The 72,089-nt window shown below is 46.6% G+C and overlaps 4 protein-coding genes; all 4 read left to right on the forward strand.

Annotated features, from left to right (window-relative positions):
- Positions 1-16,341: 16,341 nt before the first annotated feature.
- Positions 16,342-19,014, forward strand: GSTUM_00003418001 (uncharacterized protein). XM_002837080.2 has 2 exons: positions 16,342-16,871; positions 16,930-19,014. Exons 1-2 carry the CDS (start codon positions 16,494-16,496, stop codon positions 18,697-18,699), a joined length of 2,148 nt encoding a protein of 715 aa, XP_002837126.1. The 5' UTR covers positions 16,342-16,493; the 3' UTR covers positions 18,700-19,014.
- Positions 19,015-21,163: 2,149 nt separating this feature from the next.
- On the forward strand, positions 21,164-22,068 carry GSTUM_00003419001 (uncharacterized protein; the record flags this gene model as incomplete). XM_002837081.2 has 6 exons in its annotated part: positions 21,164-21,277; positions 21,315-21,473; positions 21,526-21,563; positions 21,616-21,661; positions 21,717-21,888; positions 21,973-22,068. The coding sequence occupies 5 exons, from the start codon at positions 21,164-21,166 to the stop codon at positions 21,723-21,725; spliced, it is 366 nt and encodes a 121-aa protein (XP_002837127.1). The 3' UTR covers positions 21,726-21,888; positions 21,973-22,068.
- A 1,777-nt stretch (positions 22,069-23,845) lies between these two features.
- On the forward strand, positions 23,846-24,905 carry GSTUM_00003421001 (uncharacterized protein; the record flags this gene model as incomplete). XM_002837082.2 has 1 exon in its annotated part: positions 23,846-24,905. The coding sequence occupies one exon, from the start codon at positions 23,846-23,848 to the stop codon at positions 24,290-24,292; it is 447 nt and encodes a 148-aa protein (XP_002837128.1). The 3' UTR covers positions 24,293-24,905.
- Positions 24,906-31,646: 6,741 nt separating this feature from the next.
- Positions 31,647-35,095, forward strand: GSTUM_00003422001 (uncharacterized protein). XM_002837083.2 has 9 exons: positions 31,647-32,133; positions 32,254-32,316; positions 32,384-32,823; positions 32,969-33,333; positions 33,399-33,525; positions 33,579-33,907; positions 33,970-34,026; positions 34,113-34,317; positions 34,445-35,095. The coding sequence occupies exons 3-9, from the start codon at positions 32,687-32,689 to the stop codon at positions 34,782-34,784; spliced, it is 1,560 nt and encodes a 519-aa protein (XP_002837129.1). The 5' UTR covers positions 31,647-32,133; positions 32,254-32,316; positions 32,384-32,686; the 3' UTR covers positions 34,785-35,095.
- The last annotated feature ends 36,994 nt before the right edge of the window (positions 35,096-72,089 follow it).

Raw genomic sequence — 72,089 nt, forward strand, 5'->3', positions numbered from 1 at the left:
TAGTCTAGTAGTTAAAGGACTGGTCAAACAGGAAGGTTGGGAGCTCAACATCCATGATCGTGGATGTACGATAGCAGTTAGCAAATGAACCAAACCCCCCCCAAAAAAAAAAAATTTAAGCCCTCGCCAACCACTTTTTTCCCATTTACCCTATAAGCCCCAAACGCTCCCCGGCTGCAGGAGGTTTTATTCCCTCCGGAAAATAAATCACACGTGCAACTTATCATACTTAGGATCAGGTTCAGGAAGGGGCATTTGGGGGTCTTGAGGATCAAGATGTATACCTATCAGACATCCAGAATGAGGGGTCTGTATGCTCATAGGATGTATAGGCAGAGTTATTAATGTCAGGAGTTAGTACGGATGATGGTATGTTTGCGGAGGAGGGATATGTGGCATATTAGTGTAGAAGAAAGTGAAAATTTATAACTACGGAATCGTACTATGTGGAATATACGATATGTGGGGTAAGTATAGGGAGTAATTGGGCCTAATTGCTATGTAAAGAGAAAGGTATCTTTGAAGGGTTTTTCTATCTTTCTTCGACCCTGAAAAGTACCAATGTCACAGATAGCGAAGTTACATCAGTGGGTTAAGATTAGGTTGAGAGCTTACACGACCGTCCTTTTTCCTGTGTATTGGAATCTGATGTGGTTTTACGGAGGAGGAGAACGAGGAAGTCTCGACACCCGCCCCTCACTACTCTCAGATTCTTGATCATCAACTAGATCAGTGGTGAGTAGTCAACGGATCAATCTCAAAGGACATTTGGAGGGGGGGACATTTCGGATATTATGCTGGGTGCGCACAAAATAACATACTTAGCATAGTGACCGCCAGTCTGATAATATTATCTACCCCCACAACAGCACTTCCTGGTGAGTTGGACGGACCAACCGTCACTCAAAGTTTCTAGCTCATCTCATACTACTTACCGAAGTTTCAGATTACAGGCTCCTACGAGGCAGACTCTAATAATTACGTCATCTGGAGTAGAGGTGTTCCAAAAAGCACTTCAGACCATGCTCAAACTATTCAATGTGAAGTCCGCCTTCTCTGCAACCCCTTTAAGTGCCTGGTACAGACATATACAGGCGTGTTCGGCCATAGAACGATGAAAATTTCGCATCCCGTCCGCTCTGCGGTAAACAAGCATCGTATCGACCGGTTAGTACTACAGTGGGTGACCATGTGGGAATCCCGGTTGCTGAACTCTTTTTTGCCCCCCTGTACTATTATTTTTTACTAGATGAATGTCGGAAGTGAGAGGTAAATCCGAATTTAATTTTTTGTCATCGCTGGAGGGGTGAATTGGGCTCTTCAGCGCGTTGCGATCCAATCTTGGAGCGGTCGAGGGCTTATCTTGCTATTGCTATTATCAGGACGACTTAGGCTTAATTTATCACACCCCCGGACCCAAATCATCCATCACTACCATACGATGAAGGATAACCGTTAATCCCACCATTCCTCACGATTCACTCAGATCCATGTAACACAGTACATAGAACCAGATATAACAACACGAGTAGAATTTTCGGCACTCACGCGTCGTATATTCCCCCTAATTTTCCAAACCCTAGCACCCTTTTGATACCAAACTACGCTTTTTGGCATCCGGGAGCGGTAACAGCTGAAAGACACCCACAACTACTACGAGCAAAATCGATATCATAATATCATACGAATTTCAATATTCCAACTACCGGTATGATAAATCAATACAGGGAACCCCTTTCCAAAACCCTAACTCTTAGATAACACTGAAGCGAAAAATCTTTCTTGGCGTTCCCTCTTGTTCCCTGAAAATATTGCCACTTCCCTACCCAACCCCCTTCCTTCCCCTCTATGAAATTTGCATCACTATTGCGAAGCAGCTCTGTGACTGTGACGACAGCCAGAGCGCCTGCCCGCCGGGAGCGTCCCGGCTCCCACGAGAAGTATTTACTATTGTTCAAGAAGACGGTAACACGCGCCAAAATGGGGGTGTCCGACAGGAAGGATACTTCAGACCATGGTTGTGATATAGGTTCGGCTATCGTCCTCCAACATCAGTTAGAGGACGGCTCGTGAGACCCCAAGTCTAGGGGACAGTTTTGTGAGAAGCAGAGATTGGCGAGTGAGATTTCCTCTAATATGAGCGCAGTAAGTTATGCTTGGCAATAGGGCAGGATAGTGTGCCAATCAGATGAACGGAACCAATTCCCCCGTCCGCAATGACTTGATTCACGAGTGCGAATTAGACTTTTATACATTACCCCCCTAGTCCGTGATTCTGCTCCTCTACGCCCGCTCTCTACTCAAGTGGTAACCTGTTGGAAGCATATCTCTCCCGTTAATGTGAAGCCCCACTCGCCATCGAATATCGAAAAATATCGAAAACGCTATGGCACCATAACTACTAAGGCCCTTGTCGGGGGTTCCTATGTTCTTGATAACTAGGTATATCTCTTAATTTCTAGCAAATTTTGCGCTAGCCTAGACATCTTGGACTGTTTTCCTCTTGATGGCGTAGGTCAGGTGCGTCCTATAGGTGCATTTACCATCTATAGAATTCGTTATCGGGAGACAAGACGTGCTGGTGGATAGTGGGGTGAAATATATGACGGCTGCTCGTCACTATTGCTTCCCCAAATCAGCACGACTCACCTAGAACGATAGTAAGAATATCCCAGTGAAGAACAAAGTTCACTAGAAACAAGAATTTTACCCCCCCCCCTAACAACCCTCGCAATTCAGCCTCATGATATAATTCACCAGCGTAGCAAACAGCTATTTCCGACGCCAGTTTCGAAAACGAGCCTGGAGAAATCATGTTCTCTAGCACTTGCCGCCTTCCCACCCCTGGTTAGTCGTTGTATTGGCTCGTCCCCGCACCCACCCTAGTCCTCCTACAGTTTTTAATCTTGGCGTCGGGGAGTTCACTGCCGAAGCCAATCCCGGGGTGTCCAAAGGTGCTAGATACCTATTAGAGAGAATATCACGTGGGAGTAGGGAGTGTGTTCGCAGGGGAAGACTAGGACGTAGATTTATTATCGTCATGCTTGGGAGTGTTGGCAGGAGTCAAGAATAGCTGAGTAGGATACTGTCGGCCGGTATATCGCAATCATGAACAGTCACTCATTGTCTTGGCTTAGCGAGGGTGTGTTGGCCTTGCATTATCTTTAACGCCAAGAACCCACCCCTCCTTTTTTTCAGCTCGCCTGGTGCAAACTCCCTAAATCCCACCAACTCGCTGCCATACCTCAGTTACTGCCTCGGCATATCTACGTTCGATCAACACCATGGAAAGACCACCATGGACAACATAACATAAGTCCTCCATTGGCAGCGGTAACGTCGACTCCGGCAACGTAATGGATAGTCATAACATCCACAATATCAAGAATATCGGCGGTGTCGTCAATGTGGGCAGGGCCATAGCCGATGAGAATCCAGAAACGGCGCAGCGGCTCTCGCCACTGGACGCCAGAGGAAGACATCAGGATGTACGCACCAACAGACTGGGTGGTATGGGGAGTTGGCTTTTGGAGACAAGCAAGTTTTGGAAGTGGAGGAGTAGGGAAGGTAGAGCAGATGAGGCTGTCTTATTTTGCTACGGGAATCCGGGAGTGGGGAAGACATATCTAAGGTGAGTGACCGGTCCCTCCGGGATAAGCAGGAGTTATCGCTGACGGCCAGCTATATTAGTTCATTGGTGATCGATAATCTCTGTCATGAAACCAAGGAGGAAGATATCGCGACCGCGATGCTCTACTGTGACTTCCGTGATCAGCAGCAGCAGACAACTACCAACACCACGGGAACCGTTTTAAAGCAGCTAGCGGTGGGAGGGGAAGTGCGGACGGCGTTTCAAAAGGCGAAAATGGAGGTTGGCGGTCGGGGTCTGTTGCTCCCGGATATAGCGCAGTTGCCAAAGCAGGTTATTGCCAAACTGCACCGGGTTTTCATTTGTATCGATGCTTTGGATGAATGCCCGCCTAAACATCTATTGGGGGCTTCTTGAGCCACTGAAGGGTATCCTTCTGGTGTCACAGGGGACGCGAATATTTGCCGCCGGGAGGCCCCAGGCTGAAGCCGAAATTACAAGATTTTTCCACCGGAGTTATAGTACCCATCACTCCTAAGCGGCATGGCATAGAAGGATATTTGGAGAGGAGGTTGGAGATGGACACCAACCCCGGCGCGATGTCCGATGGTTCACGGGCGGATATCCTCAGAATTATTCCAGAAAGAATCTCCGAAATGTTGGTAGGAAGGTCTACAATCCCCGTCCCATGTGCATCCTTAAATCGACTAACAGTGGTCCGTAGATTCCTCCTAGTCTCTCTGAACATCGATGCTATCCTGGAAGCAGCTACCATCTCCGAGAGAAGACAAAAGTTGATGGAGATGATCAAGGGTAATCATCTAGCGGATGCGTACGCGGCAACTCTAGCACGCGTGAGAGCACAGAAGGGTAGCAAACCCAGACTCGGAATGGAAGTCCTGATGTGGGTATCGAATTCGAAGCGACCGTTGCACACTAGCGAGTCATGCCATGCCTTATGAGTGAAGATAGGATCCGCAGATCTGGATGTTGAAAACACTCCCACAATTCGAACACTCCTAACGTGTACTTTGGGACTTGTCACGGTTGAAGCATCCTCCGACACGCTACGTCCCGTCCATTTAACGCTGCAAGAGTATTTATCCAATAATCCGAGCCCATTCCAAAGTCCACACTTGATGACAACGGAGGAGTGTTCGGGAACTTTCGCCAACTCTTAGTTGGGTCCCGTCAACTTTCACCCTTGCCGAATATATTTCTTGTTGCTGTGGAAAACGCATAAAACGGAAGAAGACGGGGGGTGTGAACCCGCTTGCGCTGCGGCTTCTGATTGGGCTCCAACAGCATATATCCCCTCAACTGCTCTCGCTGCGTTACAATACGGAAATGCACTGGTGGGAGCAGGGATTTTATACGGGGGGCGGCCCTAAGGGCTTCACGGGTCTCCATGGAGCGGCATTTCTTGTGATCGGGGAGACACTTACTAGTTTATTGGTGGTGAAAGGATGGGATATTAAGGCAACTGATGGTCTGGGTAGAACGGCGCTCGCATGGGCAGCTCTGGGGGGTCATGAGGACATTGTTAAGATGCTATTGCAACGTAAGGATGTCAATCCTGATGCCACAAACACCATATGCGGTCGAATACCACTCCGGTTAGCTGTGGATGGCGGGCATGAGGGAGTAGTAAAGTTACTATTAGAACGAGACGATATCAATCCCATCACTGAAGTCACCGGATATGATCAAACACCATTCTAGTATACCACAGCGTGCGTGCATGAAGGGTAGTAAAGTTGCTATTGGAACAAGACGATATCAACCCAACCCTGCAAACACCAAATATGTTCGAATGCCGCTCTCGTGTGCCGTAGAGGAAGGGCATGAGCGAGCAATGGAGTTGCCACTAGAACGAGACGGTGTCAATCCCGACACCCCAGACCATAGCTGTAAAACACCCTTGAATTAGCTGTGTCCCATCGACATGCAAGAGTTGTGGAGTTACTCTCCAAATTTAAGCTCTCCCTTCCTCTGTCCATAGATACCCATGAAGTCCCAGAGCACTCCTCACCTAAACCAACTAACCTTCCTCAAAGCCCTTCTCACCCATCCCATCCACCTGCCTTTCAGTGTCAGGCCCCTTCCTTCAGGCGCCGACTCCTCCCCGGAATACCGATTCGTCCCCCCATGATTATTTCCTCTTTCATTTTTCTTTCTGTCTTCTCGTTGTCATTAGCGGTTTTCTACCAACGAGCTCACCACCGCCCTTTCACAGATGATTGCTATATTATACCTCCGGAGTCGGTATGGAAGGTGCTTTCATGGACTAGCGTTAGATGCGTAAACTCGAGCTCATCCGCGAGCTTGAATCGAACTCAACGCTGGGAGCGCTAGGGTAGTCCATAGCGCATATCTATGCTCCCCGCCGGTGGTCTTTGCCCTGACTTTCTTCCGCTCTCATGTGTATAACGCCATTGATCCCTTGTATTCGACAACACATATTCTCTATATTCCTTTCTAGGTTATCTTTTAGAATCCTACATCATAGGAATGGATCCTATCAGAGATGGCGGCTTTTGATAATATGACTTATGGAACGCCTTGATAGAAATTCACCCATCTCATCCGCCTACCCCTCGTAACTTTCATAAACAACGTAACGATGCCGGTACCAATTCAGATTTGCCTATACCCGCGTTCTGCGGTGGGATAGCTGTTCTGATAGAGTACTTGTACATACGCTCCAGCTTTTCTCTATCACCCCCCACTTAACTCAAGCATGTGTCTTTGAAATGACCACCTTTACTCGAATCGGTTTCAAACAGCTTCCCTAGACCCCTACGCCCAATTAAACCTCCCGAGCGAATACACGCGTGCTATCCGCGATTAGCTAAAAATCGTATTGTCGTGTTAACTTAGCTAATAGCGGGGAATGTTCAAGAGTTTGAGTACCGTGGCTCATCGAATGTATAGATTGGATGAATCCCGATGAATACAAACCACGATTCCATAAAATATATAGCCCTACCCAGAAATGCTGATGGAAACCTATCTTAGTAGGCGCATTTAGTTGAAAAGACAAAGTCGTAAAGTGTATACTTTCCCGTTCCTTCCGCCAATACCATGCCAAAACAACCAAAAATTGCTCGAATGGAGCTTCCCGTCAACGATAAATAACTAATTCCCCTAGACCCTCTCTTTTTATTTTCACCCTATGTATCCCCCATCGTCGCTTTTTTACTCTTCGCTACTACATCTACGAAAGGCATGATTGTAATTATTTGAGGTGCTGACCTGGTAACCACACGAACGCTTATAAGGAAGGACCGTAGGTACAGTACGGTAAAGTCTGCGAAGGTGGGATCAGCTCTTGTGTCTGGGCTTTTTCGTGCTCTGGATTTCCCTGGGGGCTTCCTCTTTCTTTCCTAACTAAGGTGAAAAAAATAACTGCGATATGGTGACATAATTCCCGTAGACCTTCACCTCTCCAAGGCTGTGAAGGTAAGCACGACTGTGACAGAATAGAACTATGATCTCTTGTCTCTCTCGACACTAGCGCTTGGTGCTGAGTCGGGCTGGGTAACCATCATTCATGATTTACGGCTCAGATCATAATACTAACCAAAATCTCAAATTACAGGCTCCTTTGAGGCAGACTCTGACAGCTAAATTTACGCCATCTAGATCCCGAGAGGTCTTCCAAAAAGAACCCCAGACCATGCTCAAGCTGCTACCAACTCTACTTCGAAGCGAAGTGGGTTTCTTCTTCGCAACCCCTTTAAGTACCTGGCACAGACATATAAAAGTGTGTTCGGCCATAGAACGATGAAAATTTCGCATCCCGTCCGCTCTGCGGTAAACAAGCATCGTATCGACCAGTTAGTACTACAGTGGGTGACCATGTGGGAATCCCGGTTGCTGAACTCTTTTGCCCCCCTCTAATAGTTTTTTTTATTTTACTGGATGAATTTTGGGAATGAGAGGTAAATCCGAATTCTGTTGTTTTGTTATTGCTGGGGGGTGGGGGCTCAAGGTGCAGTGAATCCAATCTTGGGAATGCCAGTGCTCGAGGGGTTCATCTCCCCATCAGGATGACTCAGGCAAATGATACCACACTCCCGTACCCAAATCGCTCCCACCACTACCATACGATAAAGATAAATAATGACCACTATACTACACCGACCTGCTTGTATGAGGTGTTTCTTTTTTGCAATTTTAAAAAACCTTTTGAATTGGGGCGGCTTGACAAGCGAACCAACTGTTGGGCTTTCAAACCATAGTCTGGGATTCTTATGTAATATATTTAGGAACTCTGATTGGTCAGGATGCCTTACATAAGCGTATAGCGCAATCAAGCGCATAAAAAGCTGTAGTGTAAGTTATGCGAAATCGGGAGCCCTTGTGGCCACTCGGCCAAGATTCGCAATGCCGGTTAAAATTAACACTTCGTGATAAAACTTCAACCTTCATCGCTATCTTAGGGTTTTTTCTATAATGGTGTATTCCACGCCTTACCGAGCGTCAGGCATAGAGAGCTATATGCAGGTTTGAGTGAGGCGATAGGTTGAGCTCCGCAAAACTTTACCTCACCCACCACGCCTATTCCAAGAGGTATTCTAAGAAGTAATTAGCAACATACGCCGCGGAAATTTCACCACCTTTTTCCTACGCCAGTTTCAAGTCACTCCAACGATTCCATTTGCAACAATTACCAATACCAACAATGTCTCTAAATCGCTCTCTCCCACGCAATGTCAAATTTTATGACGCTACCAATCCTGATGAGGTTCTTGGAGGGCTTGTCCAGAATTGGTCTATAACCGAGACAAACTTTCTTGACATGCTCGAAATCTTACTTGTCGTTGGGGTGAGTCCGAAATGTGTTCAAGAGAGGTAGTCAAGCCACATCGTATCCAGGATAGAAGTGCCCCTCCAAGTGGGAGTATACGATATTTATTGTGAAGGTATGTGCTACATTCCCCCCATTTACACGGTGGCATAATTGCTAATTTTGCCAGCCTCTATCAAAGTCAGTGATGAGCCTTGGGTACACCGGTTGATTTCGCATAAAATCGCTAGCGGAGAGGATAGTTTCCGTAATGACATCCGTAATCGCGACTGGAAATGTGTTATTTCAGGAATTTCGATTCCTGAAATCCATATCCAGTCCAATAACTGGACCACTTTCGAGGCTGCCCATATCTTCCCTCCCGAGCACTCAAGTCTTTGGATTCAGTATGACTATGGACGATGGATCGCAGGCAAGGACGATGCTACCGAATCCTCAAAGATCAACTCACCTCGAAACGGGTTTCTTCTCCAGTTAGGGGTCTGGCAAATGTTCGATCAGTACCTCATCTCCGTTAACCCTGACGATGGTTACAAGGTAGTTGTGTTTGACTTCGATCTTTATGGCTATGATGGTAAAATCCTTGATCCTGTGTGCCGAAACCCGGCCGATCCCCACTCTGTGTCTGATGAACTTCTAAGATGGCATTTCCGCCAATCAGTCCTCGCGAATGCTAGAGGAGCAGGGGAACCGATATTCGAGCCGACTTCCCACCAGGGACCGATATGATGGGTGAGATCCTAGCTGGTGTTGGACGGAAGTATTTCTTGGCTGCTCACCGCACATTTCCCCTATGGCAACGACTTCACAACCCTAACCCTCTTGGCATATCAACTACTCCGACGCCTCTATGTTTGACTACTGGTTAGTCCTACACATCAAACACCATATGCGACAACATCTGCGACGATATTTGCGACGACTCCATGTTAGGGCGTTACCCCTGTCATATGGAAATACCGAAAATCCTCGGTCAGAACATACCCTCGGTCGAATTCACTTATCCTCGGCCGAAGTACAAGTAGCACAATGGGCAATAGTGAAATTGAATGTGATGGAGAACACAACATACGCTGGAAGTATGTGGAAGTAGATCGGCATGATCTAGGGAAGGATAAAAGGCAGCTTGTTTTCCCTTTGTTAGTTGTTTTCGTTCATCCATCCAATCTGTCTCTCTTTCCTCCGTTACCTGTATTTGGGTCATATCAGTCTTTCCCGTTTTTTATTCCCTATCGTTTTCTTCGTGAGAATATTTCTCCGGTTAGGATATTGAAATCCATCTTTACATCTTTGCCCTGCCATTCAAGTTAAGTCAACATTGTCCAAATCGCTGCCGTAAACCTTGTTGTTGAAAAGCTGGTCCCTATGCACGAGAGAGAATTGAGTTAGAGATAGCCGCTAGGTTGGAGGGGGTTTCATAAGGGCAGCTCTCTTGGCCCCGGGGGGATTCTGCGGCTGACGATTCAATGATACTGGTAGCGTCATCGTTACATTTTCCACAGGCTGGGCAGTATCGCAACAGAGATTTTGCAAGTGAAAAATTGTCATGAACGGGAATATCAACTAGACGTGCTAATAAAAAATGTCATTCAATGGGGGGTTTTCTGGCTATATTTTCTGTCTTCGCACTTATCATTAGGCTAGCTATTGTCCTGTGGTTGGGGTTGTTGCTTTTGGGCGGGTAAGGGAAGGGTTTCTACAAAGTGCTAGGGTTATCAAACCTTTCGCTTGTGTAAAAATGTGTGGCAAGCATTATAGCTAGAGGTTGCTTACCTGGGGTTGTTTTGTGACCCTTTTCATGTGTTTTTTTTTTTTCTCCCTTCTCATTTTAATGTAGATATTCTGTGTGATTTATGATACTGATTCTACCGTCACCCAGCTACCAAGCTACCTACACCTGTTACGCAAACTTATTCTTGTATCTACCGTAGGTCTATAACCATGCCAAGGTTACTATGTCAACTTCTACCTAGGCCCTCATACGCAAGCCCTCTAATATGTAAAGATACCTTGACTGAAGTTCAACCTATCGCCTCACTCAAGCCTGCATGCAGCTCTCTAGTAATGCCGAGGGTTATTGGTAATATGTGTTGAGGTCGAGGAATATCCGAAAGCCTACCTGACCTTCTCGAGGCTTTGTGTTTAGGGATATACAACTCTACCGCTTTGTATTCCAATCGTGATCCTGCCCATCACTGTGTCCATCTCTAGATATATCGGGCTATGCTATCTAAGCACACCTGAGTGGAGTCTGAATATATGCGTGTGCATGTATTGTCTACCCTAAGCCTTGCGGAAAGTACAGGCATTGGTCCAGACGGCGGAGGACTCCCGCTAATGCGGAAATTGAAAACAAATGGGATACTTTATAATGCAACTGGTAGATATTCCCGCACAATGATTATTTGTTTAGGTACGACAACTATCCATCAATCCATAGCACTGTAGGTCTCGTGAAATCAACTACATCAGTCAATCCTGCAAGCTCCGGATTCGGAGGGCCATGGCATTCCTTATGTTAGGCTTCGCCATGTGTTGTGGATTTGGCGATTGAGCCGTGCAAATCATCTCCCTTGGCACATGTACCAGTACCAGATTATTAGCGGCAACCAGCTTTTCAGGCCAGGATAGGATTATTGCATGTTAAGGAATGCGAGCCAGAATCCTTTTTTTTTTTCGCGCTACTTCTGCCTTCACCGTGTTGGACGGGAATCATTTTGGCTGCTCACCATGTATTCACCACCTGGCTGGAATCATAGCAACCCTAGCCCTCATGCATACACATATGGCTGCTCAACATGACTGGGTAAACCTTTATATATGACTGCTTACCACTGTCTGTTGCCTTGTCTGTTGTCTTTGGTTTTGGATTAATACTGACTATCAACAGGATGCCGACCGGATACCAAGACAGAACATTGCTACAACGCCATAGTGAACCATGGTTAAGACTAGAAAGCTGTTTTGGTACTGAGCTGACACAGGGAACCAGATGGCCAACCGCAAGCATTACCCGGCCAGTGCTGTATCCTAGTTATCCCGCGAGTGCCCAGGATGAGCTCAGGAACGTTATAGCTCGGTGCCGGCGGCCAGGAAGCCCAACCCTCCTAGGGACCCCGACACCGCTAGAGACACTGGCAGCAGGTGGAGACTCTGTAATGGAGACCTGGAGCGGAGGTTATGGGGTGGGGGATATAGGGTGGATATCGTTATGGACATATATCTATGGGGCTAACCCTGTGGCATGAGATGGCGGTTGTGTTGGGACTTGGGGGATTATGGGGTTGTTTATGAGGCGGAGTCAGCGGCGAGGATTGGGTGACGTTGGAGACGGGACATTGGAATTGGGTGGAGGATCCCGTAGCGATGGGTACAATGGATCTGGAGTATTCTCTGCAATAGGCTGGCATGCATAGGCCACTCGTATATACCAAATATTATATGACCACTCTTATATTAATATCGGACCTGGATCCCCAATACCCCGCGTCCCATTAAAGTACAGGAATGAAATTCCATCGCTCGCCCTCATCCAATATCACTCGCTCCGTTCATCAATCCTACCACAAATACCCCTGTCCGCTTAGGACATTCCACAGGACGGCCATCAATATATACCGCCCGTAGTGGCTATGGGTCTGCTATCCCACCGCACGTACCACTGGGTGCATATAGGCGGTTCCTATGTTTATTAACGACTCTTGTTCCACATAAAGGTGTCCGATTAGCCCTAATAGGTCTCCAGCCCTCAATCTTGCTAGACAGGTATTAGTACATCGTCACCGAAGGGGGCTAGGTGAGGACGTGCCTGGATAGGGCGCAGGGGATGGGGGAGGGTCTGGTAATCTAGCCCTTAAAGCCTGGTTTCCCCGATAAAGGCGCCAGTCACTTGCCCGGAGGGTTTCTTCGAATGTAGGGCCTCATGTACATACTGCCATTGTGAGTGGGGAGAGGATATAGGATGGAGGTCTGGTGGGATAGGGGATGGTGCGTTCGTTCGCTGAACAATATACTCGGGTACATGGTGTAAGGTTCGTGTGTAGGTTGTTGGTGTTTCCTCCTGAGTAAGCTCTGTAGATCCATTATTATGATATCTCAGAAGGGGGAAAGGGGCTGCTCCCCTTTTAGACGTCTCGTAGCACACGGCCCAATTATTCGAATAATAGGTGTCTCCTGAATTACCTTGCCCCAGGAGCCAAGGGCTGTAGGACGTTGGACAGATGCAACCTATAGGTGATGCGGCCCAGCCAGATCCCTGCGTGTGTTGCACCGGGGATTGGCACCTGAGGTAATAGGGAGTCCGCGACAGAACCTCAAGCGAAAATACGACCACACCGCCTAGATGCATTTCAATCAAGTAGGAACACTTGAGCATAGCACGGAGCCTGGCACCCCTGCTAGTGAGGGGATGTGCTTTCCGCTAAAGACGCTTACCGATGTGCGTATTTAAAAATACCTGTTGCACCTCCTGCTGCGATGGCACGGCAGAGCATGTTTCCATCGACCAGGCCCACCTGATCCACATTTTATAATTTATCCAGATGCTCTTCTGCATTTGCAAAACGAAACCTATAGCCCATGTGTGGAATACCAGATGCCGTTGTTGAGAGGGTGCTCGCAGAGCATTCGGAACAGCCTCGGGATGTTGATGATGCCATGAGGATTGGTGAGAGAACCGGGGATGAGATAAATGTAAGACAAGTGGATCTGTGGAGAGTGAAGGGAAGGGGGCTGTGGGATTGGAAAGAGGGGAAAGCTATTGAGAAAAGTTTCCATTGAATAGTTATATATGGCTAACTATCCCCTTCACGGGGGGGGCTGGATATAGGCAGAGGCGAGGAACCTCTACGAAAGATATAATCTGGGAGGACAGGATCGCACATACAATCGGATCCCAGAGGAAATCAAGCGGCCTGCAGAAGGCGCACTCTACACTTGGATTGAAACGAGGTATCCGGAGTTCGCATCCCGAAGGTATGCGATCTGGAGAATGGCGAGAACCTGGAAATCATCAGCACGAAGAAAGGTTCGCAGGAGAAACAAAGGTTTGCCCCTTTCGTGAATGGGTCCATTCTCTACCCATACTAAATGCGGCTCCCTCAGGACAGGACAATGGCGATCGACCACGTGGGGAGCCGTGCGCGACTAGTCGCCAAAGTGATACCCCTTCAAGCAACCAGGTTTCCACTACTCCCGAAGCACCACGGGGATCTTCGGCAAAGTCTAAGGTATGTTTTCGTCCGCGGGAGCCCTTCCACCTGGTAAAGGCTAATATGGCGTAGGGCATTTCAGACCATGGGAGTAGGGATAATGCGGGAGCTATCGCAGGTATCGGTGGTTGTGTTTAGGAAATAGCGAAGGGGTTTGAACAGAGGTGGGAGGGTCAGCTACAGCGGGGGGTCGAACTTTCTACCTTTTATGTCGTCCACAAGGTTCAGCTTACTCATAATCGGTTATCCCGGAGGTTCCGATTTCGACCCGGGTTGCGTCCGCATTGTATACGACGCAGTGAGACATGGAAGTACTATCCTCATCCGGTGAGATTATTGCGCATCGTGTAGTAGCTTTCTTTGACGCCGAGTGATACCCCGTGATCGCTCACAATTCCCGCCCGACCGACTGACTTATACGAATCCACCTCCGGAGCCCGCAATACATCAGCCCTCATCCAATATGCCAATAGAGCCCATTTATGTACCATAATCCCGAGGGTACAGCTCTCCACACCGCTTACCCTAGGTCTCAACGCACATTGAAACCTAGATGAAGATTCCAGCAGAACGGAGGACCAGGTCTCCATTCAATGACCCAAAGCCTGAACCACTGCACAGCGTGATCCCGGAATCACTCCAAACCGATGTTGGCCCTTTGGTATTCCCCCTTTATCATACTCTATCAATGAATCCTTCAGGCCACGTTGACCTTGAAGTAATCCGGAGCAGAGGGTAGGCTACTAACCGCCGTGGCACTTACCTAATCTAAGCACTAACCGAGAGTGAGTGACAGACCGCTAAGTGAGTACTGTACCGGTATTACAAGAAATAGTGACGGCGCTTACCTAATCTGGGCGCTAACCCAGATTGGCCGAAAAACTGGTGGGTGAGTATATTGACCATTATCTCCTAAACCGCTGAGACATTCAGGCTCATTTAAAATGTTGAACACTAGCCTATTAGAGTAGTCGGGAGCAAATCTGCGCGGCATATCTCTTTTCCATCACCGCCATGCTGAGGAGTCCTGATTTTGTGCAATTCTGAGAACTACGCCACTTGACCAGGACGAAGTTTTTCATATCACGGTTGCTCAAATAGGCTAGTGTTCAACACTTTAAATGGGCCTGAATGTCTCAGCGGTTTAGGGGATAATACATTGATCTTAAGTTATCTCAACTGCACGAGCTGGCAGGCATCCTTGAAATAGCCAAAACAGTACTGTAGGGAAATAGGAAAATTCCAGACACCCTTGACGGTGTGCAAATCGTGATCCAACGGAACCCGGTCGGTGATTCCCCGCAGTCTCCTCTCATCCTTGCTTCTAATTCGTCAAATTCATAGGCCCCACAGACCCCCATAGTACTCCCCAGATCCCCATACTACACGTAAGTACCGGAGTCCACTTCGGTCTGCTACTACAAGTCTGTATCACCTACGGCCCTGATACTGGGACTGCAGAATAATGTCTCACCGTGTCGGACCAAATACGAGGCCGCCCGGCAGAAAAAGATATTATACAGAGTCCTTTCTCCGGCGTCTGGCACAAGCACCGGCGGCGGAAAACCAACTCTGCGCCGTGTGGTATCTCTTGAGAAGCTCATCTAGTGAATCCGTACAGAGGAATTTTTACTAGAAGCATGTCAAAATTTCTCAGAGCGGTTCGATCAGGTTCGAAATTTGAGCCGATCGTCCTCCATTATCCCATCGCATCTAGGAGGGAGGCTTTGGTCATCGCTTCGATAACTTCCGCTACGATAGTCCTACTGGCGCTTGCTCTCTCCATCCGCGGTAAACCATTGTGGCCGTGCAACTTTAAAATTCAGCCCAGTTACTGTTACTGGTATCTCATAGAGGGTATCGACAACTCAAGAACTGGAGTAAGGTAGGTTGGGTACTGGTTCTGGTACTCGGCGTTTAGGACAATGGATCTTGCCAAGGAGGGCCTGTAATCCCCTGGAGCTCCATGATAAATCTTAATTGTGTGTTCTATGGGTCCATGGAGGTGACTGTTCTGTTCTGCGGAGTGTTTGTGGGGACGACTATCCTATGATAGAAAGGTGTAGAAGGGACCTCCCATCCCCCCTCCTTTCCTGCAATGGGAGTGCGGACATCGAAGTGGACAGTAACTTAGCCAAAGGATCGAGCTGCTTTTAGTCGAGGGTGATGGACGCCCCCGAGAACACAACCACAACCTCAACCGAGCCCTCCTCCCCCTTTCCTTCCTTCCTTCTTTCTTACGCCCGCGCGAACCCACTCAACTGAGGACGTGCGATCTCGAATCCTGCGACCCCCTATTCTTGTTCTTGTTCACTTGCCCCCTTTTCCTGCGAGCGAAAGCTTGCCTATTGTTTTCTTCCCTTTCCCGGCCGGGTTTCGTGATTTCGGTACCTATAGCGGGTATAGTCCAGTGCTGCCCGACCGTGGATTGGATAGATTTCATTAGCACGACATTTACAGCGTGCATTTAAGGAGAGCTGGCCGATGAGGAATTATTCTTCAAGAGGTCTGGTGTCTTACTGTATCCACCATGGAGGGTTGTCCTGGTCGACTGACAATCATCATCAGGCTATCATTTGGAGCATGACTTGGTAGACTAGGGTGAGCGCTACGCGACACATTCATCAGATCCCTTGGAAACGCCAAGCTCAGCCAGAAAGTGTTACCCGACCTTCAACTCCCGCAATCCACGGAGACTGTCGACATCCTAACGACCAGCCCCGTTATCAGCACCCCCAGTTTGCCTACAGACACCAACTAATTTCAAGAGGACTCTACTACCAAAGCCCGGCACAAAGTACCTGGATATTCCCGTTATTTCTTGTTTCTCCCTCAAGCCCCACCGCGTACCATAGCTTCCTTTCCTAGCGGACATCCGGCGATGACTACTGCGCAATACGCCGCTGTTCCGGCGAATGCTGCGCATGACATCCTCTCAGGATCCTCGGACGACGAAGGTAGTTGTGCCGACCACGAAGTTCTCAGAGAAGAGGAAGAGCGGGAGAAATTACTGGCGGGGAGAAATGGCCTGTTTGGATCCATCGGCGGCAAGCCCGGTGTAAAGATCGGGAGGAAAGTACGCGGTGTGCGGGGAAAGAAGAAGGGTGTTCGCGACGTTGTTCAGATGATGGGTGGAAAGAGGTTGGGTATGGAAGAGGGAGGAGAGTTTGGGCTTGGAGCGGATAGTGATGATGGGGCCAACAGTGAAGAAGGGGGGGAGGTTGATTTGTTGAGGGAGAAGGAAGTTTTTGACAGGAAGGTTTGTTTCAGCTGGGCGATTTGGTTGAGCACAAGGGCGCTAACCGATTGAGGGATAGCCAAGGAAACCCTCCGTTAGTAGAGTTCTACTTTATACGGTTTCGCTACTGACGCTCTTGCTGCTACTAATTTCGGCATCGCTATCGCTTTCACACGGCCATCGCCCCCGGACAGCCCCGCTTGGTATTACGAAGGACACTCGCTTTTCTAATGGGACGCATGACTATATGCCTACTACGCTACTGATTTCGCTGGATGGATTCCGTGCGGATTTTCTTGACAGAGCTATGAGCCCTGAACTTACGGCGATGGCGAGCTCCGGGTTGTCGCCGCGATGGCTCACGCCTGCTTTCCCTTCAGTTACCTTCCCAAATCACTGGACCATTGTGACGGGATTATACCCTGAGTCACATGGTATTGTAGGGAACAGCTTCTGGGACCCGGCCCTCGAGAAAGAGTTCTTTTATACTGACCCTGCCCGTTCCCTGCAAGGCGAGTGGTGGGGCGGCGAGCCCCTCTGGGCCACTGCTGAGCGCCAGGGCGTTAAATCGGCAGTGCACATGTGGCCCGGGTCTGAGGCTAACGATGGCTGGGGCATAAGCTATCTAGACCATTTCAACAGCACCGAGTCCCTCAAAAGAAAGACCGCAAGGATACTAGAATGGTTGGACCTCCCCCTCCAAGACCGACCACAATTCATCGCGGCGTACGTTCCAAATGTAGACGTGACCGGTCACAAATTCGGCCCAAACACAACCGCTCTCAATCTCGTCATCCGAGAAGTAGACGCCATGCTCACAGATCTCCTCGACGGTCTAAACGCCCGCAACCTCACCGACCTCATAAACATCATCGTAGTCTCAGACCATGGCATGGCCAGCACCTCCCACGAAAGACTAATTTACATCGATGAGATAATCGACATGTCACTCATCGAGCACACAGATGGCTGGCCACTCTATGGCCTCCGCCCGCATGCAAACGTAAACATAACAGCCCTTTATGAAACTCTCCTCTCGGAGACCCTCATGAATCAGGCAAAGGGCAAGAAACATTGGGACGTGTACCTACGTGATGAGAATATGCCCCCCCGCTGGCACTTTTCTAATAACAATAGGATAGCTCCGCTGTGGGTTGTTCCCGAGACAGGATATGCTATCGTTACTAGAGAAGAATACGACGTGGATGCACCTTCCAAAGGAAGGTATGAGCCTGCCGGGTTGCACGGGTATGACAATTTGCATCCATTGATGAGGGCAATCTTCGTTGCGAAGGGTCCCGCGTTTAGACACATATATGGGAAGGGTATAGAGGGGGCGGTTGACGTGGGTGTTGTTGTGGAGGAATTCGGCAACTGGGAGGTGCACAGAATCGTCTGCGAAAGTCTAGGCATTGGCGAAGCCCTCGGCGGTACAAATGCGACCATCAAAGATCTTGCGGCATTCAAAGCCGTTAACGGTTGGCCAGTCGCAGAAGGGGAAGAAGAGGGAGAGGTTGGCACATCTACCATTGCACAAGTAGGGGAAACCATTGCTCCCACTCTCACCGCTACTGTTCCAACGGGTGCAGGTGAAGGTGTAGTCTCCATTCAAACCATCCCCGCAGACCCCAACCCGCAACCAAATCCCAACACCACACAACTACCAGAGCCAAATCAAAACGAACCCCAAAACCACCCCGTAGAGAGCCCCGAGGAGGGAGAAGAAAAGAAATCGGATGAAAAAAATCCTGAAGACATGAACCCCTGGGAATACGCAAAGTGGAAAGCCGAGAAATTGAGGATTGCCCTGGAGAAGTGGTGGGAAGGTGTTTGGGTCGGCGATGATTGAGATTTGTAAGGGCTTTTGTTTTTCGCCCGATCGCTGTGCTGGGTTTTGTCAGGTTAGATGGGTTAATAGGCGTTTTCTTTTTTCTTTTCTTCTACCTGTATTTACATTTGCTTTTCACACGATATTCAGGTGGGGGGTGGATAAGCCCGAACGGGTTCTTGAAGGCGAGAGGGGAATTAGGGTGATTAGGGGAATGGGGGGATACCTTTTTGTTGCTTTGCATTTTTTAAAGGTTACTGCCGAAGGAGTCTATAGAGTGGATAGTCTAATGCGATTAGGTTGGGAATAGGTACTTATACGTGTTTACAGCAAAAAGACCTTTGATATAACGCTGGCAGAAAAGTGGTACGCCCGACAGGTAGGCTGTCCGGGCATGATTTAACCCCGACCCCATGGGACTCTCCGCAGTGACATCTGATAAATTTACTATGATAATATCATAAATCGGGCCGTTCAGAGATGAGCGGTCACGGGGTTAACATGAGAACTCACCCACACTACCACACTCCTATATAGATCGTTACTGCATGAACCGCTGATATCTCTACTGATGACATGCCTCTATCTACCATTCTGTTAAGAAGTGTACCGCATAATGCTACCTCGGCCCCCTCACGTCCATCTATGAGACAACCAGGTCCTCAAGCCGTTGTGCGGTATACCCGCTGGGACAGATTCCGAATCACACACTGGCCAGTGCAGTGATTAAGGTGTTTGGGAGCGATTACCCGTCACGACTAGTGGGGGCTCAGATATTTAATTCACCTCATCGTCAGTACGAAATACCTGGTATTCTTGAAATTTCAATCACATGGGATAGGGGAATTGGTTTTCTATTAAATTTTCATCGAATGAAATAAAAAGTGATTGTACAAATACCATCCGAGGCACTAAATTCCGTAGCCTTACTATCATACTGCAATTGCATATTTGGGAAGGCCAACCGGAGGGTTACCCCATTTAGCGGTCCGGATGCAGAATGCCCCTAAGCACGAAAAAATCCGGATCAGTTGTATTAATGCAGAACCGATACTTGAAGAGCTTTGTCATGTTATTCGTTGTGGGGACAGCGGGATCTCAAAAACGCCGAGGGCTTGGAAATAATCTATAAGAATCTGGTTGGTTTTCCCTTACACACCGAGTCCGTCAGATCGGATAACTTCACAGCAAGAGCGTGAGCATTTCTATGTCACGTGGCCCGTATGAAACCGTACTCTCCGGATATCCAGTCGTGGTAGAAGAGTTTCACTAGCTACGGCGACTAGGAATAGTAGCTAAAGAAAAGCTACTGTATCATAGGGCCTATTAACGGATGGATATCACCGCGTATACAAGTAGCATAACCCACAAGCCGAGTAATCACATAATCTCACACGCAAATCCTGCTGGTTGCGGCAGGCAAGCGGCTTGTTGAGCATTAGAAGCTAACTTAGTGTTTCTAGTAAGATAGTCAGGCGGTACTAAGGCCACCGATTCCAACTTTTATACTGTTTCTAGAACTTTATTAACCAGAATCTTGTCATCAGATAGCAGATTAAATCGGATCTCTTTCTTCCAACCGCCGTATCGCTTCCCCGCTTGGGAATAACAATGCAAGTCTGGCATGTCAGGCGTAGCGGTGCCAAGCCCAGGAGGGCGCGCGGGGGGGGGGGAGAAAAGGGAAATCCATGGATACGGTATCTTTGACTTGGTTGAGAATGCGAAGACAAGTTTCGGACAGTTTTCCCGATGGTCTGGGGGTTTTTGTGGAGGACCCTGAATATGGACTGTCAAGAGCCAATGATCTGGCTGGACGGCCTCTAGTACGATATCATATCCTGCTCACGGGAGTAATACCTCAGCACGGTGGCCTTTGGGCGGGGAAGCTCGCCAACCGGTCATGGCAAGGGAAGGAGGGGGAAGATGAAGGACAGCAGGGGAGGGAGGAAATGAGTGATATTTCGTGATTACTCCCTAACAGCTATCTATTCCGAAAACTAGGTGAGCGAGTGGAATGAATGAGCAGGATAGTAATCTCAAGGTTTAAACTTGTCGATGTACCTTCAGCCCAAGAAAGAACAAACCTCCCCGTCCATCTATTGCCCCGAACAACAGCGGGTCTGGGAGCACTGCTCGACTCATAGAAGCACTACCGGGTTTGCAGCGGTATCCCAAATTCTATAGGATTGTGAAGTATTTATCGAGAGCAGGAATATGTGGCGAGCTCAAGTTAAGTCGGCCTATAATCGGAATGCGTAATCCAAGTGATGGGTAAATAAAGTGGTGTATTATAATACTGTGAGAGATGTTGAAGTTGATGAAGATACTGAATTGTGCTAGGTCGTGGGGTTCCAGGAATGTCGCAGAGGGTTCTTTCGTTTCCGAGTTATGGTGATTTACGGAGGTTTCTTAGACATGATTGGCTATCACGCGAGCACTAGGGGGGAATGGTGATATGCATGTGATTACGAGACTAATACGACCTATGTCTTGGCATAGCTCATTCTCATTCTCTTTGTTTGCCACTCACACCCCCCTCGACCCCCTCGACCCTCTCCCTCATTCTTCCTCTTCTTTCTATCCTTCTCTTCTCTGTTCAGTGCACGGTGTTGAACTACGTCTTTATCCATCTACAGCCTCATCTCTCCTCCCCGCCCCTACAACGCCCCTATCCATCGTCATCACTGTGTTTGTCAGCTTTTTCTCTGTCTTTTCCCTCTCGTCAATCTTTTCACTCCTGCCACGGTGCAAAAATTCTTGAAATCTGCTTTCAGATTATCAGCGGATTTCAGCTGGTCTGCTCACGATAAGGTCTCGTTCGACAGTCAACAGAACTGAAAACACCAGCCAACGAGGCTCAACCTAGTTGGCCTGCCCTATACCGCGTCGTGAAAACGGCAATTCTTCTCAGGAGCGCTACAGGGGTGCCGGAGATAGTGGATCTCGAGGGCTCTCACGGTGCGCTAGATTACCATTATTGACGGTATGATTAAGTGGCTCGCTTACTTTATTGCCGTGCTAATGCTTTCGATAACTAGTCCGAGTAATCACCCACCACATCCCGCCCGCCCCTTGGCTGGTGGATTCGGAGCCATGGCCAACCAACCCGACCCGCACCACCTGGTGGCTCTGATGTGCTACGAATTCAGGAGTGGGCAAGATGGTTCTACTCGCCGCTTGGACCCTCCCTCTGGCCTCACATCCGGCATCGTCGATCACTATGGAACAAACGTTCGCACCCGCCCTGTCATGGATGCCCTTGCCCACATATCTGTTTCTCAGCCAAATTTTCAGGTCGTCGCAATAGCTCTACAATTTAAACACCGTACCAAAGAAATTCGCTTGACGATCGCTGAGAACAAAGACGTTGGGGATAGCCTTGTTAACCATCTCTACAATATATGGGGAAAGTTGCAGGCTTTATCAGACGAGTACGCGAGGCAGAGAGCGGAGGCACGGCATGGGAACCAGGGGACCGAGGAATTGGATGGGGACCCGATCCCGTCGCCACCGATCCCCTCGGAGGTGGGACAGCCTTTGAGGATAGAGATATTTCGCGAGGTATACCAGTACTGCCTGGAAAAGTATATGAAGCGGGTGAATAAGTGGTTGGGAGGTGTTTCTAATTTCATGGAAGAGTTGTACGAACGCCGTACGGGCGTCGGCCTAGGAAGGTTTGAGCAGGACCTGTCCAGAGCTGTGATTACGTTGGTGTCGGCACTAAAGCTAGTTTTCAAGCTCTCTGAAAGGAAACTCACAAATGATGAATGGGAAAACGTATATTGGAAGAACATGAGCGCTAATAAGAAGGCAAAACTTGTGCTTGCAGATAGCCGTGGGCTCGGCTGTGAGAGGTTGGCCCGGGAGTTAAAAGGTATGCTTCTTCTCTTTCCGATTTCATTCACTGTTCTAGCCTTTAACCTAACTTCCCTTCTGTACCAGGCGACGATCCCGGAGACCCCTTCCCGCTTCAACGCGCTCTTGAGAAACTGATTTCGTTACCTCGCCACATTCAATCTCTCTTTGGATTTGCCCATTCTCCCCGCCTCCGGCCCGCCTTGCAATACCATATGACGATTTGTGCTCTCCTGGGCCAGGCTCAAAACGTAAAATTACCTGCATCGCAGAATGAGTGGAAGTCCTTTTTGAAGGTTGCAAGTGGTGAGGAATACCTATGGCAGGAGGATGATGCAAGGAATCTATTTAAAAAGTTTGGGTCGCGAGAACGGGAATGCCCAGTCCACTGCGAATGTGGGCTTATTCAGTACCTCCAAACTAAACATTATGATTCATGGGACAATGTCCCTGCGTTTAGCTACATTGGAGTCTCCAAGTTAAGCTGCAGTGCCTGCCACGTCTGGATAGAAGCCTTCAACGAGCTGGGGGGACCAAAGTTTTATACCCGAGGCTCGCATGGAAAATGGTATTTTCCTTGGGGGATGCCCATGGCGGAGGGGCCCTTGAAGGAGAAGATGAGAGAAAAGGTTTTGAATGAATACATCACGCAGCTAGAGGATGAGGAGAAGATTAAGAAGAGAGCAGGCTCGGATAGCAGTGGCGCGATCTCATCTGGGGCAGAGGACAATATGGGCGATGATCGCTCACAAAGCACTGATGCTATGGTTGACGCAGATGTGCAAGAGTCCGGGGGAGACCCGCGGGGGTTTCTTAAGGTCAATGTCCCTGGTTTGGAATGGAAACCCTATTGAGGGGGGAGACCGGCAACATGAGCCGGGGCCGAGTGATATTTGGGAAATTCTGGGATAGAATACATAAATAACATAGGAGGGGGGGTGTTTGGTCTGTTTGCTGTGCTTCCCTGCTCGTTGATTCCCCTCCTATATTTCAGTGGTTTGGCGACAAGCTGACCCTTTTTTCTTTTTCTTTTTTACTTTCTCCCGTGGGTGGAATTTGAAGACAACAACATCTAGAAACTGGCTACCGTATGCACTTGTCTGCGCATTCTACGAGTATCACCTGCTTTATTATTGGGCGGTCTGATGGTGGGTTTGAGCCGGCATTCCTTGGTAGTTGGCGTCTATTATGCTGGAGATGGGACTCTTTCGTTTCTGTTGCTTCATAGTAGTTTCGTTTTCTCTCGTTTCATCCCTGTTGCCGTCACACAAATGGGATGGTGTATTAAAAATATGCCCCTGTGATCGACAGGATGTGTGTATGTGGCCACGCCACCATTTGGGAGGTTTTGCACTTGAACTGTCCCTACTACAATAGCAACGGCACCAACCCTTCCATCTGGGATAGCCCCCAGTGGCTCAAACCAGCACTGCCTAAAAATACAAGACTGCAACCATATTCAAACATTTTAGTACAAGCTACACCCAAAGGGAGGGTCGACTGCCTGCGCCTCACACGGGTCTTTCTTTACTCCCATAGGCCAAACCGCACGACCCTCTTGGCGCTTCTCAACGTCCTGGTCCCACCGTTCGTGGATCCACTCCTCCGTCTGACTGTCACCGACCAGTCTGGCACCTTCGATTGCACTGGACAGCTCTGGTACTATTACTACATCATTCACTGTGTTGCGCTGGCATTACGCAATTGCGCTGCGATGCCTCCGAACCGAGCAATGATAGTGATGCCTCCGGTGATATAAACCTGCGGACAGACTAGTAGGAGTCCTAGCGTTTCTATGGAACCCACCTGAATCATTAGCAGCAATGGCATTTCACCTACCCGATTCCGACAGCCAATATGACTAGGACCATTCAGTAGAACGGTTGGGAACACTGAAATTTCCTGGGTTGGCTCTTGGTACGAGACATTCCCGTTTGCTCCGCAGGTGGGACTTAAATCAATATCCGCTTTCTATGCGGACAGGTGGTAGGTGTTGTACCAGCATTTGAGTGCTCTCTTGGCCCAGGAAATAGGTGATCAAGTTAACCCTGGGAAAAACTAGAAGCGTCACAGGCGCTCACTTGGAGCCAACGGCCAGTGGGCTCAGCAACCCACACCAGTGTACCCTCCCCGAGCTTTATAAGGTTCGTCCCGACTCCGCACACCCACAGAGTCCCATTACACCGTTCCGCATTCAGTCACCTGTTCGCACAAAACATATCTTGCGGCGAGAAAGGGAGATGAAAGGAAGACGAAAGAATTTCATTCATGGCACAGATGTTCCCTTCACCCCACACTTTACTTAGGCAACCATCCTCACGATAGCGCACGTCAGTCGGGCGGGCAGGTGGACGGGTGGGAAAGGCCGCGATCATGACGTATCACTCGGTATCACAACTATCACCTACCCATTGTCGAAGACGTGTTGCGACATGAATACATCGGGTAGACATAGTACTTCCGTGTTGCTCGGATGGTGGGCCAGAATGCACAGTATATAGCCTGCTATGAAAGATGTAAATTCCTGTGAAAGAACAGAGTAAACAAGAAATACAATACAATGAGATATAGTGCCGGACAATCGAAACCAGCCCACCATCCAATTTTCCTAGATATTCTACCCAAACTGACTTATCAACAATCAAGAAGACCTTTAAAAAACAATTCATCTGGCGATTTGGTAAGTAACCCCATTTCATTATTTTACTTTACTGGTGTACTTGAAAGAGGTATTTGTAATGAACTTAGATGAAAGCAAAAAACCGTAGACTGGTTCTGGTTTGCGATTATTTAAATATCTCTACTAGAGGAAGCCCTGCCATACCTTCTCAGGAGGATCTTAGAACTTTAGATCCACCTGGCCACGAGGGCTGGCTTTGATTGACCGGCACCATACAACAACCTCCCTGATTAGCCCTCCCCCTCTCAAGCCCTTTCTCCACTCCTTCAATGTGTCCTTCCATTTGCAGTTACTCCCACGGTCTAAATGGTCCTATATCCTATTAGCCTTTGCAGTGTGGAAGGGTTCCCGCTGGGTGGAAACACACCTTTGGGCTTTGCCGGCGCTCCTTGTAGTGTTTCGGGAACGCTAGAGGCTTGAACGGATTTAGTGGAAGCAGGCATGAGCGTTCACATTTATGGGGAGGTCACCTTTGCTATCTACCGCTGACGATCCCCCTCCTTCAGGCGGTGGGTTACCACTCTTTAGTCTTGCGGGAGCTGTGCCTTTCGTAGGGGTAGCAGGTGGATCGGAACACGGGATTTGAGTCCTTGACCGGGTCCTTGCCCCCCGGGCCCTTGTCCCCCGAATTTTTGTCCCCAGAGCCTTTCTTCGTACTAATGACTTCCAGGTTCGCGCCATTCTCCAACTCGCATATTGTTTGAACGCAAACCCTGGGTATTCCTTTAAAATCCATAGATAGAGTTCGTTCGCTGCTGGTCCCTTGATTCCATCTGGGATTTGATTGTATGTCTGATCCTGCGCACCCAAATCATGGCTTTGGTAGAGGGACCTCGCTTGGGCCTGTATTCGATCGCCTCATGAAGGAATTGATTAGCCATCTATAAGTGACATATCGATGGAAAGGTTGTTTCTAATGGTGTTGTTTCCCTTTTTACCTCACCCCCCTTTCTCTCCAGGGCTTTGCCCCCCTTACCTTTATAGAATCTCCGGTTTCTTTGCCAATTCCCATGGCCTCGTCGACATCCCGGGGCCGTTCCGCATGTTGCGCGAGTATGTTCTTAACATCCTGTTCCGTTATTCCTTTCATGGAGATTGGCCCCTTTTTGGGTGGCTTTAGGCGAATTATGAGTATGGACCAAGTGGGCCAGGCTGAGGGAGCAAGGTCCCTTGTGCAATAGGCAGAGTGCGGCGCGATTGGTATTTATAATACAACCCTTAATAGGCCCTTTCATCAGCAGGCAAGCACACACTCTCGGTAACTGGGGATGGCCCTCTGCTGTGGTCAAGCGTGATTTCATGATTGAAACATGTCTCATCTAGCTCATCGTACTTCCACTAAAGGTTCGCTCACTAGTACCTTTACCGTACTGCCAACCAAACCAGGGATCCGGTTGCAGATGGAATGGGCAGAGCTTACTCAGGGGGAAGTGCCCCAACAAGATACATGCGGGCCAGATCTAGTCCATCTAGAAGCGTAGCGTCCTCACTCGTCCCCTAGACACCCTCGCCATGCTGCCTTGCATATCCGGCGTCATTCGATTCAAGGTACCCCCTGCTGTCCTCAAGGCCAGGGTGACAGGGTAGCGGCTCTATGGCGCCCGCGAGGGGCACACATCAGGAGACACCTCGTGGAACCCTCCACGAGGACGGCTATTTATTCTAGTATGTTGTGAGAATAATGTGTGGAACGATAGGACGATTGAGTGATTGACTGACTGGAAAACTTGAACGCTTGATCATCTCAAAAGGAAGGGCAAAAGACCCTGACTATCTACTGTTGAGAGAGAGACAAATAGGTGGAGCGAACAATAACAATAACAAACAAAAGAAGGGTGAATGTAATGCAAGGGGATATCTTCAGAAGCGCAAGGGGTCTAGATTTTCAACAGGATTTGATGTAAGGAGGAAAATAATAGTATAAGTAATATGATACCACAGAATGGGTAGTGCCAGAAGTATGTTTCAACATTGTATTCTCCGGTTCGAGCGAGTGATATGAGATGATGGTGACCAGATGAAATCCAGTCATGTATTTGACCCATCGAATCATATTCATTATACTAGGGGGTGGCCGAACGATGATGGTGGTGCATGGCGATGAGCAACTGTCGGTGACGCCCTTCCCTAATCAAAACTACCCTAAACGCTCAACTGTACCCTCCCCCGAGCACCGCTTACATTACGCCAGTACCCCGCGCACTGTTAGCGATATCCGGAAGCAACCACCAGTCGGATGGCATGGCAAGGAGTATGTATATGAAAGGAGAAGGCTGGTCTGAGAAGGGTCGGAAAGCATATTGGATCTGTGGGGGGGATGGTCCCTATATATACAGAGAGACCAACAGGCCAAGGGGTGGTGGACAGAGAAAGCACTGTGGGCAATGCCTTCTTGTGGACTTCTGAAACGGGGGGGCATATACATTGCGTCCTACTGGCTAGTTCTGGGAATATATTCATCACCACCCTCACTAGCCTGAGTGCCCAGTGTCCGGGCACATGTAGCATCACAGGTATAACGTTGGTGCCACTGGTCTTTACCCCCCCCCCCTCAATTGGGGAAAGGCGCGTATGTCATCCCCATTAAAGCTGGAGGAAGCGCTGTTATACCAAAACCTACAAGGCTCTTTATTAGCACTCCCCACACCCCTCTTGACTTTCGCCCCGCCCCACCTGTCACATCTCAGCCACAGCTACTGTACTACGGTAGCTCAAGGAATTCGTCCGACGCTCGGCTTACGCCAAAGTTGGCGCTTTCAAAGAGACAATCCCAACACTTAAACCTCTATAAGACGAAGCCCAAGGGATCACAACTGTGTTCATCATACGGAGCTACTATCCTCGAGGCAACGAGGGAGTTGGAGGTGATTTTCTCTTTTTGAAGCTAGACCGGAATCTTTAGTCCAGTAACACACACATGCCGTGATGTGGGGATCTAGTAGGAAGCTCTCATTTGTATTTTAGGTGAGGGAGGAGATATCCGCTGGTTTTGTTTCCATTTCTTACCTCCCTTCTTTCTCTCTATCTCCCTCTATCTCCCTCCCGGGCCTCTGGACACGACTCGCCGTTGCCGGCAGGTACGGGCTTAAGTGAGGACAGAACCACAATCTGACAAGCTACCGGGCTATCGGGTCAAACCCCCTAGATAAGTTGTAGAATACATAAATATAAAATTTAATGATGAATGATTCTCCCAAAGTATTTAGTCGAGCTTAGGATGAGTTCATAATTTATCACTCGAGAAACTAGTTGGATATGGCGTTTATCCGCCCTGCAGACTAGTCTTGTTTCACCGCTGGTTTCCCTACTAGAGTACTAGTAGTCTCGTTTCATAGCTTTCTTCTCTACTGCTCGAGTGCTCAATACCACTAGTAGTCTGCTGTTCACTACTCCTTTGTCGTTAGACTACACTTGACTCTTCCCGTCCATGTTATAGCTTTACAGCCATCACATATTCAATTATGGTACCCCCCTTTTTCTCATCACTTGTGATTCTTCGCCTTTCTCTTGTCTTTGTTCTTCATGAGTTTTTTTACATGATGTCAACCTTGGCTTTCTTCAGCCTCTTTCTTCATGTGTTTCTACGATACCTTTTCCCGGCTCCAGGATATATAAACCCACTCCTGTGCCCCGGTAGACGATTAGGTTTCGCTCTCCCTTTCTCCGGTAACCTCCAATAACAAAACCACATCAACCCCAGCAAGTTAGGATTCCCACCTTCAAAATTCTTCCTCGGAGTTCAGATGAGCCACCCCATATTGCGCCTGATGAAATTTCGGTCTCTATTACTACAGCTCCTACCTGGATCTCTCCACCCTCGAGTGTTCCCTCCCCACGATCGGGGAAAGCGCCGTGGCGAACTATATTGCATTGTGAAAGGAATCGAGGGATGAGCCATTTCTAGTCCTGCTTGTGTTCATCAAAATCGCCGGGACCGGAAGTGATGGGCGGTGAGCAAATGTCGGCAAAGGGAATAATTGAAGAAGTACAGTACCTTTTCCTTGTACAACCAACCGGTGCCGTGTTTACCGGCCGTGGAATTTCGCGTTTGAAACGTTAGGCACAGAACATGGCCTGGAGGGTATAATATCATGGTGTTGATATTACCTCCCGGTTAGATTCAACTATGGTCGAGGAAGCGCTGGGGGTGGGGGGATGGCCGAGCTGTTTCTCGAAAGGTTATCGCCGAAGAAAGCTAAAGAGAGCAGTAATAGATGGAGTGGTAAGAGCGAATTACTGTGGGCCGGCGCAACTGGACGCAGGAGAGGATGATGCACCAGACAATCAGCAGAGATGCTAACTAAGGACAGAACAGGAGGTACACATGGATCCCTGAACTCTGAACCCCGAAAGAAACTTTATGGGCTAAAACGAATAAACGGAAAACTCCCGGAAATGACAAGGGCTCAAGTGGGGGGGGGCGAGAAAGCAATCGAAACATCAATCGTCACCCAAGGGACTCGGGGGTCATCCCGAACAGGCCAGAGCTCTATGCCGAATGGCGTATGATAGAATGGCACAACAAGCCAAACCAAAGACCCAACACTTGATGCTCAATGGCGGCAGATATCAAGGAAACGGAACGAACACCCGTACCGTTTCCCTCCAGCATAGAGTGTGAAGGCAACTACGATATCCACCACGCTGTGCCTAATCACCGCACACCTCATACTCCCATGCCTTATAACCGCATGTCCCCTGACCGCATGCCCCATAGAAAATCCAACAAATTGCACCTTAAAAACACCCGACGGTCTGAGGGAAGTTGAGGAAATATCCCTTTGTGTCTTAGAGAAATTCAGTCATTGACTGACCAGGCAAAAACAAAAAACGTAAAGCTGGTTCTGAAGGAGGATCGACCGCCTACAAGTATCAAGAAAACAAACAAAAAACCAATATATATTCACTAAATCGGGTTGAAACATGGCTTGATGCATGTCCAAGACAGGAATAATCCTTTTTTCAACTTCGGGCAGAGTGTCAAGAGTGTCTAAAGATGCGGTGATCCCTGTCATGCACGAAGACATCTCCACCAGCTCTTTGACCAGTAACGCCTCACATTTATGTAAAGTGTATGATGTAATATACATCACCGGTACTCGATGAGGGGAAAGCCGCCGGTATAAATGTAGAGAAAGCGGCGCTAGGCCATTAGGGATCAGGTGGGGCGGGGAAGGGAGTAGGAGTCACATAGCATAGGTAACCCTATCGGATTATCAGTAGAAATTATCGCAGTAGACCACCATAGTTTGGCTTGACAAATTAACAGAATTGAAGATGCCTGTTAATGAGATCCGACATGTCCAAAGGGCTCATGAAAATATTAATCCTTCTCGGGAGCTTTTGTGACTGAATCCGGGGATTAAAGTCCTGTCAGAGATGGTGAATTTCAAGTGTTCTTACGGTGTGCGGGAAGGATACTTGACCGGTTGTAAAGTCCCTGTTTACAGGAGCAATCTCTGGAATAGTTGCCCACGGCAGAGGCCTCCGAGCCCCAAAAACCGAATTTACAGAGGATCATACACCAGGTCGTAAACATTACCGTACAGGTACCAGGGGAGATGTTTTCGTAAAAGAGAGGGGATTATTACCCCGCAAAATGATCCTCATCTTGTACGAAAACATCACCCGGGTACTCGTACTATATACCATTCACTTTAAAAGAGGGGCGCCTCAGTCAATCAAAGAAGAAGAAGAGCGCTTGTAACCTCTGAGATAAGTTGGCGATTAGCACGGCAAGAGCACCGTAAAATCTCGCACTTAGCGCACGACTACCGGTAGACTGATTAATATTGCCTATTGGCTCGCGAGAGCTCTTTGAGACAATTTTTTGTCACTGCCGTTGCAAGGGTGTGAAGCCGATTACTTCACCACTGAGTACCGGTAGGTGCTCTAGGCGTGGCTAAGCCCGAAGACTATCGCTACCCGTAACTGTAGAGTTATGATGAGAGACTTCTGTACAGTACAGTAGCCAGAACGGGCGGATATTCATAATTGCTTGGTAATAGTTTGTGAATTTACCAAGCATGGCCTCATTCCACGTTAACACCTTGGCAAATATCTACTAATAGCTATCGCCAAGGAGATAAATAGTAATTAACATGTCCGGGACAACCCCTGCTTCTACCAAGATTTTGATCCCCTCAAAACCCCCAATATCTCCATGAAGGCTCGAGATATTCCTATTTCCCCTCTATCAATGTTTAGAGGACCACCCAGTTTATCGTTTAATAGAGCTGTAATTCTCATTGAAGTGGCGGTAGAAGTTGGACAATATTTTCTTGGCAAAGCACTCTGGGTGCAGACGTTCCTCACCATCGGGATTGCGGGGTGTTTGGTGCTCGGGTCGGTTACCAGCAACCAGCTGTGCTCGAACCCTTGGAATAACGGGCCCTCCATTCTACCATGCCGGTACTCGGTACCGCATCGCGCAAGTTGCTTTCATACCTGTGAACCACAACATCATGTGTATTATCATAACAGAAGCCTCATCCAATCAGTCCATCACAGAGTCGCCACCTTCGTCAGAATGGCCTATTTTTCCTTCCTTTCTGTTGTGCTTCTCCCCCCGAGGGGACCGTAGCCCTGCCGGTGGCCCTGACGGCGGTGAGGTTCCACCGTCATGTGAACATAACATTAACCAACAGTTGCTGAACGAGCCCCCTTCCTTCCTGGCCATCCGCCCACATCAGGTGCGAATGAGCGGCAGAAGTGGAAAGAGAATCACCGTGCATCTTTTCCTCCTACCGCTTCGTCGACTCTGAGTCCGGACGCGCGGTTCGACCCCTCGAGGAGAGAGATGTTCATGATAAGCCCAATGCTACTAGGTGTCTCGGCAGCCGGAAAATCGCAGCGGGTCCGAAGCAGCTGGCAGCAAGGTGGTGTCTCAACTACCTGGATCTCATCCACCTAATTTACCGGTACGGTAACCAGACTGTCCAACACGAATAACAAACAGGACGGGAAAAAAAGCTCAACCGTCCTTCCTGTTGCATCAATAGGGAAGAAATCCTTTCACTAATATCGCGAGAATACCGTAGATGCGGCTTTCGTACCGTGGGTTATGCAGACTCCGCCGGTTGAGGATGGAGGAAGAAATTGAGGTATCTTGGACACCCTCCAACAGCTCTTTGAAGATACTTTGTTGGCCTTATCAGCGAATGGGTCCAGGGCTTTCTTGATCATCATTGATATGCCCAAGCCTCTGGGGCAAGATAATTTTTTCTTCAACTCGAATAGTTTCAAACAATCTACTCGTATGGGGGTCGCAATAATCCGGGGTCAATAATGGAATTTCTAGGACCCTACATTAGAACGGAAATTTAAGCATCCAAAAGAACACAGCCCTTTCTACCTGAGGGAGTACCATCACATGGTGCATTGTAGGCACAAGCACTGACTGCACTGGTAGATTTAGCGCAACTACTCGGATCCGAATGATCGTCAGGGTCCTAGCCATTGGGCCATTCCCAAATGTGTTCCATGTCCGGAGAAGAACCGGAAAGAACAACCAAAACACACGATGTCGGTGTAATAACGTGCTCGACAAGCGGGGTGGTTGTGAGGCGCCTAATACAAGGGAAAGCTAGCAGGTTGGAAGCTTTACTTAAGTAGCCCCCCCCCCACCGCAACATTCGACAATTCACACTTCTATTCCCTTGCTAACCATCCATTCATCTTGTTCCTGTTCCCCTTCCATTCCCCACGATAAATAGCTACTACAGCTACTAACAGAATGACCACTGCCGCCCCAAGATCCGTCGTCGATGCAGAGCAGCTCCTCGCTCTCTCCGAGATAATTTCGAAGAACGCGAGAATTGTGATTAGCGAGTGGTCCAAGAACCCCATTGACATTCCCGATACCAAGGACGGTGTCTCCCTCCCCTCGCATGAGCTCTACCAGGCCCGTCGTGAAATTTTGGCCGCAGCAGGTATGTTGACGGAAGTCGTCGACGAACCGCAACACCGACTGCTCGAGGTTTCGTCCCAGTACTTTGAATCCCGTGCCCTTCATATCGCTGCCGAGCACCGCATTCCCGATATTTTGAAGGGGCATGACAAAGAGGGCGTTTCCGTTCAGGACATTAGTGCTAAGATCGGGATTGAGTCCAAGAAGCTTTGTTAGTGTTTCCCGTGTATCTATTAAATTCGGTGAAAGCTGGAGACTAATTTAATTGAACAATAGCCCGTGTTATGCGCTGCCTCTGTTCTAACCACCTCTTCCGTGAAGTCAGTGAAGACCGCTTCGCAAACAACAGGATCACTGGTGCTCTCGTCGGAAATGAGCCATTGCGGGCATACCTCATGCTCTTGTAAGCCCTCGCTATGCCCACGATTAGATACCAATATTAATAATTCCTTTTAGTGCTCTCGACTTGTACAGTGCCGCCGACTACTTCCCTAAGTACCTCACCGACCCCGTCAAGGGCCACTCATACGATGTTCACCTCACTGCCTGGCAAGATGCCGTCGGTACCAAGAAGTCCCGATGGGAGTGGCTTGAGGAGAAGATCCCCGTTGATGCCCCTGACTTTGGCCGTCAAGGTTACCCACGCAATGTTGTCGGTGTCGGTGAGACCAAGGTCGAGCCTCCTGCACCAACTTCCACTGAGACTAAGCCCCGCCCTGAAATTGAGATCTTCGGTTTGGCCATGTTGGGTGGTGGTAAAGTCACTGGGACTGCGCACATTTACGGTAATCACATCAAGGGGTACTTCCTTTCCCGCTATGGAATATTGTGTACTGATAGTTCATAGATTACCCTTGGGGATCTCTAGGTAATGGAACTATTGTAGATGTCGGCGGTGGTGTTGGTAAGTCTGCCCTGCCTCCCCCCACCTGTTCTCCGGGGACATATGAGGGGATATAACACAGCGAACTAACGAAAGATTCCCCGCAGGTGGCTTCTCCCTCCAACTCTCCAAGCGCTTCCCCAACCTCAAGTTTGTTGTTCAGGACCGCCCGGCAGTCATCGAACAGACCAAGCAAATCTGGGCCAAGGAGAACCCAGAAGCACTCGAGTCCCGTGTCACCCTACAAGCCCACGACTTCTTCCAAGTTAATCCCGTGAAGGGCGCCGACATATACTGGTTCCGTTACATCATGTACGCCCCCACTACCCCTCCTCTTTTAGCTTCCCAACACCCCCCTCTTTTTTGCAAGAAATAAGGGAGAGGGGAAAAAGAAATTGACCCCCCATTCACTAACCATCACTCGTGCGACCCACCACAGCCACGACTGGTCTGACGAGTACTGCGTGAAAATATTCTCCTGTATCCGTGCCAGCATGTCCCCCAAGTCCCGCATCCTCATCTGCGACCAGGTTATGAACACCACCCTCGGGTGTTCGGAACTTGAACCCGCTCCTTACCCGCTTCCTGCAAACTACGGGTACCACACCCGCTATAGCCACCAGCGCGATCTCTGCATGGCTGCTATTATCAACGGTATCGAGCGCACGCCCGCCCAATTTAAGGATATCATTGAGAAGGCCGGCCTTGTTGTCACCAGGATTGTCGAGTGCAGGAGTGCTATCGGATTGGTTGAGGCGGGGTTGCCCAATCATGAATAAAGTGAAGATATCCCAAGTACGGAAATAGGTATATAGTCAGCTAAAAGAAAGAATCTGAGTGTGGGGGCGAAGGTAGAACAGGAGAAAAAGGGATCTGTTATTCAACATATTTATTTCTGATGCCTTTTTGTTCTGTTGAGGGTATTTTTCTTCCTTTTCTTTTTTTGTTTTTGCATATCATTGTTTATCTTCTACACATTCGGTCATCGTGGTGCGGCGTGATTTTCATCTTTACTTCTATTTGGCCTTTGGGGGTGGGGGTTTTTTTTTTTGGTACAAAATGAAATGGGGGTTAGAGATTCAAATTCGAATAGTTGGTGTTTTGGAAATTTGCCTTTTTTTCGCAATGGGGGTCTACCTATGATACCTTTTTGAAAACCTAATAGCGACTCTAAGCTTAAGTATTCCCTACCCTACGGTGGACTAAAAAGGATAGACCTGAGAAGTACTAAGTCAGCACAAGAGTACCAACATTCCACTCGACCATCCCGACAGATACTTGTACCTATATCGTTACTCATAAACACTACCGATAGATCAAGTGTGGCGAATATTAGGGGTCTTTGTTGGACCTCAGCCTATTTGATTTTCCCACTTTTTCGGCGCCGTGCAGATCGGCGTTTCGATCATTTCTCCCTCCCAATGTCCAATGACCCCCCACCAAAATCCCCCGCAAAACACGGGCTATATGATCGATATGGCCCCGGCCTACAGTACATGGCGAACGAGCCCAAATTGTTCCTAGACTTGTATAATCTTCTACAGACCATGTTCCAGGGATGTGTGCTGCAGTGGTGCTCGGCGGGGTGATTGAAGGTGACTTGCAGTCTTTCATGAAGGTGTTCCGCCGGAGGGATTATCTTGGTTTTAGGTTCATATATTTAACGGTGGTATCCTAGCCAAGAGTTGGATAAAGAAAGTATCATAGCTGTCTTTGTGGGATTATCTTCTCGTGGGGCTTGATGCCTGGGGCTTGGTGAGCTAGCGTGATGCAAAGCGCATTCCTTAACTCCAAGCTACCCAGCTAGATCTGCCCCTCTTATACGAGTACAGGCACCATAGCAATCTTGGGACGGTAATCATAAGTTGACATACTCATTCAGTTACCAGGCCATAATGTTATAATATGTCTGATAAAGCTCCTTCTCGGTGCCCGGTGAAAGACCCTTCGTTCCATAATACACGGCACGGGAAGGTAATAGCGGGCGTTTTGTAAAGCCCACTACCTACTTCCCCACACTCTCCTGCGAGTCATACGCCTAGATTATATATCTGCACATATCCCCACCCTCGTCATCAGCAATCAAGAACCGCTGCCTTTCCCCTCTATCCCAACGGCCGGCCCCAAGCCTGCGGTGGGCGTATGATACAGATAACTCTGATCCCAATGCAACGAGAACAGTCTCCTCTCTTCTATATTCTAACTCTCTAGGCGCTGGCCTCTTCCGTCAACTATTGAGTAGTACGAGTACTAACCACATCCCGTGCCGCCTCTTGAGCCGATGATAGCCATCTATCAAAACCAAACCCCGGAAGGAAGCTTGTTGGCCAACCTCACCCTTCAAATATTGGACTTGCCTATTTCGAGCGGGTAGCATCAAATTCTCTGCCGCCGCAAGATCTAGCTCGCCAACCCCCACCGTTACGGATTGTTACTGTTTGGGCTTGGGTCCGGTTGCCGAGTGTGTGAGTTAGGCCTGGCATGGCTTGGCTATCTACGATAGTGGTAATGGAATGTGATGTGGTTGACCTACAGATGATGGTTTGGGTTTAGAGCCTGGATACAGAGGGGAGGGGAGATGTGATATCTACGCCTTCCTTCCTTCTCTCACTTTGTAGGGGTAGCTTGAGGATGGATGGCCATTTGTACTTATAGGTGTATAAGACTTATAATAAGAGTAGAAAAGAGGAAGGGCGAGGCATAAAAAAAGAAAGGCGGTGGAATGTAACTTGCTTGATTAGAGTACAGTACCCGCAGCGTGATTAATTATGGTATTGGTTGGTAGACCGAAAAGAGGGCTGGTCGAATGGTGCTTATCGCCAAGTGCTTGTATAAACTTAGTTACAAGTAGTCTACTCGCACTCGTTCAATATCCCCTGACCAAGGCTGCAGGAGATACAATTGTTTTCAACCGCAGCAGCCAGATCCCCTCTCTTGGGGGTGTGCATTCGGAAATAAGAGATAGAGCCGAAGTGTATCAACCGGGAACTACCTAATTCTAAATAATGAGGGTTTGGGTGGAAAACTCACTCACCAAATAGTTCACGGGCTTTAGGGTTCCATGGTCCACCGTCACACATCCCACCCACAGATCGTACTTTCCATCAAACTTCACTACGGCTATTTACTCTTCATCCATATATAGCGCATTCTGTAGGAAGCCCCCGTCATCGTACAAATACCTGATTCGCCGGAAGCCGAAATTTTCGCTTCCTCTCTGCCCACCAATAAGTCCTCCTTCGCTCTGTCACCGCGTCCCCAGGGATAAGAGGGCATAAAGAGTATTGGTGAAGAAAAAGCCACTTGTGAGACCGCTCAAACCTTTGGGAGTTAGTAGATGAGGCTATGAAATGTAGCAACCGCTGTTGTCGCAAAACAAGGGTCGGTCCCTGGGGCCAAGTACATGCTAAGATCCAATTAGCTATGGCCTGAGATGTTCTATTACCATATCGTTTGCGAGGTATTATAGCTCAAGTATATTTAGGACTAAAGCTAAGTAGTATGCCCGAGCTGTTCGCGGTGCAGTCTCGTAGAGTGTCATGTATGGCGCGGTATGTTGAGAGCGAATCCTGACAGATGGACCCGACCCGATTCGAATTGAGGAGATCAAGAGCGATGTACAGTACTCGAGCACAAGTACCAATTCAGTATCCCTTATCTGTGTGCAGATTTCGCATCTTTTTAGCGCGGTTAATGACCGCGGGCCAATCCAAGTTCCCCACTAAAGGTGGAATGGCCCGGGAACCCCTGCTCTGAAGCGACTACTAGTAGTAGAAAAGTCCTGCGCGTTTGCCACACTTGAATTATTCTGAACTAGAAATTGACAAATACTCGAGTACGAGTACAGACGATGGGACCGCATCGCATACTTGCCCGACAAGTTGCCAAGCCGGTACAGGAATGCACGAGAGTATTTCCAAGCAGTGGTCCTCGGTATATTATCGGTATCATATGCAAACTCGGAGAGCTAGACACAGAATGCACACAATTCCCTTCCCGCGTGAGATTATTCAAACGCTTGTCCCCTCCCTCGTCACCTCCCCTGCTCCTAATGGCGAGTGAGGGTATGATAGGGGCGAACAGTTGCCTGCTCCTCCCTCCCTCTCCCTCTTTCTTTTTCGTTTTTTCAGCATTGGTTACTGAATGGGTTGTCTGGGAAATGACGGTGAGTAGGTATAAGAAGATCGTTTGGGTCGCTTTTCAATTTTTTTACTCTGGGTCCTCGGTCGGGTCTGTTGTGTTAGGGCTGCTGTTGTGCCCTGGGGAGACGAGATGCCTGAAGCGTGCGCGTACGTTCTCGAGTGTGGTCATCTTATTGGGTTGGTGATATTTTTATCCTTTCGGAATTGAATGGAAGGGTGCACTGATAAAGCGCTTTTTGGTAGAGCGAAAGAATTGCTTTTGGTTTCCACTTTCCTCTCGCGAAGTACGATGAAGAAGAAGAATCGAGGGAGTGAGGCATACAAGTAAACGTGAAAGGGCAACTTGCTTACGGCTGATCTCCCTCCTTCCCTAGGCTAGGAATGGTGATATGTTTATCAACCTCGCTTCTTGCACATGGCCTAGCCACTCGATGGGTCGCTCGGCCAGCTAGAAGCCTAGAACGGACAAAGACTTACATTTTTCACGGATTCCTACCCCAGCAACCTATACGTCCGCCATTTCTCCCTCCCTGCCGTAACGGTAGGAACAAGAGGTCCGGTACACAAGGGGCGACACAAGCTCCCTTGCCGTGAAGGATAATATATTCCTCGTTCTTAAAATTGGAAATAATCCTTAACTCCGAATCGCTCTGGAATAGGCAAATGACGGCTTCTTCCCCAGCCCGACTTGTTTGTTAGGGTCTTGGGAAGTGGAGAAACGAATGGAGAAGAACTTGAAATAGCAGGGGAAGAAGATCACACTTGCCGTCCTTGCGAGTCTTCACGCTTCTGGAAATCTATCTGCTGGACTTGTCGTTACATCGAGGATGGAAGAGCACTGTCCGCTGTCCAGCGCCAGTGCGGTGAAGAGCACGCGGTTTCATCACCTGCGATTTCACAGTATTGTGCTTCCTCAGTGCAGTAGGGAGAGGGTGAAAAAATGTGAAGCGTTATAGAGAGTGGCAATTGTTTTTCCCCATCCTACTGCCTATCCATCTATATCTATCGACCGACCACCCTCCATCTCCCCGCTATAATAATTTCCGGGGTATTCTACTGCATGCAAACCAAGCACCCCCTCGGTCTACTATGTGCCCGCAAGGGTAGATTCTCAGTGAAAGGCACTGTAAGGCAACCTGACCATCACATGTCCTTCACCAATTGCCCTACATGAACGGACATATCGACGGTACCTACGATCAATCTTGCATGCCCGTTGTGCTCTTGTTCGCTCTCGTTTGGCGATAATCCCTCGTTTTCCCCCAAATAGTCGCGGAGCAAAAAATGACTATTCCCTTTGGGGAGGGAATACACTGATAGAGTATGCGGCTCTGTGAAGTACCTCGATTTACTTACTACATTCATGAGTGTCACTCTCCCTCTCCCTCCTCACCGCTTCACCGCATTTTTTGCTTTGTTGCTTGGTTAGTTGGCGGTCAAAATGTCACCGCGCATGATTGGCTCGAGCTTGCTTTCTTGCTTGGTGCCCGAAAAACCTCCGTTGCCCCCCGGGTAGATTCTTAGCAGGGGTTTTCCTTTTCAGCCGCATGGCCTTCTGACATGTGGTTACACAGTAACGTTTTTCGGCCCTTTGTTCCACTTCCCCTGGTAGAGGCTACAGGACATGACAGGATGTCTTATGGTCCTTGCCTGATTCCTCCTTGGCTCTATTACTTTCCTTTTTTCTTTCTTTTTCTGCTTCCTCGATATAGTAGTATCGGCGATAACAGGCGCTTTGGATGAGATCTCCGAATCGCAAGCACTTTGAGGCGGAAAGGAGGTAAGGTAAGAGGGAGGAGGGGTGATGGAGGGCTTCGAAGCGGGATACGCAACGCCTGCTAGCGGACGTTCTAAATCGTGGGGTATCGTACAACGCTAGCGCTTGCTCTGTGGACGAGTGATCAAGCGGGTTTGGGGAGAGGGTTACATTTTTTAAGGAGGGGTCTTTTGCTTGAATATTGCGGGGGGAGAGAAGATGGGTGAGGCCTGGGTGTTGTCATAGCTATCGCCAGGGTTTATCAAGGAAGATTTTCTCGCAAGGGGAGCAGCCCTCGCCGTCGGTGAGTTATTATGGACATGATAGGGAGCTCACCAGGAAAAAGGAAGGAGAACAAGAAAATTGATTCCCAGCGGTTAATCCCAACAGAAACGGGGAAGAAAACACCTGCCGTCCATAGTCCCACGTTATACCCAGCCCGATACATTTTCTACCTAGAGTCCCTATTTCCGGCGGTCTCAGGACGGAGCGGAGCCCTGGGTGCCTTGGGAGAAAAAATGCGGGATTGAATTACAAATCATTTCCACGGTGGTAATCATCGGTGAGAAATGCGAGAGGGAAAGTGCCATCAAATGGGTCGAGGGATACGGTACCTAGGGCTGGTTGGCTGGCCCATGTCAGGACAAATGGATAGAAAAATTCCATGTCATTCGATCGGTGTGGATGTCCACAATTGCTTTAGCGGTACAAGTAAACTTGGCTACAAGGACCCTTATCGGTCTGCAGGACATGCCTTGCCGCTTAGTGCAATATTGTCTTAGTGTGCGGGAAGGGAGGGAGGGGGGGCGAGAGAAAGGGAAGGGAACAGTAAGAGGGGGCAGGGCTGGCGAGCTGTCGTTGAGGATCGGCAGGCTATGGCTGCACTTTTGCTGCGTTCTGGCGGTCGGGCGTTGGGTTTGAGGGGTTGCACCTACAAGACGTTACACCACCGGTGAGGGATAAGGTGGGGGAATAGCTATGTTAGTGTAGCTCTTTGGGTTCTATGCGTTCGAGGCAGTACTTAAAAGGCCCATTCTGAGCCCTTTCTTCTGTCTCTGTTGGACTTGGAGGACATTATCGACCACGGGAACCTTTGGAAAGAGAGAAGCGCAATCGGGGGTTTCAAAGGGCTGAAAAGAGGACATTGGAGTTGGACCTGGGTGGCTGTCTGCTTGAGGATTGTTGGGTTGATGGATTGATGGATCGGTGAACTGTTGGATTTTCACATGGTTGGATTGTTGGATTAGTGGATTGTTACATTGTTGGATTGGTGGATTGACGGATTGACGGATTGATGGATTGATGGGTTGACGGATTGACGGATTGACGGATTGACGGATTGACGGATTGATGGATTGATGGGTTGGCGGATTAGCGGATTAACGGATTGGTGGATTGATGGATTGATGGATTGATGGGTCGGCGGATTGGTAGATTGGTGGATTGGTGGGTTGAGGATTTGTGAATGTCGATGAGGGAAGGGTTCGTTGTCGATGGGTGGATATGGATGGATGCATTAATGGTTATAGTTGAAGGGTGATGGAAAACTCGGTGACTTTCGGGCTACGAGAATAAGGACGAGGGAACCGGAAGGACAACGGCTTACCAATGGAAAATCGGAATGTATGGAAGTTCAATATTCATTAAGAGGAGTTCAATTCTGCAATCTGCGGGGCTTATGGGGGGAGGGGTCATGGCGGACCACCTTGATGGGAGAAAGGCTGGCGGAAGAGTTGACGGAGGTGCAGTGGTAACGTTTGTTCCGGATTTTGGGCTTGAGGCATAACGAGACGTTGTATGAGGCCTGTCAAAAGGACAACTATCACACCTTGATAAGCTATCGTCCTTGTTGTCTACCGTGCAGGGATTTGACCTTGACCTTCCAGATTGCTCACGTTTAGTCCCATCGGGGTCACCTCGATCGACCTCCAACCCTGGACCCACAAGCACTGGGTTCCAGCGCAAGCCCCGGTACCTTGGTTACTATGATACTTCCACACAATGGAGGGAATTCAATTGAATTACCGCACTTTGGTGGAAACACTTTCCACTCGTTCAGCTCGTTCTGCCCACTCTCTGGGCAACATACAAGGGCGTCCTGAGCCGGAAGTGTGTGGGTGGGCCCTATCATGTATGTTTGGAGAGGGGGGGGGGTAGGGATATTGTTCGGGTCGCCTACAACACCGGGGATGCAATGGGGATGCCTTGGCATAGAATTTCGTTGCAAAAAGATTCAAAGGAACCAGGTCTATGACATTATTCAAATCAGGATAAGGGTTTTATTTTAATTTCAATTTTTTTATCCGGTTAGGGCCAAAAGTTGCATGAGAGGAGGAATTTAAATAAAAGGCCGGGTAAGAGAAGGTAGCGGTATGCAATATTCTCTGTTTATAAAAAAAAATTGACATAAATGGGAATTGAGCTCGGACGCAGCTTTTTAGCACTGAATTTTATGCCAAGGGGTCCCCGTTGCACCCGCCGAGGTGTTGTGTGTATCATAGACGATCGGAGCCATACCGCTTATTTTTGCGGGGGGACGGTATGAACAGCCTTTCGGTTTCTGGTGACGATATAGGGCCATGGTGCAATCCAGCTACAGGTACATCTACACCATACCGGTAGACCGGAAAACAAAACTCCAGTAGTGTGCTTTACCGCCATACTGTATACACCTGCAATCTGAGGATAAAGCAGGGTGATGCGATAAATTGGCTCATGTTGGCTCGTCTGAGCCCGGCTGTCGAGACCAAGGATAAAATTTAAAAAGATAATGAAAGACATTGTTTCCAAGTCCTCAGTATAGTGCCACTCAATCACAACCCCCTATTAATTTTTAATACCATCAACCCTCCCCCAAATATTTCGTTTTGATGAATATCATAACTCTTTCCATCTCGGCGATACAAGGATAAATAAAATTATTGAAATCTCTGACCGGAAAAGAACGCAGAAGGCAGGGTTAGGTTTCCGTTGCCGAGCACGTGAAGGGGGCTCCAAGTCATGCTCGCTTAGATCGGCCTCGAGTAACTAGAGCCTCCTCGTCTCCGTCAAAGTGGTTCCTGGGGAAAAACAGAATCGCCCGGGGGAAGCGGATAGCAAGGATCGTTGCTTGAAGCTTGGTCCAGGGGGGGAAGATTTACGAAAAGAGGAGATGTCCGCGCCATGCCAATCTATGATACGGGTACTGAAATGACATTGTGATATGTTGTATCATAGGGTAGGAGGTGGGTGGGGGCCGAGGTGGGGGTAGTGTTGGATGTGTGGGGCAGGATTCAGGGTAACGTAGGGTTTTCCGGAAAATGGCTGGGGATGAAGCGGTCGTGAGGTAATAATAATAGGTAAGGGTGGTAAGTATGGAAGGAACGCGAGACTTGGAGGGTGGGACATTTTACTCGTCCCAGGCAAGAAGTACCCAAACACAATGGAGAGCTGGAAAAGGTGTGCCATAATAGAATCACGATATGTTAAGTACTATATTAGAAAATAAAAATAAAAATAAAAACAAAAAGAGAAGAAAAGGCTACCAGTGCACATGTCCACCATTAGCTGCGATAACAGCTTCAATTCTTTTGCACATTGAGTAAACCAATGTCAATAGTTCAACACCCATAATCCTATTCCATTCCTCCCGGATAGCTGTAGCTATCTGTTCTCGAGTTAATGCATGGGAACATTGTTTACAGAGCATATCCTTTAGGATGCCATACATTCCCAATTAGATTGAGATCGGGAGAGCGTGGTGGCCAGTCCAACTTTGGTATATGGTAGAACTTGTGAACAGCAGTACCGGTACTCCGTTATTCGTTAAATAGAAGAGCAAAAATACTACTACAGAAATGCCACTAGAACCACTAGCAGTTAATGTAATTGCTCCATGCCCAGGCCCTAAGCCAAAGCCACTGGCTGTGCGTAAGTACTAATACCGAGGCAGATCCGTCGACCATGCCAAACCTATTCCTGGGCAAAAAAGCTTGAAGTCCTCTAGTTCCTTCAGCAGCCTGAAGTACTTCCAGGAATCCAATCCAGTTCTGAGAGTTTCAGTATCCAATCATCAAAAGCTCCCTCTCAGGATGATGATACTGCTGCTCTATTTCAAAGCCCACAAACTACCATTAGTGGGAGTAAAATAATTTACACTCTACAAAGGAAAAAAGATGTGTGAAAAATACAGTTTCCTGGTAATAGCTGGAGATAGAGGCAGAATTGCATAAAAGGTTTTTGAAAGAGCAAGAGGCAGGATGGCCTGCCAATGTATGCTATAGCTGGTTTAGGGGGATATTATTACAATTGTTCGACTTACTCTTTTGGGTAGAATTTGTAACGTGTTTACAAGGTGCTAATCATGGTATTGATATTAGGTACAATAGTTGGCAGGTGGCCTGCTCTTCCAGAGAGGAGGTGAGAGCTGAGAACTAAAGGAGGCTTCGAGAGTGTACTGAGGAACAAAGAAGTAACCGTTCAACCAAGTATATTGAAATACTGTGTGTCGAAGTGTGCCTTTTCTATCGTAGAAACAGGCGGTCTTTAAATACAAAATCTGTTCATGCCTAGCATGAACGAAACTAATCAAAGGTATCAATTGATACACTCTGGTAAAACTAATTAAGTATCAAAGCGATACTTAAAACAAAAGATAAAAAAAAACCGAGTATCAAACGATACTTAAAACAAACCAAGTATCAAAACGATACTTAAAACAAAACAAAAAACAAAACTAATAACTGAGTACCCATACAGGTTACATTCCTCAAAACAAAACAACTGTTTTAAACAAACAAAACCTAATAATCATCAAAAGCGGAGTTTGAGAAACTAAAGGCTTCAATCTCCGCCATTTCTTCTTCATCCCAAGTGTTACACCAAGGACAAGAAGAAATCCTAAGAAAACATTAAGACTCAAAGAAATGTAAATCACAGTAGTCATGAATACCAGATTCATGGTATACATCAACCCAAGCGTAGTCGCAATCAGGATAGTAGTCTATCCAGAGGATTTCAAAGTAGTCTTCAAGTTGGATAACATCGCGGTTCAACAACAGTCCAACTGTAACGATCCCTCTCTGGATAGTTAGTTCTTGGCGATGGGGAACGACACTTCCCTCTCTGTCTTCTTTCTTTGTCTTACGATAGCTCTAGGCCTCTGCCTATGTTACCGATAGTACAAGACCTTTGTCTTCTATTGGGAACGCCTATCGTAAGCTTTCTCTAACTCGTCTTCATGAAGGACTTTTCTTGGCGTAGCAATAATGGTGCAATAAAGATAAAGATCGTAAAGATGTTTTATATTCGTTAAAGTAATAAGTAGGAAAAGTACTTAGAACAAAGCGTGAAGAACCTATCTTCCTCGGCCGCCTCGACCTCCTTATATAGTGTTCTTCCTGCCTGTAGTCATGTGACCTAAAGTGGTCACATGTGCGAAACCAAATCATAACAAACTAGTCATGTGACCAAAGTGATTACATGCTCAAAACCCATAACCTCGTAACGAGGTTATGTGCAAAAACTCATAAACCAATCATAACGCAATAAACAAGTCATATGACTCAACTGAGTCATATGCGCGAAACCCATGACCTCATAACGAGGTCCTTTGTAAAACATAAATCATATGCGCAAGGCTTACCCGCAAGGCACACTTGCAAGGCATATTCGCTAGGCACAGGTCCCATGACTCATATTTAAGCCATGTGCGAAAGCATCACAAATCCCACACATAACAAATCATATAACCCGAATGGGTCATATGCGTAAAACAATAACATGCCTGTGACTCATAACCATGTGTCACATGAAAACCTTTTCCATGCCAAGCCACGTTCATGACATTAGCTCCCCTCCTCCTAAGCCTGAGTCCCATCAGGCTTTTTCTCCTAGTTTCAATAGTTCCCATCCTGCCGAGTGCATGGTCCTTCTCAGCTTGTGGATCTTTTCGTCTGTCGTCCTCCATCTGACCCTTACTGATTCTAGGGTCAGATTCACCATCTCTGTAACGTGTTCGCAAGGTGCTAATCACGTTATCGGTAATGGTACGATACTTGGCAGGTGGCCTGCTCTTCCAGAGAGGAGGCGAGAGCTGAAAACTAAAGGAGGCTTCGAGGGTGTACTGAGGAACAAAGAAGTAACCGTTCAACCAAGAATATTGAAATACTGTCTGTCGAAGTCTGCCTTTTCTATCATAGAAACAGGCGGTCTTTAAATACACAAATCTGTTCATGTCTGGCATGAACGAAACTAGTCAAAGGTATCAATTGATACTCTTTGGTAAAACTCCTTAAGTATCAAAGCGATACTTAAAACAAAACATAAAACAAAACCAAGTATCAAACGATACTTAAAACAAATCAAGTATCAAAGCGATACTTAAAACAAAACATAAAACAAAACCAAGTATCAAACGATACTTAAAACAAATCAAGTATCAAAGCGATACTTAAAACAAAACATAAAACAAAACCAAGTATCAAACGATACTTAAGACAAATCAAGTATCAAAGCGATACTTAAAACAAAACATATAACCAAGTACCCGTACCGGTTACAATCTCGATCGTGTGCTGCTGGTTATCGTTCAGCTGTCTTAGCTCCGTGATCGTTTTGTCGTTTGCCGAAATTGTGGCCTCGGCTTGGCCAAGTTGTTCTCGGAGTCCCCAGATCTGCCTGTATAGACTCCTGACATCCGGTTCTGTGTCTGCTGAGGAGTTTTGGGCCCCTCCCTCCCTGGACCACGTCGTCGCGGCCCATGCCTTTCTGGCATCCTCCCCTTCCAACTCTTTCCTGCTTCCATCCTTCTGCGGGTAGAATCCCGCAGATATTTTTTGTACCCTGTGCATCCTGCACCCATTTCTGAAGCATTGTTGCCAATATTTCAGAACGTGGTCCGGGTGTGGGCCACGCTTTCAACACTCCCTCGGGAACCATCCTGAGCCTTCTTTGTCACCAAATTGTGTTTGGCAACCGTCATCGTAGCATACCGTCCATGACATGGCGTTATGTTGTGCTTGTTATTCCCTCTCCTTAAGTTCTTTGTTGGTTGGCCCCATGAATGAGTATTTGGGGCTAGTAGGTGTGGCTTGGCGGGGGCTATCGCCCCAGCCTTCGTGTTGTTACAACGGCATGGGAGTTTTTCCATCGCCTTTGTCTTGGTTGAACGTGATTGTCACGTGGGTCGGGCTTGCCTGGGTATCGCTGGTGGAAGGTTGAGATGACATCTTGTGCGTTTTTGAAGTTGTGTGCGAAGTACCAAGTATTATCGTGTTCGGGAGAATATCCTGTCCACTTGGCTCGGTATTGGAGTTGACTATGGAAGAAGCGGGAATCGACTATTTTGTCGAGCTCGTATTCTGGTTCTCCGTCGAGTTCGATCGGAGGGGGAGGAATAAGTGTTTGTGAAGGAAACTTATTGTCATTGTGTAATTCGAGGAGTGAGATGTGGAATGTGTTGTGTATTCGCATTGAGGGGGGAAGGTCGAGTTTATAAGCTTGACTGCCCACTTTTTTCAGTATCTGGAATGGTCCTATTTTCTTGTAGTCCAATTTCTTTGATGGTTGCGTTGTATGGATATTGAGTGGTATTAGCCATACCATATCTCCTGGTTGTATGTTCAGATCTGGTCTTCGGTGCTTATCGTATTGTTCCTTCTGTTGTTGTTATGCTTGACTCATTTCGTATTGTAATGTTTCGTGTAGTTTCCCCATATCGGCTTTATCCAGTATCACGTTATTAATCGTATAATATGTAGTCTGACTTTGTGGATGCTGTCGGTAATTTGCGAAGAAGGGTGTCGTGCCGATTGTTTCTTGCTTTCCATCGTTGTATGCGAATTCGGCCATAGATAGTAGCTTGTACCAATCATCTTGTTGATAATTGACGTAAGCACTTAAATATTGTTTGTGTATCGCATTTACCCGTTCCATTTGTCCATCCGTTTGTGGGTGGAACGCTGTGATCATTCTTTTGTGTATTCCCATTTCTCCGGTTACTTTCTTCCATAGTTCCGATATGAATAGTGTTCCTCGATCAGTAATTATATTCTTTAGGAGGCCGTGAAGTTGAAAGACCTGTCTGAAGAATGTTTGTATCAAATCCCTCATGTTGATATCTTTTCTAACGGGAATGAAATGACTCATTTTGGTCAGACGATCCACCACGACCAGGATGCTATCGCAATTTTCCGATACCGGTAGGTCCGTGATGAAATCCATAGTAATTATTTCCCATGGTTGTTTGGGAACTTTGTTTGATTTTAGTAATCCATATGGTGCGTGTTTAGCCGTTTTCGTCCTTTGGCATAGGTTGCAGTTCTTGACATATCGTTTGACATCTTCGCGCAGTCTTGGCCAATAGAATGACCTCATGATGAATTCCATGGTTTTAGCCGTTCCTCTGTGTCCTGCCATTCGGATATCATGGTGTTGTCGTATGATGTCTGTCCTTATCCCCTCTTCTTCTGGGATTCATTGTTTTCCGTCGTACCACATATTTCCGTCCTTCCATTGGTATAAACCCAGAGCAATTCCTTTCATCTCCTTTTTCCCTTCCTCCAAGGCTTCTCTTATTGCCTGAATTGATCTGTCTTTCTCGTTTGCATTCTCAATTCCTCTTTCCTCCGTTGATGTGAATTGGATAACCTCTATTGCCTCGAAGTAGGTTTTTGGTAATAGTGTTCGTATTTTTTGTTTGATTCTTTCGTCTTCTTTCGTTTGTGGTTTGTCGCTTGCAATCCTTGTGAGAGCATCTGGCTTTCCACTCTCTTTGCCTGGTCGGTATTCGATTTTGAAGTTGTATTTGCTGAGGTATTCCATCCATCTTATCTGGCGGTCGTTCAGTTCTTTCGTAGTCATGAACGGGACCAGGTTCTTGTGGTCGGTTAGAACTCTCACTGGATGGTCATTGTTCAAAACGTATCTCCTCCATTCTTCTAATGTTTGAACTATCGCTAATAGTTCTTTGTTTGCAACATCGTAGTTGCACTCTGTGGGGGTCATTGTCTTGGATCGGTAAGACACTGGCCTCCATTTTCCATCGTCGCATTCTTGCGATAGTATGCCTGAGCATACATATTTCGAGGCGTCTGTTTCGATCATTATTCTTCGGTTTGGGTTGAAATGAACCAGTATGGGTGCCGATATTAAATGCGTCCGTATTGCATCATATGCCTTTTGTTCTGTTTCTCCCCATTCCCATTTCTGGTTTTTCTTTGTTAGGTTGTAGAGTGGTTTCGCAAGTCTGCTAAATCCCTCTATGAACCTGCGATAAAAGTTGCAGAATCCCATAAAGCACTGAACATCTGTCTGGTTGTTTGGTTTGGCCCAATCCCATATGGCTGCTGTTTTGACAGGGTCAACCTTGACCCCACTTTGATTGATGATAAATCTGAGGTATTCTGTTTCTTCCTTGTGGAATTCGCATTTTGTTGGTTTGATCTTCATTCCTGATCCTTGTTGTAACGTGTTCGCAAGGTGCTAATCACGTTATCGGTAATAGATACGATAGTTGGCAGGTGGCCAGCTCTTCTAGAGAGGAGGTGAGAGCTAAGAACTAAAGGAGGCTTCGAGGGTGTACTGGGGAACAAAGAAGTAACCGTTCAACCAAGTATATTGAAATACTGCCTGTCGAAGTCTGCCTCTTCTATCGTAGAAACAGGCGGTCATTAAATACACAAATCTGTTCATGTCTAGTATGAACGAAACTAATCAAAGGTATCAATTGATACTCTTTGGTAAAACTCCTTAAGTATCAAAATGATACTTAAAACAAAACATAAAACAAAACCAAGTATCACACGATACTTAAAACAAATCAAGTATCAAAGCGATACTTAAAGCAAACATAAAACAAAACCAAGTATCTAACGATACTTAAAACAAACTAAGTATCAAAGCGATACTTAAAGCAAAACATAAAACAAAACCAAGTATCAAACGATACTTAAAACAAACCAAGTATCAAAGCAATACTTTAAACAAACCAATAACCGAGTACCCGTACCGGTTACTTTCCCCAAAACAAAACAACTGTTTAAACAAACAAATGCTAATAATTATCAAAAGCGGATTCCGAGAAACTCATGGCTTCTGTTTCTGCAAGAAATTCTTCATCATAAGTATCACACCAGGGGCAGGAAGAAACTCTAAGGAAACACTTAGACTTAAAGAAATGTAAATCACAGTAGTCATGAATACCAGATTCGCGTTGTACATCAACCCAAGCGTGATCGCAATCAGGACAGTAATCTATCCAGAGGATTTCCAAATAGTCTTCAAGTTGGATAGCATCGCGGTTCAGCAACAGTCCAACAATCTGTTGCCGCAGCCTCACATTGCGCTCCACATAGTTTGACATCGTTATGGTATTCGGATGGTGATTGGTGACTAGATAAAGTTGTCAAGAACCTGCTCCTGAACATGATTCTCCTCATCGCTGCTTTCGAATTCCGACTCAAAGTATGGTGCCCAAAATCCATCTCTAGTATCGAGTTCTGCATGCCATCGCTCAGTTTCTGGCATCGTAGGTGTCCAGCACCTGGTGATATAATTGATTGTTGGGGGGAGGTATTCGTTTGGCATGTTGTTTTTCCACCATTCGTTTACCATATCCATGGAGTGCTCTAGTCCTTCTACTGGTTCCCAGCTGTTCTCACTCGTCGGATATCCTTTCCATTTGACTAGGAACTGATCATTTCCATGCCAAAGGCGGTGATCTCTGATTTCTTCAACTTCCCATTCATCTTTCTTATCGATGATGATAGGTGCAGGCCGAGAGAGAGTTCTTCCAGGGAAGTTAGAGTTGTCATTTGGATGGAATCGCTGGACAGATGAGGCGCGAAAGACTGCAGTATTGCGGCGATACATGCGTCCATCCATCTGGACCTCGTAGTTTCCTGTATTTTCATCAAAGGATAAGACCTTGAAAGGTCCTCGCCACCGCGGTTGCAATTTCTTGCTGCGTCCAATATTGGTAATGAACATGTTTCCATGTACCATGAGCATATCTCCTGGCGGAATAGGGACATGTTTGCGTCATCGTTTCTGAGCAGTAGTGGTGCTTCAGAATCGGGCAGCTTTAACAGCTTGGAAAGCGTCATTCCAAATTGCTTGGTGGCGGTTTAAGTGGTCATCGGAGGCAGGGACTGAGGAGTTCTTGAATAGGGTTGTAGGTAGGAGAGGATATTGGCGGCCGAAGATTGCCTTGTATGGAGACATTCCCAAGGTGTCTGAAAATCCGGCATTGATATATGCTGCTAGCTCAACAAGGGCTGGTTTCCAGTTGGTTTGTCGTTCATTGATCATGTTCCTAATTCCGGTCTTAACCTCCCGGATTTTTCGTTCTGCTTGGCCATTAGTCTCATGGTGTCCAGGGGCAGCCATAATGTGGTTTATTCCGAGGGAGGTCAAGGTTTGCTTCCAGAATCTGGTGGTAAAGTGGGGATCAGCATCACTGACAATAGATAAGGGGTATGCATGGGGGGTAAACAGGTATTGTTGGAGGTTATTCCAGGTGTCTTTGGAGGAATCGGTAACCTTCATTGGCATGAGCCATGTGTATCCAGAGAATCGATCCACAGCTACCAAGATGGTATCATATCCTGCCGACTTGTTAAAAGGTCCTGCAAAATCACTGGCATAGGATTTGAATATTTCACATGGTAGTTGGAGGGTCTGTTCTTTCCCTTCAGGTAGTTGTGTTTGCTCCTTATTTGCCTGGCAGAGTTCACATTGCTTGACAAAATCGCGGAAGTCCTTTTGCATTTTAGGCCAGCAAACATATTCTGAGGCATATTGGAGGTTGCGGTCCGCACTATGGTGTCCTTGGTTCTAGATTTCGGAGATGACATATTCCCTAATAGTCATTCTGTTGAACATGTGGCCTTTCGGAATATATAGACAATGTTCACCATAACGGGTGCTGGTATAGACCATTCCATTGGATATGTTGTATGGAGCAAGATCTCCATGCCTGGTGCTATCCATGGCTTTGAAGTAAATCGGGTCATGGCGATATCATGCTATTATTTGGCTTCGGAAAGACGAGGTTAATTCTTCTGTGGTTGATCTAACATCTCGTTCATCCTCAATCAGGGATCCTCTTATTGGTTCGATCGGAGCTTCTTCTTCCTCAAAGGTTTCATAGAGTTGCCGACGATGCTCAGGAATTGTAGGGGTATGACCAAGGCAATGGTTTCATTGTTGTAAACTCGTAGGGGTCCACCATATAGTGGTTGTGAGTCAGTAATGGGAGGAGAGGATGGCGGGGCTGACTGTGGAGGGTGTAAATAGGATATCGCATCCACATAGGCTGCTGCTTGTTCGAGTTCTTCAAGACCTTGGTATCGTGTTGGAACAGGATGAAGGGTATGAGGAGGTTGGGTCGATTCATCTTCATCGATCATCTCTTCTGCCCCTTCTGCGGTGTCGAGGCTGGTATTTTTGGAATCATCAGCAGGCATATGGTACGGTTGATGGTATCTGTTGCCGAACTTGATCTCAGTCTGGTGAAAATGGCAGGTGTCGTGATAACAGTGGGACCAGTGGAGTCTGCTTTGTTCAAGTTCGTAAGGAGGTGTGCTGTGGAGCGTGCAATTGTCTTTCCATTCTTCATCAATGTCCTTTCCTCGTTCTGTTCCAGCAGCACTGTACATGGTATAAGAGAAAGGATTGGAGGGAGTGGCAGAGCTGGCGGTAGCCATCGATGGTTCTTGTTCATAGGAGGTGTCGTCGGGGCTATCCTCAATTTGTCTTGTGTTGTGGTGAACAAGAGGAGGGTCTGCGAGCTCTTGATTCCCATATAGGCGGGAGAGATCATCAGCTAAATAGTTCGTGCTTCCAGGGGTATAGATGATTTTTGCATCGTATTTGCTGATTTCACCTATCCATCTTGTTCTTCTTCTTCCAGGTATTCTTTCTGTTTTCAGATTAGTGAGAGGTTGGTGGTCGGTAACAATAGTGAAGGCATTGCCCATCAGGATGTGGTTGAAAGCGGCGAGAGCATCAATCACAGCAAGGGCTTCCTTGTCAGTTGTTCCATAGTTCATCTGTGAGTTAGTGAACTTCCTGCTGTGTAATGCCGCCGGTCTTGCTGTTTCATAGGAGGCCCCTTGCCCAACCCATGCTCCAACTCCAACATCCAATACATCAGTAATAAGCCATATCTGTTCTGGTTTACTATAGTCAATAGTTTGCATAACGTTGCCATTTTTAATCAACTCCTTGATGTTGGTAAAGGCTTGGTCATGAGTGTGGGTCCAGACAAATTCTGCATTGCCGGTAAGGTCTGTACGCGGCGCTGTCACAGTAGCGTGGTGTGGGAGGAACTCGGAAATATAGTTGACTAGTCCTAGGAATCGCATGAGTTCCTTTTGATTCCGGGGTGTCGACCATTCCGTTAAACAGGCTATTTTTCAAGGGGCTGCATGTATTCCTTCATCATCTATAACATATCCTAGTATATCCAGTTTATCGGCAAACAGGATTGATTTGTTTCTGCTAGCGTAGAATTTAGCTTCCCTAAGTTTGGTACAAACCAAACCTATATGGTAGGCGTGTTCTATTTTGCTATTCGAGAAGATGAGAATATCATCAATGTAGACCCAAACAAAATGGTGGAGGTATTCGCTCAGGAGGTTTTCCATAATTCGCATAAAGGTGGCGTGTACATTCATATCACCTTGTAACATAACTCAGCTAATGAAACTTCCGAAGGGTGTTTTGAAACTGTTGTAGCGTTCGCTTTCTGGATCTAACCTTGTTTGGAAGTAGGCATTGCTTAAGTCAATCTTACTTCGGAATCTAGCCCGTCCAACTGCATTTAGGATCTGGGTTTAGTTTGGTATAGCGGAGCTGTCCATCACTGTATTTTCGTTCCGTAGCTTGAGGTCAACCAAGGGGCAGATTCTTTTGCCATCTGCTTTGGGTTGAACAAACATAGGAGCAGCACCTGGTGCTTCTGCCCGGTAGATGACTCCTCTTCTTTATTGTTGGTTGATGCAATCACAAAGTGGGCTTTTATATGCGTCAGGAATAGAGTGGGTGGGTTCGTTCTTGAGATTAGAGGGGTCTCGGAGGCGAATGTGGTAGTTCACCTCTCTCATAGGCAGTAGTTCTTCGGGTATTTGATCAGGGAAAACATCCGAGTATTCATCCGTAATAGTCGTTCGGCAGTTGCTTCACAGACTGCAGCTCAGTACGCTCCGCTTGTTGGCTTGGATGAGACTCTGACCTTCTGATCTGGGAAATGGATGGTTGATTCCCCACACCTGATTATAGCCTTGTGGCGGTTCAGGAATGGCATACCTATCAGGGCATCGTATTTGGCTAAATTTCTAACCAGCATGTCCTGGGAGGGTAGGACTGCAGAACCAAGTCGAATAGTCGCACTACAGGTTTTATGACTTGTGGATCGTGATCCCTTTACTGCCATATTGACTGGTATAGGTTGGTTAAGGTCTCGAGTTGGGAGTCCATCGACAGAGACAAAGGCATTACTGATCATATCTCTTCAGATTGTACCAGTGTCGAATAGAACTCGGGCCCTTTTGCCATTGATCAGGATAGTATCTTCCAGGGCGGTGTTTGCTTTGAATGTAGCCGGAGGTCGGACACTGTTGCATTCCACATCGATATATCCGATATGGATCTCTTCATATTCGCTGGATTGGGTATTATTGCTTTCAACATTGTTGGCCGATACCTCTTGCTTAATTGCCTTTCCTTTCCCTTTCTTTGTAGGACAGTTCTTTGCCATGTGTCCTGTTTTTCCACATTCAAATCATCCTCCTTTTTGCGGTCTCGATTCTTTGGAGGATTTTGTTTTCTTCTTGAAAACCCGTGAGGTATCGTCTTCAGAGTTGCTGGAGGCTTTGTGCCGTGGCTGGCTGTTCCTACTAGAGGATGTCTGTATTTTGTAGGCCTTGGTCTCATGGAGAATGGCGTCCTTTCGTTCTACTCTTGCAATTATTACTGCAATATCATCGCCGTCTTCCTCCAGTGGTTCTACTTCTCGCCGGAGGGTAGGGTGCATGGTGTCGTAGAATCATCGCTTCAGGATATATTTGGAGATACATCCTCTCTCTATTCGGTCCTTATAAATCATTAGGTCCGTAGCCACATCGGTAATTCACTTGACATGCGTTCCGTTAACTTGCTGGAGCTGGTTGAATTTGTTATATAGGAGGTCATTGGTTATAGAGGATTGGAATCGTCCTTTCAGGTAATTGAGAACTGTAGTTCCTCTTAATCTTACATTCCCGCCGAAATCCTTATAGCATTGGTGGTATGCGTCGGTTGCCTTTCCTTCACAAAATGATCCAATGATAAATCTGGTTGTAGGGTCTTCCACATCTTTTCCTTGTAAGAGTAGGAAGTGTGAGAGTTCTGTCGCCCATCAGTCAAAAGCTTCAGGTTTGAGGGCTTTTCCTTCTCCTGTGAATTTCGCTGGGAGCTGGAGTTTAAACTTGGGGGGTTCAAATGCTGGGGGTACCTTCTCTTCTTCAGGCCTAGCCCTAGATTTTCCCCCTCCAGAAGGCCCTCCTCCTGTGCTAGCCATATCTGATTGGCTACTGGCTTCGGAGTCGATTGGAGGTTCAAAGGAAGGCTTCTTTGCTGGAGTAGATGGGAATTCTCCTGGAGGTTGTGTATCTTCCGTGTTTGCAGGATCGCCCAGCTCTCTAGCAGAAAGCCGGGGTTGTTTCTTTCTTGTAAGGTCTTGCCGTGGGATTTGCTTCCCACTCCTGGTCGTCAAAGACTCTATCTTGGGTTTGAGATGAAGCCGAATATGCTGTGATTCTGCCACTTCTCTCCGCTAGCGTTCTGAGGTGGATATTGATAGGTTGATCAGGCAGAAATCCGGGGACAGATTCTTAACCACTTGCTGAGGTTAAAAAAATGTAACGTGTTCGCAAGGTGCTAATCACGTTATCAGTAATAGATACGATAGTTAGCAGGTGGCCTGCTCTTCCAGAGAGGAGGCGAGAGCTGAGAACTAAAGGAGGCTTCGAGGGTGTACATGGGAACAAAGAAGTAACCGTTCAACCAAGTATATTGAAATACTGTCTGCCGAAGTCTGCCTCTTCTATCGTAGAAACAGGCGGTCATTAAATCCACAAATCTGTTCATGTCTAGTATGAACGAAACTAATCAAAGGTATCAATTGATACTCTTTGGTTAAACTCCTTAAGTATCAAAATGATACTTAAAACAAAACATAAAACAAAACCAAGTATCAAACGATACTTAAAACAAACCAAGTATCAAAGCGATACTTAAAGCAAAACATAAAACAAAACCAAGCATCAAACGATACTTAAAACAAACCAAGTATCAAAGCGATACTTTAAACAAACCAATAACTGAATACCCGTACCAGTTACACTTGTATTGCGGCCATGATATTACTGATATCCTTTTGGTGTTGATGTATGTTTTCCAAGTATATGAGTACATCGTCCAAGTATACGATGCAGCATATGTCGAGGTATTTATTAAGTACTTTGTTGATCCATCTCTGGAATGAAGCCGGTGCGTTGGTTAGCCCGAAGGGCATAACCAAGTATTCGAACATTCCGTATCGTGAGGCGAATGTAGCCTTCCATTCGTCTCCTGCCTTGATGCGTATATTGTGGTATGCGTCCTTGATGTCGAGTTTGATGAAGTATTTTGCTGACTGCACTCTGTCCAGTACTTCTCCAATCAATGGTAGTGGATATCGGTCTTGCTTGGTAACCGAATTGTGGGCTCTGTAGTCCACGCAGAGTCTCATTTTTCCGTCTTTCTTTTTGACGAATAATATTGGGGATCCTACCTGACGTGAAAGAGTCTCTGATCCGTCCTCGCTTTAAGTTTTGCTCGATGTACTTTCTAAGCTCTTCGAGCTCTGTTTCTCCTAGTGGGTATAACTTCTTGTAGGGAATCTCTTTTGTCTTTCCCACTTTTTCATCTTTGTCCAGCTGAATTTCGTCATCGATTCCTGGTCTTCGAGGAGGTAGCTCCGTAGCTTCCTCTTCTTGGAATCGATTCATGAATTGGTGATATTCTTTTGGAACCAATTCTTTCCATCCCTTTTTGCTTTGGTATTTCTTGTCCTGGATTGCTAGCTCTGTGCTGATGTTGATTTTTGCTAGAACTGCTTTTTCGTCTTCGTATGTCCATTTGAGAATTCCTGTTGTATCTCCTCTTCGATAGTATCATCCAAAGGCTTGTGCTGTGATCTCTTTAATCTCAATTCTTTTTGTTGTATTGAGCTGGTTTTGGTCCGTACTTTCAAATCCCTTGCTTCCTCTTGTGGTTTCTTCCAGTTGATCTACTTCATGCAGATCTTCTTTGTTGATTTTTTTGATTATCAACTCTGCGATTCAATCACCTTTCTGGACTTGGTAGTCCTCTTGAGCTAGGTTGGCCAGGACCAACTTGATTTCACCTGTATAGTCGACGTCGATCACCCCTGCCATGATCATGAGCCGATGTTTGACCGCTTGACCACTGAGGAGTGCTATTCATCCATAGGTGCCTTCTGGAAATCCAATGGCTATTCCTGTCGCTATTGTTGCCTGCCCGTTGGCAGGTATCTTGATTTCTTCATTGGCATATAGATCATGTCCTGCTGCCCCTTTGGAACCCTTGGTAGGCACTCTTACCTCTTGGTCCAGCCTTTGTATCCGGACTCTCTTATCTTGCCGCATCTCGGCAAACTTTACATGCAAAGCTTCTTCTTCCGCTTCTCGTATCAGTGTTGAGTAGACCATAGGCGAACTGTTGAGACATCGTGTCGCACATAGTTCGCATGTAAGCGTCATCTTATCCTCGTTCCAATTGATCGTCAGATTATGTTTTCTTAACCATGGCATCCCTAGGACTATCTCATGGTTTTTTAGATCTGCTACTTGAAAGGTTACCGTTTCCCTATGGCTGTCAATGTCCATAGGTACTGTTGTCGTATGGGTTACAGGATCCATAGCACCTGGCTTTCCATGTGCTAAGTAGACTTGTCTTGCTTTCTTCACTTGTTTGGTGTAGAGGCCGTATTTGTCGCATATTTCTTTGTCAATGAAGTCTTTGGTGGCCCCAGAGTCGAGCATTGCATATATTGTTGTTTCTTTGTTTTCTTTGTTGTATATCTTCTTCTTGATCATCATAAGATCTCCATCTTCTTCTCTTCTTTACTTGTGTAGTGCCGTATAGTAGTTTGTTAGCTTGATGGGTTTTCCGGGTCCACATCTTGGGTCTCCCAGCCCACCGTTTACTGGGGACCCTCGTCGTTTTCCGCCGGTGAATCCTCTGCTATCATTTCGCGGATGTTGCTCCTTTTTTGATTTTGGAAACTATTATTTCCAGCAGCTCTGTTTTCTTCTATCTTGGAAAGGCATGATCCACAGTCTTCAAGTTCCCTGAGTAGAGATTCCATGTATGGAATCTTGATCTCGTCATGGTGATCTCCATATCCTTTGACGGCAAAATATCCTTCACATTGCGCTAAGAATATTCGTAGCTTGTCTTCAGCTCCTTCATATGTGTTGGGCTCTTTTGCTTTCAGTCTTTGGACATTTCCTTGCTGTGTATTTTGTGTGGCTGAGAGAAATGCTAGAAATGCCTGAAACTGATTTTCAGTCTTTCCAAGTATGCTGGTTCCTGGTGCCGGAGCAGCTGGCGCTGGTGGCCCAGGTATTGCTGATCCCAACATTCTCTCGGGTCGTGGAGTTCCTGCAGGAGAGCTATTGACTGGTGATTATTTTTCTGGGGTTACTGGGCTTGCTGCTCTCAAGGGTTCTGCTGAGACATGATCTAAGGCGTCACTGAATCCTCCTAAGTTAAGGTTTTGATTGTTGATGTCGATATCTCCTTCCCTGTCTGGATTGAAAGATGCGGTCTTGTATCGTTTGGCGTCGCACTTAGGTGATGCTTTGTAATATAATGATCCCTCTCTGGATAGTTAGTTCTTGGCGATGGAGAACGACACTTCCCTCTCTGTCTTCTTCTTTCTTTGTCTTATGATAGCTCTAGGCCTCTGCCTATGTTACTGAGAGTACAAGACCTTTGTCTTCTATTGGGAACGCCTATCGTAAGCTTTCTCTAACTCGTCTTCGTGAAGGACTTTTCTTGGCGTAACAATAACGGTGCGATAAAGATAAAGATCGTAAAGATGTTTTATATTCGTTAAAGTAATAAGTAGGAAAAGTACTTAGAACAAAGCGTGAAGAACCTATCTTCCTCGGCTGCCTCGGCCTCCTTATATAGTGTTCTTCCTGCCTCTAGTCATGTGACCTAAAGTGGTCCCATGTGCGAAACCAAATCATAACAAACTAGTCATGTGACCGAAGTGATCACATGCTCAAAACCCATAACCTCGTAACGAGGTTACGTGCAAAAACTCATAAACCAATCATAACGCAATAAACAAGTCATATGACTCGACTGAGTCAGATGCGCGAAACCCATGACCTCATAACAAGGTCCTGTGCAAAACATAAATCATATACACACGACTTACCCGCAAGGCACACTCACGAGGCATATTGGCTAGGCGCACATCCCTAGACTCATACTTGAGCCATGTGCGAAAGCATCACAAATCCCACACATAATAAATCATATAACCCGAATGGGTCATATGCGTAAAACAATAACATACCTGTGACTCATAACCATGTGTCATGTGAAAACCTTTTCCATGCCAAGCCACGTTCATGACACCAACAATCTGTTGTCGCAGCCTCACATTAAGTTCTACATAGTTTGACATAGTTATGGTATTCGGATGGTGATTGGCGATCTGATAAGGTTGTCCAAAGCCTACTTCATTGCTTGATTTTCCTCATCGCTACTTTCGAATTCCGACTCAAAGTATGGTGCCCAAAACCCATCTCTTGCTTCGAGTTCCATCTGCCATCGCTCCATCTCAGGCATTGATGGTGTCCAGCACATTGTGATGTAATTGATCATTGGAGGGAGGGATTGGTTTGGCATGTTGTCCTTCCACCATTCGTTCACCATATCCATAGCATGCTCTAGTCCTTCTAGTGGTTCCCAGCTGTTTTTGCTCATTGGATATCCTTTCTATTTGACTCGGAACTGATCATTTCGATGCCCAAGGTGGTGGTCTCGGATTTCTTCAACTTCCCATTCATCTTTCTTGTCAATGATAATAGGTACAGGTTGAGAGTAGGTTCTTCAAGGGAACTTGGAGTCCTCATTTGGGTGGAATCGCTTGACAGCAGAGGTGTGGAAAACTGCAGTATTGCGGCGTATATGTACATGCGTCTATCCATTTAAACCATATAGTTTTCTCTATACTCGTCAAAGGATATGATCTTGAAAGGTCCTCACCATCGGATTGTAATTTCTTGCTGCATCCAACATTGGGAATGAACATGTTTCCATGTACTATGAGCATATCACCTGATGGGATAGGGACATGTTTGTATCGTCGCTTCTGAGCAGTAGTGGTGCTTCGGAATCGGGAAGCTTTAACAGCTTGAAAGGCATCATTCCGAATTGCTTGATGGCAGTTTAGGTGGTCATTGTAGGCAGGGACTGAGGTGTTCTTGAATAGAGTTGTGGGTAAGAGAGGGTATTGACAGCTGAAGATTGCCTTGTATGGAGACATTCCCAACGTATCTGAAAATCTGGCATTGATATATGCGGCGAGCTCAACGAGTGCTGGTTCCCAGTTGGTTTGTTGTTTATTTATCATGTTCCTAATTCCAGTCTTGACTTTGCAGATTTTTCATTCTGCTTGGCTATTAGTCTCATGATGTCCAGGAGTAGCCATAATATGGTTGATTCTGAGGGTGGTCAAGGTTTGCTTCCAGAATCTGGTAGTGAAACGGGGATCAGCATTACTGACAATAGATAAAGGGTATCCATGGGGGGTGAATAGGTATCGTTGGAGGTTATTCCAGGTGTCTTTGGAGGAATCGGTAACCTTTATTGGTATTAGCCATGTGTATCTGGAAAACCGGTCTACAGCTACCAAGATGGTGTCATATCTTGCGGACTTGTTGAATGGTCTTGCAAAATCGATGGCCTATGATTTGAATATTTCGCATGGTGGCTGGAGGGTCCGCGCTTTTCCTTCATGTAGTTGTGTTCGCTCCTTATTTGCCTAATAGAATTCGCATTGTTTGACGAAATCGCAGAAGTCCTTTCGCATTTCAGGTTAGTAAACATATTCTGAGGCATATTGGAGGTTGCGCTCTGCACCATAGTGTCCTTTGTTATGGACTTCGATAATACCATATTCCCTAATAGTTATTCCATTGAACATATGGCCTTTCGGGATGTATAGGCAATGTTCACCATAATAGGTACTGATATAGACCATTCCATTAGATATGTTGTAGGGGGCGAGATCTCCATACCTAGAGCTATCCATAGCATTGAAGTAGATTGGGTTATTGCGATATCCTGCTATCATTTGGCTTCGGAAAGAAGAGGTTAGTTCTTCTGCAGTTGATATAACATCTCGTTCATCCTCAATGAGAGATCCTCTTGTCGGTTCGATAAGGGTTTCCTCTTTTTCAAAGGTTTCATAGAGTTGTTGGCGATGCTCGAGAATTGTAGGGGGTATGACAGAAACAATGGTTTCATTGTTGTATACTCGTAAGGGTCCACGATATAGTGGTTGTGAATCGATTATGGGAGGAGGAGATAGCGGGGCTGACTGTGGAGGGTGTAGGTAAGATATTGCATCCACATAAGCTGCTGCTTGTTCCAGTTCTTCAAGATCTTGATGTCGTCTTGGGATGAGATCAAGAGCAAGGGGGGGTTGGGTCAATCCTTGTTCATCCATTATCTCTTCTGCTTCTTCTGCATTGTCGAAACTGGTGTTGTTGGAATCATCAGCAGACATATAGTACGGCCGTTGGTATCTGTTATCAAATTTAATCTCAGTTTGGTGAAAAGGGCAGGTATCGAGGTAACAGTAGGACCAGTGAAGTCTGCTTGGTTCAAGTTCGTGAGGAGGTGTGCTGCGGAGGGTGCAATTGTCTTTCCACTCGTCATCGATGTCTTTTCCTTGTTTAGTTCTGGCAGCTCTGTACATGGTGTAAGAGAAAGGATTGGAGGGAGCAGCAGATTTGGCGGTAGCTACCGATGGTTCTTGTTCATAGGAGGTGGTGTGAGGGCTGTCTTCGCTTGTCTTGTGAGGTCATGAATGAGAGGGTGGTCTGTGAGGTCTTGATTCTCATATAGGCAGGAGACAGCATCAGCTAAATAGTTCGCTCTTCCAGGGGTATTTATGATTTTTGCATGATATTTGCTGATCTCGCCTATCCATCGTGTTCTTCTCCTTCCAGGTATTTTTTCTGTTTTAAGATCAGTGAGAGGTTGGTGGTTAGTAACAATGGTGAAGGTATTGCCCATGAGGATGTGGTTGAATGCAGCAAGAGCATCAATCACAGCAAGGGCTTTCTTCTCCGTTGTTCCATAGTTCATCTGTGAATTAGTGAACTTCCTGTTGTGTAATGCCGCCGGTTGTGCTGTTTGATGAGAGGCCCCTTGTCCAACTTATGCTCTAACTCCACTATCTGATGCATCAGTAATCAGCCATATCGGGTCTAGTTTTCTGTAGTCAATAGGTTGTATAACATTGGTGTTTTTAATCAATTCCTTGATGTTGGTAGAGGCTTGGTCATGAGTGTGCGTCCAGACCAATTCTGCATTGCCGGTAAGGTGAGTGAGCGGTGCTGTTACTTTAACTGGTACGGGTACTCGGTTATTGGTTTTGTTTTAAGTATCGCTTTGATACTTGATTTGTTTTAAGTATTGTTTGATACTTGGTTTTGTTTTATGTTTTGTTTTAAGTATCTCTTTAATACTTGGTTTGTTTTAACTATCGTTTGATACTTGGTTTTGTTTTATATTTTGTTTTAAGTATTACTTTAATACTTGGTTTGTTTTAAGTATCGCTTGATACTTGGTTTTGTTTTATGTTTTGTTTTAAGTATCACTTTGATACTTAAGGAGTTTTACCAGAGTGTATCAGTTGATACCTTTGATTAGTTTTGTTCATGCTAGACATGAACAGATTTGTGTACTTAAAGACCGCCTGTTTCTACGATAGAAGAGGCAGACTTCGACAGACAGTATTTCAATATACATGGTTGAACGGTTACTTCTTTGTTTCTCAGTACACCCTTGAAGCCTCCTTTAGTTTTCAGCTCTCACCTCCTCTCTGGAAAAGCAGGCCACCTGCCAACTATCGTACCTATTACCGATAACGTGATTAGCACCTAGCGAACACATTACGGTCACAGTGGCGTAGTGTGGTAGGAACTCGGAGATATAGTTAACTAAGCCTAGGAATTGCATGAGCTCCTTTTGATTTTGGGGTGTTGTCTATTCTGTTAAACGGGATATTTTTCCAGGGGCTGCATGGATCCCTTTGTCATCTATCACATGTCCTAGGATGTCAAGTTTATTGCCAAATAGGATTGATTTGTTTCTACTAGCGTAGAATTTAGCTTCCCTTAGTTTGGTACAAACCAAACCTATATGGTAGGCATGTTCTATTTTGGTGTTTGAGAAGATGAGAATATCATCAATCTAGATCCAGACAAAATAGTGGAGATATTCGCTTTGGAGGTTTTCCATAATTTGCATAAAGGTGGCAGGCGCATTCATATCACCTTGTAACATAACTCGGCAAATGAAACTTCTGAAGGGTGTTTTGCAACTGTTGTAGCGTTCGCTTTCTAGATCTAACCTGGTCTGGAAATAGGTATCACTTAGCTCAATCTTGCTTCGGAATCTAGCCTGTCTAACTGCATTCAGTATCGGGATTTGATTTGGGATAGCAGAGCTGTCCATAACTGTGTTTTCATTCCGTAGTTTGAGGTCAACCAAGGGTCGGATTCTTTTGCCATCTGCTTTGAGTTGAACAAACATAGGAGCAGCACCTGGGGCTTTTGCTTGGTAGATGACTTCTCTTCTTTGTTGTTGGTTGATCCAATCACAAAGTGGGCTTTTGTATGCATCAGGAATAGAGTAGGTGGATTGGTTCTTAAGATTAGAGGGGTCTCGAAGATGGATGTGATGGTTCACTTCCCTCATAAGCGGTAGTTCTTCGGGAATCTGATCTGGGAAAACATCAGAGTATTCATCCAATAGGCGTTGGACCATTGCTTCACAAACTGCAGCTCAGTACTCTCCGCTTGTTGGCTTACAAGAAACTCTGACCTTCTGATCTGGGAAATCAAGGGTTGAGTCCCCACATCTGATTATAGCTTTGTGGTAGTTCAGGAATGGCATTCCTATCAGGGCATTGTACTTGGCTAGATTCCTCTCCTGGGAAGGTAGGACGGCAGAACCAAGTTGAATAGCTAAGCTAGACGTTTTATGGCTTGTTGATCGTGATCCCTTCACTGCCTTATTTACTGGTATGGGTTGGTTATGGTCTTGAGTTGGGAGTCCATGGACAGAGACAAAGGTATTGCTGATCATGTCTCTTCTGATCACGCCAGTATTGAATAGGACTCGAGCCTTCTTGCTATTGATCAGAATACTACCTTCCAGGGTGGTATGTGCTTTACATGTAGCCGGAGGCCGGACACTATTGCACTCCACATTGATATACCCGATATTGATTTCCTCATATTTGCTGGATTGGGTATTATCACTATCGCTCTCTGCATTGTTGGCTGATGCTTCTTGCTTAATTGCCTTTCCCTTCCCTTTCTTCGTAGGGCAGTTCTTTGCCATGTGCCCTGTTTTTCTGCATTTAAAACATTCTCCTTTCTGTCGTCTTAATTCCTTGGTGAATTTTGATTTCTTTTTGAAAGCCCATGGGGCTGTTAGGAATACCAGAACCTGATACCTAGGAACAACCCTAAGTAGGGTAACCCCACTTGGTATCAGAATCTCTGGTCTCCAACACCCCCCTCCCGCTCCCTTACGGGGCCCGCACGTCATCATATATATCAATCTCAGTTGCATCCTGTGACCATATTACCACAGAATTGAAGGTATTAGAATAATACTATATACGTCGTCGTCGGCCATCCAACCGGATCCTGTTCGCAGGATATATGGGAGGGGACCTTCTGCTAGGTCTGAGAAGTGGAACGGAGTGATTCTGTCAACTACTCAGAGACTTACTTTGCTTCAAAGACATGACACCATGGGCATGAGCCGTTGGTAATGGGACGATCTCGTACAAAGAGATGGTATTAAATGGTAAAGGATCTCTACTAGAGACCAATACATTTCCATCCACCAGAAGAGTCTAGAACTCCAAAGGACACTACCAAAGAAGCCAACAAACTTCACGGAGTGATACAACTAGGTTTCGGAACATGTCATAACTGTAACCGGTACGGGTACTCGGTTATTGGTTTTGTTTTATGTTTTGTTTTAAGTATCGCTTTGATACTTAGGTTGTTTTAAGTATCGTTTGATACTTGGTTTTGTTTTATGTTTTGTTTTAAGTATCGCTTTGATACTTAGGTTGTTTTAGGTATCCTTTGATACTTGGTTTTGTTTTATGTTTTGTTTTAAGTATCGCTTGGATACTTAGGTTGTTTTAAGTATCGTTTGATACTTGGTTTTGTTTTATGTTTTGTTTTAAGTATCGCTTTGATACTTAGGATGTTTTAAGTATTGTTTGATACTTGGTTTTGTTTTATGTTTTGTTCATGCTAGACATGAACAGATTTGTGTATTTAAAGACCGCCTGTTTCTACGATAGAAAAGGCAGACTTCGACAGACAGTATTTCAATATACTTGGTTGAACGGTTACTTCTTTGTTCCCCAGTACACCCTCGAAGCCTCCTTTAGTTCTCAGCTCTCGCCTCCTCTCTGGAAGAGCAGGCCACCTGCCAACTATCGTATCGATTACTAATAACGTGATTAGCACCTTGCGAACACGTTACATTTTTTTAACCTCAGCAAGTGGTTAAGAACCTGTCCCCGGATTTTGGCCTGATCAACCTATCGATATCCACCTCAGAATGCTAGCGGAGAGAAGCGGCAGAATCACAGCACATTCGGCTTCATCTCAAACCCAAGATAGAGTCTTTGACGACCAGGAGTGGGAAGCAAATCCCACGGCAAGACCTTACAAGAAAGAAACAACCCGGGCGCTCTGCTAAAGAGCCGGGCGATCCTGCAAACATGGAAGATACACAACCTCCTGGAGAATTCCATTCTACTCCAGCAAAGAAGCCTTCCTTTGAACCTCCAAACGACCCCGAATCTAGTAGCGAATCAGATATGGCTAGCACAGGAGGAGGGCCTTCTGGAGGAGGAAAATCTCGGGCAAGGCCTGAAGAAGAGGAGGTACCTGCAGCATTTGAACCCCCTAAGTTTAAACTCCACCTCCCCGCAAAGTTCATGGGAGAAGGAAAAGACCTCAAACCTGAAGCCTTTGAACGATGGGCAACCGAACTCTCGCACTTCCTACTCTTACAAGGAAAAGATGTGGAAGACCCTACAACCGGACTTATCATTGGATCATTCTGCGAAGGAAAGGCAACCGACGCATACCACCAATGCTATAAGGATTTCGGCGGGAATGTAAGATTAAGAGGATCTACAGTTCTCGATTACCTGAAAGGACGATTCCAATCCTCTATAACCAATGACCTCCTATACAACAAATTCAACCAGCTCTAGCAAGTTAATGGAACACATGTCAAGCGAATCACCGATGTGGCTACGGACCTAATAACGTATAAGGACCGGATGGAGAGAGGAAGTATCTCCAAATAGATCCTGAAGCGACGATTCTACGACACCATGCACCCTACCCTCCGGCGAGAAGTAGAACCACAGGAGGAAGATGGCGATGATATTGCAGTAATAATTGCAAGAGTAGAACGAAAGGACGCCATCCTCCATGAGACGAAGGCCTACAAAACACAGACACCCTCTAGTAGGAACAGCCAGCCACGACACAAAGCATCCAGCAACTCTGAAGATGATACCCCATGGGTTTTCAGGAAAAAAACAAAGTCCTCCAAAGAATCGAGACAGCAAAAGGGAGAATGTTTTGAATGTGGAAAAATAGGACACATGGTAAAGAACTGTCCTACAAAGAAAGGAAAAGGAAAGGCAATCAAGCAAGAGGCGTCGGCCAAAAATGTTGAAAGCGATAACACCCAATCCAGTGAATATGAAGAGATCCATATTGGATATATCGATATGGAATGCAACAGTGTTCGACCTCCGGCTACATTCAAAGCACACACCGCTCTGGAAGGTACTATCCTGATCAATGGAAAAAGGGCTCGAGTCCTATTTGACACTGGCGCAATCAGAAGAGATATGATCAGTAACGCCTTTGTCTCTGTCCATGGACTCCCCACTCGAGACCTTAACCAACCCATACCAGTCAATATGGCAGTAAAAGGATCACGATCCACAAGCCATAAAACCTGTAGTGCGACCATTTGACTTGGTTCTGGAGTCCTACCCCCCCAGGAAATGCTGGTTGGAAATTTAGCCAAATACGATGCCCTAATAGGCATGCCATTCCTGAACCGCCACAAAGCTATAATCAGGTGTGGGGAATCAACCATCGATTTCCCTGATCAGAAGGTCAGAGTCTCATGCAAGCCAACAAGCGGAGAGTACCGAGCTGCAGTCTGTGAAGCAACTATCCAAAAACTATGGGATGAATACTGTGATGTTTTCCCTGATCAAATACCCGAAGAACTACCACCTATGAGAGAGGTGAACCACCACATCCGCCTTCGAGACCCCTACAATCTCAAGAACCAACCCACCTACTCTATTCCTGACGTATACAAAAGCCCACTTTGCGATTGGATCAACTAACAACAAAGAAGAGGAGTCATCTACCGGGCAGAAGTCCCAGGTGCCGCTCCTATGTTTGTTCAACCCAAAGCAGATGGCAAAAGAATCCGCCCCTTGGTTGATCTCAAACTACGGAATGAAAACATGGTTATGGACAGCTCCGCTATCCCAAACCAAATCCAGATCCTAAATGCATTTGGACGGGCTAGATTCCGAAGTAAGATTGACCTAAGCGATGCCTACTTCCAAACAAGGTTAGACCCAGAAAGTGAACACTACAACAGTTTCAAAACACCCTTCAGAAGTTTCATTAGCCGAGTTATGTTACAAGGTGATATGAATGCGCCCGCCACCTTTATGCGAATTATGGAAAACCTCCTAAGCGAATACCTCCACCATTTTGTTTGGGTCTACATTGATGTTATTCTCATCTTCTCGAACACAGCAACAGAACACGCCTACCATATAGGTTTGGTTTGTACCAAACTTAGGGAAGCTAAATTCAACGCTAGCAGAAACAAATCAATCCTGTTTGCCGACAAACTCGATATTCTAGGACATGTTATAGATGATGAAGGAATACATGCAGCCCCAGGAAAAATAGCCTGTTTAACGGAATGGTCGACACCCCGGAATCAAAAGGAACTCATGCGATTCCTAGGACTAGTCAACTATATTGCCCAGTTCCTACCACACCATGCCACTGTGACAGCGCCGCTCACAGACCTTACTGGCAATGCAGAATTTGTCTGGACCCACACTCATGACCAAGCATTTACCAACATCAAGGAATTGATAAAAAACGCCAACGCTATTCAACCTATCGACTATAGTAAACCAGAACCGATATGGCTGATTACTGATGCATCGGATGTTGGAGTTGGAGCATGGGTTGGGCAAGGAGCCTCCCATGAAACGGCAAGACCAGCCGCGTTACACAGCAGAAAGTTCCCTAATTCACCGATGAACTATGGAACAACAGACAAGGAAGCCCTTGCTGTGATTGATGCCCTCGCCGCTTTCAACCACATCCTCGTGGGCAATACCTTCACTATTGTTACCGACCACCAACCCCTCACTAATCTTAAAACAGAAAGGATACCTGGAAGAAGAAGAACAAGATGGATAGGCGAGATCAGCAAATACGATGCAAAAATCATCTATACCCCTGGAAGAACGAACTATTTAGCTGATGCTCTCTCCCGACAATATGAGAATCAAGACATCGCAGACCCCCCTCTCGTTCACGACTACACAAGACAAAGCGAGGACAGCCCTGATGACACCTCCTATGAACAAGAACCATCGATGGCTACCGCCAGCCCTGCCGCTCCCTCCAATTCTTTCTCTTACACCATGTACAGTGCTGCCGGAACAGAACGAGGAAAAGACATTGATGAGGAATGGAAAGACAATTGCACGCTACGCAGTACACCTCCTCACGAACTTGAGCAAAGCAGACTCTACTGGTCCCACTGTTACCACGACACATGCCCTTTTCACCAGACTGAGATCAAGTTCGGCAACAGATACCAGCGACAGTACTATATGCCTGCTGACGATTCCAAAGACACCAGCTTCGACACCATAGAAGGAGCTGAAGAGATGATCAATGAAGATGAATCGACCCAACCTCCACATACCCTTAATCCTGTTCCAACACGATATCAAGGTCTTGAAGAACTCGAACAAGCAGCAGCCTACGTGGATGCAATATCCTATTTACAACCCCCACATTCAGCCCCCCCATCCTCTCCTCCCATAATCGATTCACGACCACTTTATGGTGGACCCTTACGAGTATACAACAATGAGACCATTGTCTCCGTCATACCCCCTACTATTCCCGAGCATCGGCGCCAACTCTATGAAACCTTTAAGGAAGAGGAAGCCCCTATCGAACCAACAAGAGGATCCCTAATCGAGGATGAACGAGATGTTAGATCAACCACTGAAGAATTAACCTCCTCTTTCCGAAGCCAAATGATAGCAGGATACCACCATGACCCGATTTACTTCAAAGCCATGGATAGCTCCAGGCATGGAGACCTCACCCCCTACAACATATCCAACGGAATGGTCTTTACCAGCACCCGTTACGGTGAACATTGTCTAGACATACCAAAAGGCCATATGTTCAATGGAATAACTATTAGAGAATATGTCATATCCGAGATTCACAACAAAGGACACCACAGTGCGGACCGCAACCTTCAATATGCCTCAGAATATGTTTACTGGCCTGAAATGCAAAAGGACTTCCATGATTTTGTCAAACAATGTGAACTCTGCCAGGCAAATAAGGAGCAAACACAAGTACCTGAAGGAAAAGCACAGACCCTCCAACTACCATGTGAGATATTCGAATCATATGCCATCGATTTTGCAGGACCATTCAATCAATCCGCTGGATATGACACCATCTTGGTAGCTGTGGACCAATTCTCTGGATACACATGGCTCATACCAATGAAGCTTACCGATTCCTCCAAAGACACCTGGAATAACCTCCAACGATACCTGTTTACCCCCCATGGGTACCCCTTATCTATTTGTCAGTGACGCTGATTCCCGCTTTACCGCCAGATTCTGGAAGCAAACCTTAACCTCCCTCGGAATAAACCACATAATGGCTGCCCCTGGCCACCATGAGACTAATGGCCAGGCAGAACGGAAAATCCGCGAAGTTAAGACCGGAATTAGGAACATGATCAATGAACGACAAACCAACTGGGAACCAGCCCTTGTTGAGCTCGCTGCATATATCAATGCCGGATTTTCAGATACCTTGGGAATGTCACCATACAAGGCAGTCTTTGGCCGTCAATAACCCCTCCTACCTACAACACTATTTAAGAACTCCTCAGTCCCTGCCTCTGACGACCATCTAAACCGCCACCAAGCAATTCGGAATGATGCCTTCCAAGCTGTTAAGGCTGCCCGATTCCGAAGCACCACTACTGCCCAGAAACGACGACGCAAACATATCCCCATCTCACCAGGAGACATGCTCATGGTACACGGTAACATGTTTATTACCAATGTTGGACGCAGCAAGAAACTGCAACCCCGATGGCGTGGATCCTTCAAAATCATATCCTTAGACGAGCACACAGAGAACTACACTGTCCAGATTGATGGACGCATGTACCACCGCAATACTGCAGTCTTTCACGCCTCTGCTGTCAAATGGTTCCACCCAAACAACGACTCCAAGTTCCCTGGAAGAATCCACTCTCTACCCGCACCTATCATCATTGAAAAGAAAGATGAATGGGAAGTGGAAGAAATCCGAGACCACCGCCTTTGGCATGGAAATGATCAGTTTCTAGTCAAGTGGAAAGGATATCCGACGAGCGAAAACAGTTGGGAACCACTAGAGGGACTAGAGCACGCTATGGATATGGTGAATGAATGGTGGAAAGACAACATGCCAAACGAATCCCTCCCCCCAACAATCAATTATATCACCATGTGCTGGACACCTACAATGCCAGAAACTAAGCGATGGCATGCAGAACTCGAAACTAGAGATGGATTTTGGGCACCACACTTTGAGTCGGAATTCGAAAGCAGCGATGAGGAAAATCAAGCTATGGAGCAGGCTCTCGACAACCTTATCTAGTCACCAATCACCATCCGAATACCATAACGATGTCAAACTATGTGGAACTCAATGTGAGGCTGCGACAACAGATTGTTGGACTGTTGTTGAACCGCGATGTTATCCAACTTGAAGACTATTTCGAAATCCTCTGGATTGACTACTGTCCTGATTGCGATCATTCTTGGGTTAATGTACAGCGTGAATCTGGTATTCGTGACTACTGTGATTTGGATTTCTTCGAGTCTAAATGTTTCCTTAGAGTTTCCTCTTGTCCCTAGTGTGACACTTACGATGAAGAATTTCTTGCGGAAACTGAAGCCATGAGTTTTTCAGAATCCGCTTTTGATGATTATTAGGTTTTGTTGGTTTATAACAGTTGTTTTGTTTTGGGGAATGTAACCGGTACGGGTACTCGGTTATTGGTTTTATTTTATGTTTTGTTTTAAGTATCGCTTTGATACTTAGGTTGTTTTAAGTATCGTTTGATACTTGGTTTTGTTTTATGTTTTGTTTTAAGTATCGCTTTGATACTTAGGTTGTTTTAAGTATCGTTTGATACTTGGTTTTGTTTTATGTTTTGTTTTAAGTATCGCTTTGATACTTAGGTTGTTTTAAGTATCGTTTGATACTTGGTTTTGTTTTATGTTTTGTTTTAAGTATCGCTTTGATACTTAGGTTGTTTTAAGTATCCTTTGATACTTGGTTTCGTTTTATGTTTTGTTTTAAGTATCGCTTTGATACTTAGGTTGTTTTAAGTATCCTTTGATACTTGGTTTTGTTTTATGTTTTGTTTTAAGTATCGCTTTGATACTTAGGTTGTTTTAAGTCTCGTTTGAT

This window comes from Tuber melanosporum (assembly GCF_000151645.1).
Source record: "Tuber melanosporum whole genome shotgun sequence assembly, scaffold_170, strain Mel28".
Taxonomy (NCBI): domain Eukaryota; kingdom Fungi; phylum Ascomycota; class Pezizomycetes; order Pezizales; family Tuberaceae; genus Tuber; species Tuber melanosporum.

Bases quoted from the DNA above. Each gene is read 5' to 3' on its own strand.
- GSTUM_00003418001 (XM_002837080.2), top strand. From the start codon at position 16,494: ATGACTACTGCGCAATACGCCGCTGTTCCGGCGAATGCTGCGCATGAC. The intron at 16,872-16,929 runs GTTTGTTTCAGC...ATTGAGGGATAG, and splicing joins AGGAAGTTTTTGACAGGAAG to CCAAGGAAACCCTCCGTTAG.
- GSTUM_00003422001 (XM_002837083.2), top strand. From the start codon at position 32,687: ATGTGTTCCATGTCCGGAGAAGAACCGGAAAGAACAACCAAAACACAC. The intron at 33,526-33,578 runs GTAAGCCCTCGC...AATTCCTTTTAG, and splicing joins CGGGCATACCTCATGCTCTT to TGCTCTCGACTTGTACAGTG. The intron at 33,908-33,969 runs GTAATCACATCA...GATAGTTCATAG, and splicing joins TGGGACTGCGCACATTTACG to ATTACCCTTGGGGATCTCTA.